The 72,089-nt window shown below is 41.3% G+C and overlaps 3 protein-coding genes across 5 annotated transcripts in view; 2 read left to right on the top strand and 1 right to left on the bottom strand.

The window, feature by feature from the left end:
- The first annotated feature begins 2,673 nt into the window (after positions 1 to 2,673).
- Positions 2,674 to 10,568, top strand: zgc:171929 (uncharacterized protein LOC100124596 homolog). Its single transcript, XM_044223083.1, has 4 exons — positions 2,674 to 3,721; positions 3,888 to 4,120; positions 7,564 to 7,753; positions 8,651 to 10,568. The coding sequence occupies exons 1-4, from the start codon at positions 3,625 to 3,627 to the stop codon at positions 8,971 to 8,973; spliced, it is 843 nt and encodes a 280-aa protein (XP_044079018.1). The 5' UTR covers positions 2,674 to 3,624; the 3' UTR covers positions 8,974 to 10,568.
- Positions 10,569 to 14,214: 3,646 nt separating this feature from the next.
- On the bottom strand, positions 14,215 to 65,352 carry LOC122888517 (myotonin-protein kinase). Of its 3 annotated transcripts, XM_044223079.1 has the most exons (15): positions 63,987 to 65,352; positions 33,764 to 33,855; positions 32,953 to 33,036; positions 32,621 to 32,716; positions 32,335 to 32,483; positions 32,084 to 32,177; positions 31,695 to 31,892; positions 30,955 to 31,203; positions 30,489 to 30,568; positions 30,301 to 30,397; positions 29,984 to 30,144; positions 28,846 to 28,940; positions 27,984 to 28,045; positions 27,622 to 27,696; positions 14,215 to 18,251 (listed from the first exon to the last, which is right to left on the bottom strand). In XM_044223079.1, exons 1-15 carry the CDS (start codon positions 64,150 to 64,152, stop codon positions 18,150 to 18,152), a joined length of 1,800 nt encoding a protein of 599 aa, XP_044079014.1. In that variant the 5' UTR covers positions 64,153 to 65,352; the 3' UTR covers positions 14,215 to 18,149. The 3 variants fall into 3 exon arrangements, with proteins under 3 accessions (XP_044079014.1, XP_044079015.1, XP_044079017.1); XM_044223080.1 differs by lacking the exon at positions 27,984 to 28,045 and having other exon boundaries at positions 18,080 to 18,251; XM_044223082.1 differs by lacking the exons at positions 27,622 to 27,696; positions 27,984 to 28,045 and having other exon boundaries at positions 18,080 to 18,251.
- Positions 65,353 to 71,450: 6,098 nt separating this feature from the next.
- Positions 71,451 to 72,089, top strand: part of LOC122888725 (protein LBH-like) — a 3,303-nt gene continuing 2,664 nt past the window's right edge. Inside the window, exon 1 of the mRNA XM_044223495.1 lies at positions 71,451 to 71,690. Coding sequence (XP_044079430.1) covers positions 71,665 to 71,690 — 26 coding nt within the window. The 5' untranslated portion in view covers positions 71,451 to 71,664. The remainder of the gene's footprint in view (positions 71,691 to 72,089) is intronic.

The raw sequence follows: 72,089 nt of genomic DNA, 5'->3' as shown, positions 1-72,089 counted from the left end.
AGTGAGTTTGAAAAGTATTGATAGGTGGTTTTGTATGATGACATAAGATAACCATATTTTATGCTTTTGTATTCTTATAATGATTCTACATCAACTTGTATGTCTTTTATACAGTATATCTTTTATCAGTTTGTGTAACTTTGGTACCATGTCTGTATTTCTCACTTATGTAAGCATGTAGGGGATTAGAAGGTTCCCCCTGGTTAGCTGGAGGAAAACCAGAAGAAGAACATCTGGTATCACTTAGACTATATTCTCCGGACAAAGAATTTAGTGTACCCTTGTCACGTGGCGTTACTTGCTCCATGCTGTAAGCTGGGTCTGCATTGTGTAGGTGCACACTATGGGTTGCACTTGGTTCTACTCTGGGTTTGACCACATGTGTGAATAAAAAAGCCTTAACTAAGAATCAACTTGTGGCCTGATTGATTTCAACTTCATCAGATTCAAGATAAAAGAATCGCCCTTTCAAGTATCTATGGATGTTTTGATACGTTTTCCCCAGTGAAACTGTCTCACAGCATCCCTCACTGCGGTTTAGGGATGCTGGAGTCAGTCAGAGTTAGGGGTGCTGATAGACATCATACTAAATGCTGCCAGACATTCATGGTTTTTGCTTTAAATCAAATGGCCAGGATAATTTATATCTAATAGTTATTAACAACAATTTACAACAGTTTTGGGGTGTTTTATACTACAGCAGACCTGAACACCAAGTTCGATAAAGCTCTGATCTGCTGCGAGTCTGCATCACAAGGAATCTAATAATGGACTTATACATACAATATGATAATTAACGGATAAACAAAGTAACTCCTCTTTCCCATCACAAATACTTGTGTACTACTGTACACAAATAGCGTGTATCACAGTAAGAAAGGGGAAAACATGATATAACTTTTTTTATCAGTTGATGGTGTTTATAATGCTTGGTTGCTGTGTCCATGACCATGGGAATCCATTTCTGTAACTATATATCCATTTCTGTAACTATATATATATATATATATATATATATATATATATATATATATATATATATATATATATATATATATATATATATATATATACAGTTTGTACTACATGATCCTCCTCATGTTCTTGGAGTGACCTCTATTACTCTGGATGTATTAAATGGGAAACAGCATGCTGCAATGGGTAAAAAAAATGAGCAAAGCCAACTGAATGGCTAAACTAAAGGAGAGCTGTCACACAATACTCACATAGTGAAAGATGATGTATGGATTGGGTCACTTTTAAAGCTGCAGTGTAGCTGTTACAAAGCTCCTACTTAAATGTAAAGTGTTAAAATTGTGTTGATTTAAATTGTCCTAATCTGCATTTTCAATAGCTAAAGAAGAGCAGAAATTAATCCACACATACAAACACACACAGAGACCTTTATTTGTCTAACTGAAATAGGCAACAAGGGTGTGGCCAAAACAAAAATAAAAAACTTTCATCACTGTCAGGCTATTGTAATTGTGCAAATATGTTAAAGTTTAATCAGCGTTTGTCAAGAATAACAGCGGTGACTGAAGAGTGACAGAACAAGAATTCATTTTTGGCTCTTCATTTGTCAGGAACCTCTCATCTGGGAAAAATATGACATTTATATATTTATTTGTCATTGTAATCATCAGCTGTATTTATTGAAAGGACATCTTCCTTCCAATAAATACAGTACTTGTCTCTATGGTCATCTGTCCAAAGTCAACACAGTGTCCAGTGGTAAAACTCAAGTCAGTGGACAAAGAGCTTGAAATTAGACAGGTGTCACTTGAATGCCCTTTTTTTGTCTAGTACAAAGTAAAGTGGAGCTACCTTTTTACCATTTCATTTCCATGCTGCAGCACACAGGCTTGTGCTTTGCATACAGTTAGAGCGCAGCTCCGGAAGGTAACAACACACAGTACAATCAACAGTCTCCTGCATGAAACACTAACACTACATATCAACACATATCATCAAACAGTTTTAAGAGATGTATTATTAAAAGTAGCATTTAATTACTCTGTAGACATTTACACTTACACAAATTAATATTATGAATATTACTTGTCTTATCAAAAATCAATTTCAGTGTATGCAGCACAGAATAAGCTATACAAGAGCTATTTGTCCTCAAAATCTATGGCATAACAGAGTATTATATAAACTTTATACTTAAAACAAATGCTAAATGTGTAATGCCATTATGTGTGAAAACCCAAATGCAGTGAACTACAAAGAGGACTTATCCAGTGAGCCTTGAGCAGCACTTGTTTAGTGTTTGTTTTGTGCAGCAACAGTGTTTAGTTTGTCTATTATTCACCAATTTGAATATTGTAGCAACACATTGTTTCCACTGTTACCATCCCATTGACAAACTCTTATAGACAGACTGGAAGAGTTGAGCTGTTCAATTTATACATATATGAATGAGTTTGATAACTTTCCTGTACTTTCTTCTTAAGTGGGCCAATATCTACAGTATTGTGAATATATATGCTAAATGTAGCAGTAAGGCAGAGATGAGGTGTATTTATATTACTATATATGTGTATATATATATATATATATATATATATATATATATATATATATATATATAGTTTGTACAGTTTGTACACATGATCCTCCTCATGTTCTTGGAGTGACCTCTATTGCTATTTGCATGATGGGGTTTAGTCTCAGGCTGCATTTGTATTTGCCATGCAGAGTTCAGTGAAATAAGATACATGCAGTTCATTTTCCTCTTAAGCATACACTGACTGTGCAGACAATTAGACAAGGTTGTGCAGTTTACTTTCAAAATTTCATTAGCAAAATTTGTCAACAGAAATAATAATTATATAATATAATAATACATTAATAAGTAACAGATTGGAAAATGTGCTAGTGATTTTAATCCATACATCCATCCATTTTCTACATCACCTTTTTCTGTTCAGGGTTGCAGGTTGCATGTATGTGCAATTATGTAAAAGAAAAAAAACAGTCAATGGACACCAAGTGCTTGACATCTTTTCAGAGTGTGTGAATGGCCTTTGTATGCATTTTTAGAATCTCTGTAATCCCACCAAACAATTGCAACAGAAAGAGGCTAAAAAAGAGAAAAGGCTGATTTACCTAGCAGTTAAGGCTGTGGCTCCTCTGTGCTTGCTCCTGTTACTCAGACCGTGCCCTCTGTCTGGGTTGGGCTTGGTCTGGGTCAAAAATTTGCATGCCAAGGGCCACTTGAATGCGAAGCTCCCTGGCTTCTCACTACCTGACATGCAAAACCAGTGGGGGACCAGTTAAAATGGCGCACGCACACAGTCAACACAGGTGTAGTCCAGTCGAAACACTGAGCCTCCTACCCTCCCTTCTCTAGAGCTCTAAATCTCCACCACTCTTCCCAGAGAATGTTATGGAAATAAGCGCTGTGATTTTGCTTGGATACTGTACCTGCAGGTTGTCGAGGGATGAGGTTTGGATGTAAGTGTTGGAAGTAAGATGATATCTAGGTTTGTCCATAACAGATCAAAAACTAAAAGCAGTGTGGCAATTGAGTGCAAGGATCAGAGGTTGAGGGTCAGTTAAAAGACAGATCAACAGAAGTAGAAGAAAAAGAGGAATAAGATTGAGAGAATTCAAAAGATGCCACGGTCTTTCCTTGTGAAAAAGAAACGTGGGGCATGTGGAGCATGGCAATGGAAAGAGCCAGAACAGCTTCAGTGGAAAGAAGACACAGTAGGTAAGAATTTCAAGTATCTTTAAATTTATTTTCAGATGTCAAAAGTAAGCAGTAACATACAAGTTGGTTTATCTCTGTTAAGCTGTATAATTTATATGTAGTAATCAATTTTACCTTGTTCATTTATTTATAAAGTAAACCGCTGTTTCCTTTTATCCCTTTTTAGTGTGTGAAAATGCTAAAGAGCAGATGTCCTCCAGTTCTGACACCCAACAGCCTGCCACTTTACCTCAGCCAGTAGTCACCTTAGGATGTGGGACAGCAGCAGGAATGAGAGTGCCAGTACCTTTGGCAGGATCAGGAGGACCAGGGGCTGACACCAGGCCGGACTGGTCCATACTGATGCTCCAAGGCTCCCTCTACCATTCCAGTGCACTGACACTTGTCAGCAGAGCGAAAGTAAGGTCAGGCCTCTCTTGTCAACAATAGTGTCACTCCTATAATATGACCAAGTTTACTGGGCTTCCATAGTAATGCTCACCCAACTTTTGGTACTTTTTTTGCTGTGTATTGATAACTGTCATAGCTAGCATCAGCTAGTGACTGCTGTGAATAGGGCAGCTGACAACTACTGTAGATAAAGACCAAGTGACAGCCTGGAAAGACAGCTGACAGGAGGAAATGGACTGGCAATCCATGGGGCAGCAGCTTAGTATGTTATACTGCACCGTTTACAGCTACGTAAGCAAAAAAAGCATACCCCAAGAGTCAGTGAGAGCAGGGGTGGAAGATGACTCTCAAAGGCAGAACCCCTGGCTATTTACCTTGGAACGCAATTGACAATGAGCAGAGAGAGCACTTCAGTGGAAGCTGCAATATCAGTACAGTTTGTACCTGCATACAGTTTCATGCTGATTGCCCTTGTGGCTGGAGGAAGGTGACTTCCAGAAAGAGTCTTAGAATATACCAAGGGAAAAAAAGGTGCTTGGGTGCAGGTGGAGAGGTGTTGATCAGTACTTCTTAAGAAGTCAATCAAATCAATCGGGTGAAGTCCAGCAACAGGCTAACCAAAGTTCAGATGATATCAGCATCCCTGCCACTGAGGAGGAAGCAGAAGGGAGCACCGAATGGCAGGGCCAGGAGATTGGTGAGAGTAGGCAGCCAAGGAAAGAGAGGAATGATGGGCAGAAACTCAAAGTCAAATGGCCTGGCATGAAGGGCAAATGGGCAACTCTTAATTCAGACCTGATAGATGCACTGAAAAGGCTGAAAGGAACAGTTAAGAAGTTTGAGAGGATGGGAGATTTAATCTATGAATATTGTGTGGAAAGGTGTGGGGTTTGTGAGAGTAGGCAAAAGTAGCTTTAGAGGTAGTAAAGTCAAGGTGAAGATAGATAGGCTCATCCGAGTGCATAGACAACTTAGGAGGCATTGGAGGAAGGCTATAGATAGATTGCGAGAAATAGGACATTGATGTACTGCAGAATGACCTCAAAGATAGATTGGCAGCTTTAAGGAAAGCAGAAAGCTATAGAAAAAATTAACAGGAAAAGGAATGAGCTAAAGCAGCTGTTTATAAAGATCTGTATAAGTTTGCCAAGGCACTATTTAGTAAGGAGAAAAGTGGCTGAAAGGGAGTTAGATGCTTACTTAAATGCTTACTTAGAAAAGCTGCCTACAGATAACGATAAGGACACACATAATTGGTATTACCACTAGATATGCCCCCCATTGGGGTAATAGACCACCCAATGGATGTGAAAGCCCACACTTTGAAATAGGTTAAAATAGTAGTTAGCCGAGCAATTAGCATCAGCCCCTGGACCTAATGGTGTGCCCTATAGGCTGTATAAAAATGCTCCGGATGTGTTGTGATTTTGTGGAAGCTTATTAGGGTAGCATGGAGGAAGCAGCTTGTTACCTTGGCTAAGGGCTGGAGGGATATTTATTTCTGAAGAGGAAACATAGGACAGTTTAGGCATATCTGAATAAGCTAATCGACATCTCCATGCAGAAAGCCGAAATAACAAGTTTTTCTGGATGCCTGGAGCACACAAGCATCAAATTCAGCCAATCAAGATGGAAAGAAAAGACTTCTGTGTGGTATTCTTAGATTTAGCAAATGCATTTGGTTATGTTCCACATAGCCTACTGTGGGAAGCATTAGAGTACTTCAGAGCACCAGACATAGACAGAGGGCTAGTGAGGGAATATTTTCAGGACATTCCGATATGTTTCACAACTGTAGAGCCTACTACAGTGTGGCAGCTGTTGGACATAGGCATCATGGCAGGGTACACAATTTCACCATACATTTTTACTGGAGGTTGGCAATGGAGGTTGTTATTAGGGCATCTAAGCGGGTCGTAGGTAGAGAGAGGTTTAAGGGAGAGCAGCGCTTACCATGGAGAAGAAAGTACATGGATGACATGACAACCATCATTACCACAGCACCATGTACCAAAAGGCTGCTGGATAAGTTGAACACTAAATTACAGTGGGCTAGGATGAGGCTTAAGCCAGAGAAATCATTGAGCATTTCAATTGTTAAGGGTGTGCTTTTCAGTAAGTAAGAGGTTTTATATAGTTGAGGAGGCAATTCCAACAGTGACAGAGACTTCAGGTAAAAGTTTAGGTAGGTGGTATGATGCACCTCTTAGTGATAAGGAGCACATCCATTTGTTGAGAAGTGGATGGCATTAATAGCATAGAGACGTCAGGCCTTCCAGGCAAACTTATCTGTGGTGTCTGCAATTTGGTCTGCTGCCACAACTGTTGTTGCTCCTTACATAGTATGAAGCTAGAGAGAATAATTAGCTCTTGTATTAGAAAGTGGCTGGGAGCCCAATGCTGCCTCAGCAGAGTAACCCTGTATGGAAAAGGGATTTTCGAGCTCAGAGTTTAAATTTGCAAAGGCAAGGCTGGAAATAATGCTGTCAGAGTCTCGGGATGTAGCAGTACGGAGTAACAACAGTCTGTAGGGCAGGTACAGCACGTGCGTGGGGGGTTTGGACTATGCACAGCCTTCATGGAGAAAAGCAACAGCAGTTGGCAGGAGGAAACTGCCAACTGCTGTAGAGGAGATTCAGAGGCAAGGAGAGGCTGCCACACTTTCCCAACTCATTCACTGGCTCTACAGTAGAGCCAGTGAATGAGTTGGGAAAGTGTTGGGCATAGAGGCCAGCAGAAATAGATTCATGGTAAGAACAACTTATGATGTGCTTCGCTCTACTGAAATTCTTAGTAAATGGTTAGGCAAGGACCCAACATGTCCTTTGTGTCCAGGTATAGCTTCACCTAGGCACAATCTATCCGGGTATAAAACAATCCTGTCTCAAGGGCAATACGCCTAGAGACATAACCAAGTGTTGAAGTGTTTGTCTAGCAGCAGACATTGAGAGCAAGCGCTTAGAGGTAAACTCACTGGATGCAAAAGGGAAACAAGATGGGATTTTTGTTTGTTTGTGAGGGTGATCAGGTCAGACAGCAAGCAATTTTGAACAGGCATAATGTAGAGGAGCTAAAGGCAGGGAAGGACTGAAAAATTAGAGCAGATTTAGAAAAACAGCTCATAGTTCCTCAGGAGTTAAAATGCTAATGTGGTAGCTTGGGATGATTGTTAAGTTGTTGCTTGGTGGGCTGAGTATTTGGTCTGTGCTTGGGTAGATTTATGATGGCACAGCCTGATACCCACTGCAGGGCTTAATGAGAGGTCAAACATCATTTAGCATGAATAGTAGGCTTCCATAGGAATGCTTGGCACTTGCTATGTATATTGATATGTTTAGACTACAAATTGTACTTTGTAAGCTAAGGAGAGTAGAGAAAATCGTGATGCTGGTCATTGCTATCATATTGTCATATTTATTAAGCAGTTTTTTGCCCTCATCTCTCCCTACCAGCCCCGTCCCCGTACTTCCCCCTGCTCAGGGGACTTTGTGTGCTCAGTGTGCCACAAGATATTCCCTCTGCAACGCATGTTGACTCGCCACTTGAAGTGCCACAGCCTGGTGAAGAGACATCCTTGTCGATTCTGTGGAAAAGGATTCAATGATACCTTTGACCTCAAGAGGCATATGCGAACACACACAGGTTGGGAATTAACTTTGCTCACACACACACACACACACACACACACACAGTTTTGGAAATGAATTATGTCCACTGCATCCTATAGACTCCCTTAGAAAATCCATTACTTAAAAGTATCAGAACTTCAATGTAAATATACTCTGTTACAAGTAGAAATTGTGTATTCAAAATGTTACTTAACTAAAAGTACAGGTGTATGAGCAGCAATAATAATAAAATAATAAATAACAATGATTCTTGTCAGCATTGTGTTAGCAGCATTTTAATGTTGTGGCAGGTGTGAGGTAATTTTAACGTTTTTTAACAATAATACATGTTATTTATAGAGCTCTCTTCAAGATACTCAAAGATGCTTTACATGACAAGATAAAATATTAACCTAAATTTGTAAATACTGTTGGGTAGTTAATTTATTATATAAATAATGCATTGTATTTGATATGTCCATTATATTTAATATGTGGAGTAAAACTCTAGTAAAGTAGAAGTGCCTTAAAATTTTACATAAGTATAATACTTAGGTACTTAGTAACATTCTACCACTGCTTATAGCTAAAATCAGTCCAAAGCCTAAAATCAGAGTTGGATTCAAGAACAAAGGTGCAAAAGACAATCCTTTAGAAACAAATCTGCAGTCAGACTATTAAATATTACAATGAAAGTCTGGAAAAGATTCACAATGATGTCTTCATAATCTCTTTTATACATGTCTCTTTTTTGTCTTTATACATGTCTCTCATGTGTATATTTATGCTTAGCCTGCTTTTAAACGAGTCTTTCTGACAGGGCAGCCTTGTCTGCAAGATTTGTCACACAACTGCAAAGCCACTAATGTATAAGTGCATCCAAACAAATATGCACAGGAACAAAACCTTATTTTGTCTCCCCCTGCTGCAGGTATCCGTCCCTACAAGTGTGAGCTGTGTGAAAAAGCCTTCACACAACGTTGCTCTCTGGAGTCCCATATGAGGAAGATTCACGGTGTTCACCAACAGTATGCCTACCGTCAGAGACGGTCCAAGATCTTTGTGTGTGAGGATTGTGGTTACACCTCAAGCCGCCCTGATGAGTACTTCCTCCATGTGAGACAGTGCCACCCCGGCAGTCCTGCCCTCCGCAGGTACTACCGCCGCCAGGCGCATGAGAACAGCAGCTTTGCATCAGCAGACCGTAAACTTAACCCCTATTTGCTGTACTCATCCCCTGGATACTACATGTAGGGCTCATTCTAATTGACCTGAACTACATTATATTGTAGCTGTTCCATAAGCCATTCATAAATGAAAATAGTTAGTTAGTCATTAGTTTTAATTAAGTATTCAACCGTGTAACACTTAGGTGATCTATGTATGTACCCTTTCTGTGTTCATTCAGCTGTTTCTGTTTTCAACGATTGTTTTTAAGTTTTTAATCGACATTACTTTTTATACAGTTTTTTTTTTGCATTAGTGGGGTTTTTTACGCTATGTTTACTGTTAAAAAAAATTAATAATAAGAAAAATATTATTACATAATATGTTTTTATTGTTTCATTATGTATAAATGCATTTTCGGTCAAATTCAGTCGATTGTTCAGGAATCAACCGATCAACCAAATCATTCACTGGGAGTCAAGCACTGAGAGTGCACTTTTCTATTTTACTAGATGGTTGTGTGGCACTGGCCTGGCCATCAGGATAAATTTTGGGTTGCTTGTGAGTAAACTGAGGTTAGCAGTGTCATCTGAGAATTTCACTACAATTTGATTGGGTTGGGAGCTGAAAATCATTTGTATGTAGAGTAAACAAAAAGAGTGAACTGACGCATCCTTGGGAGGCAACCGTATATTGCTTACTGCTATATCAGAGAGTGCTTAATTAATTTACCCTTGTTGTGGACTGTTTGATAAAAATAATACCACTTAATCAAAAAAGGATTCACTTTCAACTAAACTAATTTAAGCAAGATATGTGGATGAATAGTGTCAAAAGCAGAACTAAAATCAAGAAAAGGCACTCATATAGGCAGATGCAGCAGAACATTCTAAGTGAGACACGGTGCAGTATTGTGGAAATGGCATCATTTGTGCTGTGATTTCTTATGTAAGCAAATTGGTACTGATCTAGAGACGGCTCCCCCTCCCTACATAGTTCCTCTGTCATGATCTTCTCATAGGATTTCATGACATTGGAAGTTAAACCCATTCAGGGCAAGATTTTTTGGGGACTGGAATTGTAATGGATTTTTTCCTGAGCTCTGGTACTGTGTGTGTATCTAAAGAGAGCTGCAGTCAATGACAGGCCGGAGTTCCTCAGCAAATGTCCTTAAAAGAAGCAGACATGCCATCCAGTCGCATTGCTTTGTTAATATCATAGACTGTATAAAACATGGACATAGTGTCCGTGACATCACTCATAGGTTTCTGAAGAGCCATTGTGAAGCTCAAAATAGGCGGCTCTTGGCAGTCCCCGACTCCGGCTAATCCAATAATGGGCAAAGAGGTCGAGCTGAGGTGGGCTGAATGAAGCCTGGTTGTTGAACCATCTAGCGGCAAGCCACCTGTTAGGGCATCCACCTGTCACTCAAAGCGGCCACGTCCTCAATTATGTGTAACTTTAAGCCTTAATATAATTTCAATGGGTGAATAATAATTCACCCCCCTCACAGTTGACATGAAGGGGAAAATAGTTATGGAGACCAAAACTGATTTTTGTACCTGGCTGTAAACCTGTCTTTCTGCTGTAAAGTTGGACATTTTAACATGGGGCTCGAATGGGGATTGACTCGCTTTTGGAGCCAGCCTCAAGTGGCCATTCGAGGAACTGCAGTTTTTGGCACTTCCGCGTTAATAATAATAATAACTTTATGTGTAGAGCATCTTATCAAGTACAAAGTGCTTCACAGACAGAGAAATAAAATATCACAGTAAAATACATAAAAAACAATAAAATAAACAGACAGCTCAGGTAAGATCAGGATGTGCTTTCTGATAAAAATGTGTTTTGAGAAGATACTTAAAAGAAGACACTGACTCAGATAACCTAATTTCTTCGAGCAAGTTGTTCCAGAGCCTCGGGGCCTGGAGCCTTAAAAATAATCAATAAGATCTTAAAATCAATCCTAAAACAAACAGGGAGCCAATGTAAAGAGGCTAAAACAGGTGTGATGTGATCGTACTTCTTTGTCCTGGTTAAAGTTCTGGCCAGTCTGCAGTCGTTTCAAAGTTTTGATTAAGACAAATGATCAGGCTGTTACAATAATCAAGGCATGAGGAGATAAAAGCATGTACAACAGTTTCTGCATCACTAAAATTTTAAATAGATCCGATTTTTGCAATGTTTCTGAGGTGATAAAAACATGATGGACAAGCTTAGTGATATGTTGCTCAAAACATAAATTGCTATCAAAAAGGACACCAAAATTCCTTGCAACAGGCATGATATGTTGGGGTTGCCAGGTTGCCAGTAGATGGCAGTATTTGTTTTGTGATATGTTGGGGCCCAATAACAAGGTTTTCTGTTTTATTTGAGTTGAGCTGAAGAAAATGTATCTACGTCAAGTTTTTTTATGTCAGACAGGCAGTCCTGCGGAGAACTTGTCATACTAAGCTCAGTGGACTCGCATAGCAATGAAAAGAAATCCCATGTCTACGGATGACATCAACCAACGGGAGCAAATATAAGGAGAACAGTATTGGTCCCAGAATTGCACCTTGAGACACACCATAATTTATTTGGGAAAATGATGACATAACGTTATTAATGGCGACACAGAATTGCCTATTGGACAAATAAGATGAGAACCAGTCTAGTGCAGTGTCAGATATGCCCAGCCTGTGCCTCAGTCTATCTAAAAGAATGCCATGATCAATAGTGTCTAAGGCAGCACTTCAGTCCAGCAGCACAAGAATTTAACACATGCCTGTGTCGGCATTCATTAAAAGGTCATTATTGACTTTGAGAAGGGCTGTCTCAGTGCTGTGGTGTTGACGAAAGCCAGATTGGAACTTTTTAAAGGTACTGTTATTTTCCACACCATCAAGAAGCTGCTTAGAAACAATTTTTTCGAGAACCTTGAAAATAAAAGGCAGTTTGGAGATCGGACGATAGTTATCCAGGAGGGTAGGATCAATCCCAGGTTTTTTTAGGACTGGTTGGACACAAGCAGTTTTAAAGTAATCTGGGACGCAGCCAGTAGACAGCGAGCTGTTAAAAATAATTAGCAAAAGGTGCACAATACAATCCATAACTTCCAAGAAACCTAGTTGGGATTATGTCCAGAGGGCTGGAGGCTATTCTCATAAGAGACATGATGTGTACGAGTTCAGGCAGAGTAACAGCAGCAAAATTGCTCAAAGAATCCCTGAGTGGGCGATTCTAAAAAGGCAGGAGGGGGTGATATCAGATCTTATTAACTCCACCTTTCCAGCAAAGTGCAGGAAACTTTTCACAATCAGCATCACAATCAGCAGGGCCACAAGGAGAGGCTGGGTTTAGTAACTGATCCCCAGTCTTAAATAGGAATCTGGGCTTGTGCTGATGGGCAGAAATAAGTGCAGAAAAATGGCATGTTCTTGCATCTTTCACCATCCTATAACTGCCCCCGTGTTCCTGCTCGACAACTGCTATTACAGTTGTTGTTATTGGCTTTGTTACTATTATTGTCATTATTATCTATGGCTATCATTCCTATTATTATTACTTTCTTAATATTAATATTACCACTACCATTACATTATTACAGTTTTAGGTGGAATTAGCATTTTGCTTCCCTCTCCCCCACCCCCGCTCTCTCTCTCTCTCTCTCTCTCTCTCTCTCTCTCTCTCAAAACCTAACATGGCAGTGGCAGATGGCCAGCCACCATTGAGTCTGGTTCTGCTCGAGGTTTCTGCCTCTTAAAAGGAAGGTTTTTCTTGCCACTGTCGCCAAGTGCTTGCTCATGGTGGGATTTGTTAGGGCTCTGTAAATAATATTATAAAGAGTACGGTCTAGACCCGCTCTATAGGAAAAGTGCAATGAGATAACTTCTGTTATGAATTGGCACTATATACTGTAAATAAAATTGAATTACCTCTGTCATAGCCACAAAGTAGACCTAGAGACCTGATTTCTTCCATCTGCGTTCTGCTCTTCTGCATTTCCTTTTACGACTTCAAATATTTCAAATATTCATTTAACCATGGCTGTTTTCTAGTCTTTGAGTTTGATCTATGATATCTAAGATTGAAGAACACAGGTAGTTAAAAGAATCAACCAAATCATTGGTGTTGGAGGAATCATGAAACACATTTTAAAAGTAGCGCTAGAAGGATCCAGGCTTCAAATAGCAGCACTATGATGAGTCCACAAGGGGGAGTTAGTGAGGGTGTGTGGCTGTTTATGGTGGGCAGAGAAGAGAAAGAAGAAGAACGATGGAAAACAGGTGCTGTGAATAGTAAACTACTGAGGAGGAGGACAGCACAGTGTGCTGCAGGTTAGCCGCCAGCATGCGACTAGTTTGGGTGAAGACCGTCTCATGCAAACAAGGAAGAACGATCCCAGAATAAGTTAAAATTATGAATAAAATGTCATGGGTACTGCAAACAGACGGCCAATTCCACGACTCAGTGTAGGAATTGGACCCGAAATGAAAGCATACTTTCGTTGGCTTAATTTTTCAGCCCTGGAAGCTGCTGCTTGGTTAATATGTACAGTTTTAAGAACCTTGGTAACAGTGCATGGTGTATGCTATTTACATTCTGTTGTCACAAACATCGCAAATTACTTTATCTAAAGCTTCTCAACATTCCTTAAAGGTATCAGTTTCAAATCGCATGTAAAAATTATTCAGTTAATTTGCCTTTGTAGTTTCATTCTAGGCAAACATGGGCTTCCTCTTGGAATCTATTGGTCATTTCTCTAAATGAATTCCCCAGTTTCTTTGTGTCAGATTTGAACAAATTTCTTTCAACCCACCCTTTCCTTGAGCTGTTTTTGTGCTGCTTTCAATTGCTGATGTAGGGTTTATTATTGGGATATCTCTTAACAGTGTTCTGAGGTATGATAGGGGCTGATATATATAGGTATATATATGACAGGCTGTAACTGATTCTGTGGCCATGTCAATATTTGCATCCTGGAAAAAAATGTCCCAGTCTGTGCAGAAAAAGCATCCTCATGGTACTAGTAGCAAGCTCCAACATGTGTGCACAGTTCACCCAACTTGTTTTTCAAGGAGCGAGGATTGCAGAGTAGCATAGACGGCAGTGGTAGTTTGGTGGCTCTTCGAACATGATACCTGATGCCGCCCCTCTTGCCACACATACCTGGCACAGCGAGAGGCTGGTCTGAATTTCTGTAGTAGCTCTTTGGGCAAAAGGGCCAATGTCCTGCAGGTCTAGGAGCTCAGTCCTGCTGTATATTGGCTGACCAGTGTTGGTGAGCCTGTTTGTGAAGCATTTCAGGATCTGGCTAGACAGGATTAACCACATGAAAAGTAATAGTTCCATTCTTCTCCATTTTATTCCATACATATACAGTTAACAGTCCAGACTAACGCTCACACTCAAATGATGTAGTAGCCAGTGCGGCAAACAGTGACGGAGACACCACAAACAAACAGCATGTGCAGCAAGAGCCCTCCTTCATGTCGCCAGCAGAGCAGCGCCATGTTTTTTTTTTTCGAACAAAGAGCACAGAAGCACATTTGAGACCAGTCCAGTGCCCTAAAGTGTGCTTCTGTACTCTTTATTGATGATAGTGTTCTGCGGGCTGGTTGGCTTGAAACCTGCCATGTGTGCGGAGGTGTTTTGCAGCCAAGTGCAAAGCTGTTAGGGTGAGGGTTAGGACTTCAAGTTTGAGATTGCCTCTTGGAGTGAGTTGCTGCCCCAAGTGAGGAAGTTCAACTATCTCTCTGATGGGGATGAGTCTGCCTACAGGTGGGAGATTGACCACCTGGTGACATGGTGCAGTCAGAACAACCTGTAGCTCAACGCTCTCAAGACACTGGAGATGGTTGTGGATTACAGGAAGAACCCAGCCCCACCTGCCCCCATCATCCTGGGAAAAAAAACGTCTGTGTGACTCCCCTGTCGACAATGTGGAGTCCGCTTCCTGGGCACCATCATCACCAAGGACCTCAAGTGTCTGTCTGTAGTGTTGTATAGAAGTTGTTCTCAGCTACACCTTGTTGAAGGCTAATAAAGTATCTTATGACTAATTTGGATCATAAAACATTTATTGATTCCACTTAATGATTTAGATAATTTTGCCTCTCACCTGTAAATAGAGGGATTTGTGCCACACTGATTTACTCATGCAGGTCATTCATTACATTGAGACTGGCCTGCACATTTGCAACATGTCTTCTTGCTTATGTCAGGGAATCAGTCTTTGTTTCATCCAGTAAGACCAGGAAGTCTAAAATTAAAAAACATTTATTTAGCACTTGTTATGATCTACATTAGGTTCCACTATATCAACTATTCTTTCCCCCTTTATTTTACTCCTTATAGTCTTTCCTTCCTTCTATGCTTGTGTATATCAAATGTACAACTCAATGTTCATTCTTAAAGCACTTTGTGACCTGTTTATTGAAGTAAATACATTTGTTTGATTTCCCTTAAGCCTTTGAGCCCTCAGCAAAAACCAAAGTAATCAGACTGAAACCACATAGTGACTGAACCTATGCCAGTCCATGAGCACTTTCTGATCTCACCACCTGTGGGGAGTCTGTTGGGAAAATAAAGGAAGTGATGTTTTTAAAAGAGCTGATTATGTATGCAGCAGAGAGAGCAAATGTTACATTGAGTGCAACACATCAGTGCAATCAGGGCTTTCCACAAAATGTTTGATCTAAATCAGTTGCCAGAATCTTGTGGATTATCATTTAATGAAACCACTCTCCTATTGTTTTTCTGTGTCTCTCTTTTACTTTCCAGTTCCCTCTACAGGTATGTCAGTCAGAGATACTTCTCTCCGTCGGAATTATATTCCTGGTAATGTGTGGAAGGCTTTGTATGGAGATGAAATGTAATCATTTAATTAATATAAAAAAAGGTGAAAAATATATAAAGAAAATGTGTACATTTTTTGGTAGGTAGTCATACATTTCATGGGGGGTGGTGTTGCTCTGGTGAACTCTGTGATGGCTTTAGTACTTATGAAACTACAGCCCTGGTTATAATGGCAACGCTGTACACTTGACACGCATGAATATGACTGGATGTTACTAGTCAGCTGGTAGCCACACAGCTCTTTCTGTGCCCAAGAAAACAAAACCAGCCTGCCTGAATAACTACAGCCCAGTGGCACTCACCTCTGTAGTGATGAAGTGCTTTGAACGGCTGGTCAAGGATTACATCTGCTCCTCACTACCCAGCACACTGGACCCACTGCAGTTTGCCTACCATCCCAACCGATCAATGGAAGACGCCATAGCACACATCCACACCACCCTATCTCACCTAGACAAGAAAGGGAGCTATGCGAGATTGCTGTTCATTGATTACAGTTCAGAGTTAACACCATAGCTCCATTCAAGCTCATCACAAAGCTCAAGGACCTGGGATAAAATACGTGTGGATCCTTGACTTCCTGACGGCAGACCCCAGGTGGTGAAGATGGGTGGACACAGCTCTTCCACCCTCATCCTTTACACTGGATTACCCCAGTGCTGCGCTTTGAGCATCCTGCTGTACTCCTTTTACACACATGACTGTGTAGCCACTCCAACACCATCATCAACTTTGCTGATGACACAGCTGTGGTGGGCCTGATCACAGAAACAATGAAAAGGCCTACCTGAAGTAGAGTACCTGACCCGCTGGTGACAGGACTACAACCTACTCCTGAATGTCAGCAAGACTAAGGACCTGATAGTGGACTTTGGGAAGAACCAAGGAAGGAACTACACCCCCTTTAATATCAACAAGTCCTCAGTGGAGAGGGTAGACAGCTTCATGTACCTTGGTGTCCACATCACAGAGGGCCTGACCTGGGTGCTACATACTGACTCAGTGGTGAGAAAGGCAAGGCAGAGGCTGTTTCACCTTATATGCCCGAGGAAATTCCAGGTAACCCCTTAAATACTGAGGAATTTCTACTCCTGCACCATCGAGAGCGTCCTGACGGGGAACATCACTACCTGGTATGGAAACAGCACCGAACAAGACCGCTGCAAAGAGTGGTTTATTCGGCTGAACATACAATAGGCGGTGCTCTACCCTGCCTAAAGGATATTTACACCAGGCTTTGCAAGAATAAGGCTAGGAGAATCATTAAGGATCCCAACCACCCAGATAACAGTCTGTAACAAAGAGTTTCCCTTCGGGGATCAATAAAGTATTTCTGATTCTGATTCTGATTTTCTCCCTGCTGCAGTCGGGAAGAAGGTACCAGATACACCAGGCCAGCACTGAGAAGCTCAGGAAGAGCTTCTACCCTCAGGCCACTATGATCCTAAATGAGGTCACTGCCTAAGACTGCCCCCCAACCAATCATACACATATAGTTATTACTATTCCTATTCTATTTCAACTCTTTTTAATGCATACATTGAAGGAACTGGTGGGATTGCATTTCACTGTGATTGTACCTTATATGATTACATGTGACCAATAAACGTGACTGACTGATGAGCCAGTCATTGTGAAGCATGAATGAAACAGCTGATGTCAATCATGAATTTAGTGTTCTGCCGAATTATCTCTATGCTTCATATTTGACTTTCTGCACTACACATCTTCCACTCTAACTCTTCAACTATGTTTGCCTATTTATGCAGCACACCTTTCACACACAGTAAGAGTCTGTGGTGGTATGGCTTAGTTAATATATAGATATCGTGGTCATTATTAGTAACCTTTTGAATACTAAAACAGACAAAGCAAAAAAATGCCTACAGTTGTGCAACACAAGTACAAACCACCGCTATGTGCAGATATGTGATACACAAGAGAAATCATATTCACTGTAACCGCTAAATGCACCAATATGGTCTAAAATGCCTGAAGATGCTCATGGAGTTATTTTTCTGGCCCCTCTCTGTGTCACTCAAACATCATTGTCATTGTCACACATTAAATCTCTAACTATCTCAGTCTATATCTAACCCAAACTCAGTGGATCTCTATCATGATTTTCAGTCTGGTAAGCAGGCAAGGTAGGTCAAAAGATGTCCTCATCATTTCTTCCTCATTAGCTCTCAGCAGTCTGACCTTCCTTTATCATATCAGTTGTAAAACTTAATTTTGAACATCAGTAATGACACCCTTAGCAGGTCTGTTTGGAGGCATTTTAGTTTAGTTAGTCTGCTTTTCCTTCATCTTTTGAAGTTTAGGAGGCTGAGGAGTGGGGCAGGGAGTGATCACAAAGCAAGGGCTCAGTCCTTGGTCCTGTTATAGTAGGAGAAGTCACCATGTAGCACCTTAAGGCACATTCAGGAGAGCTCAGTATGACAGTGTCTCTCCCAGGCTTGGACCTCCCCCCCTTCTGCACACACCAGCAGGTATGACTCACTCGTCACCTGTGGCAGGCGAACCTGGAGGACAAAAAATCATAAGAAGGTTATTTCTTTGGATTACATTAAAATTTAATAAAATTATATCCCGGATTGATTTTGGCCTTTCAAATTTCAGAGGCTTTTCTACCATGATAACTAAAATTAAAAATGTTCATTCTTGGACATTTTTTTAATAAACAGGGTCAATTAAAAGATACTAAGTACTTGTATAAACAGTACAGTATCAGTATCTTTTATCTTCGTCAGGTATGTAACATTTAGGAGAAGCTATTAGCAGAAATGGAATATAATATTTAGTATTTAGTATGTTTTAATTAGTGTATAATCACCTTAAAATAAGAATCATTGCGTTTTCATTACCTTAAAATAAGCTGTTTTAATCTACAGAGGGAGTGGGTCCCCTTCTCCGGAAGTCACCATGTCACACGGCCATGTGTCTACAGTAGCCCAGAACGGACAAACCAAACACAGGGCCGCAAACGGGAAAAACGCAAGTGGAAGGGGACGGTATTAAAATGGTTGCAAACTGGAATTTCACTGCTAGATGCCACTAAATCCTACACACTGGACCTTTAAATCAAGAGTTCAATAAAATCTGTTTCACTTTGATTAAAATCCTTTTTCTCCACATCTCAACCCAGGTGTTTTCAAATACTGTGGCTGGTTAGACCTCTGCTCAGGTCATAGCTGGGTGGAGCTTTGCTGAGAATTGCCTGGGCTGCGTTCGGCCCCGACAAAACAAAGCAAAACGTTTATTTAAACGGAAATGGTGGTGCCTTGAACACCCTATTGTGTTGCACTGCCTTTTTAATACGGCAGGCTTTATATACACGTTGCTGTGATTGAGTAACACCTCTGATGCACCCACCAAACGAGAGAAAATGTACCTCAAAGCCCATTGCACACCGCTGCACACCATTTCAAGGAAACATGTCATTCAACCCGGAAACCATAGCAAAATGGTGCAAACAGTTTTCAGATTGAACTTGCCCATGGCTGTATAGGGGCTTTAATATGCACATTTCTTCCTTTCATTTTCTTGTGATGCTTTTACATGTAGGTTATTGTTTTTGAAGGCTCAAATAAATAATATTGACCAGTGGTAAAATGTAACTGGGATATTTACTTAGTTAAATAAGACAGACTGCCATTGTTTGAGGATATCCTGACGTGCTGCGGTAACCGTATTGTCTCATTTCCGTTTGCCGATGCTTGTGTGTCACTGATAGCGTATTTCTGCTGCTCTAGCTCATCCTAGTTATTTTTGTTAGATTCTTCATTAGTTAGCTAATAAACCCGCTATACATTTAAACTTACATTAGTTCTGTTCAAGCACTCATAGTGACTTTCTCACTAATCCCACAGTTAATTACACGCTAACGTTGTTCAGTTTTGCCAACTACCTGTACTTTAGCTTAGCAGGTAGCGATGGCTTCTCTCTCTCCCTCTTCTGCTCTCTCTTGCTCTGTGTGTCAAATGTTTAGGTATTCCTCTGCCTCCTTTAGTGATAATGGTACATGTAATAAATGTAGTTTGTAGTGTTGGAGGCAAGGCTTAGTGAATTGAAAACATGGCTCTGCACCATGGAAACTCAGTGGTTAGCTGTAGTTAACCTGCCTCCAGTAGCTGGTGCACAGTGACCAGAGGTAGCTCCCGTTAGCCATACCTCGGCAGCTCCCGAGCAACTGGGCATCCAGGGAGGCTGGGTGACTGTCCGAAGGAAGCATAGCCCTAGGCAGAAGCCCACGGTTCACCTATTTAAAACTGCTGGTTAAGAATAAGCGTAAATATAGTACGACTGTTATTCACGTCGGCGGTAATGACTTTTATGAAATCGGTGTCTATGTCGGTGTGTACATATAATATAGATAATGCCGGACATAGTTTTCTCTGGGCCCTTGCCAAACCTGATCAGTGATGACATGTTTAGCCGCATGTCTTCATTCTGCCACTAGCTGCTGAGGTGGTGTCCAGATATTGATGTGGGCTTTGTAGATAATTGATGGACTTTCTGGGGAACGTTGGCGGTAATGACTCCTGATTATGCCAATCGGAGGTCACTAAAATTTATTTTGAGTCACAGATACGCCAGGCTCCACCATCCACCTAATGACCCACACCTGCTCCCAATTACACTCTCACCTGCTCTCCATTAGATCCCAATCACAGCCAGCATATAAGCCCTGCACTCACCTCAGTATGTGTCTGACCTCGTTCATGATTAGGACTCTCCACACTACTCGGCATTACACCCATTCGCCCTTCTCCAGCGTTCTCCTGTCTCCAGCATTCCCCTGTCTCCAGCGATCCCCTGTCTCCAGCGATCTCCTGTCTTCAGTGATCTCCCTCTCCAGCAAGTCCTTCCCCCTACTAACTTCCCTCTCTCCATACCTACCATATCTGGCAATAATCCAATAAAGAACATTCTGGTTCCATCTCAGTGTGCCCTACCTGTCTGTTCTATAACAGAAGGTCGGACCTAATCGAAAGGATTAAGGCCATGAGCTCTGCTGACCACTTCCAGGACTGGGTGGAGGGTCTCCAACGTTATCTCTCCACCCATCCACCACCAACCATCACTTCCGGCACTTCCTCAGTACTGCGACTGCGATGGATTTTTGTTACTGTGTTCCCTGGTCATACATATGCATCCACACCTGTATCCCACTGAGCAATCCAAGGTAGCCTTCCTCATCTCCTTACTCCATGGACCAGCACTCCGCTGGGCAGCATCCATTTGGTCACAACAAGAAACCCAATCTTTTCACAGCTTCATATCACACCTCAGGAAAGAGTTTGGCACGCCAGTCCGTACCTCGTCAGCCAGTCCTCAGCCTGCACCTCTACCGGCCAGTCTTCAGTCTAGCAACCCATGACTTCCCTGCACCGGAACTCTGCTGCCCAGCTGCTCGCCTGCTCCGTCAACGCCTCCAGTTCGAGCTCCGCCGCAGCCTCCAGTCGCTGCTGGATCGCCGCAGCCTCCAGTCCCTGCTGGATCGCAGCAGTCATCACTTCCTGCAGGATGGCAGCAGCTCCCCGCTCCCAGACTCCATGTTAAATCGTAGCAGCTCCCCACTCCCAGACTCCATGCTGGATCGCAGCAGCTCCCACACTCCATGCTGGATCGCAGTCGACTCCTCTCCCGGCTGGATCGCAGCAGCTCCTTGCTCCTAGTCCTGCTGTCCAGACGGCGGCTCCCAGTCCTGCTGTCCAGTCGCCAGCTCCCACAGCTTCATATCACACCTCAGGAAAGAGTTTGGCATGCCAGTCAGTACCTCGTCAGCCAATCCTCAGCCTGTACCTCTACCGGCCAGTCTTCAGTCTAGCAACCCACGACTTCCCTGCACTGGAACTCCGCCGCCCAGCACCTCCCCTGCTCCGTCAACGCCTCCAGGTCCAGCTTCGCCGCAGCCTCCAGTCGATGCTGGATCGCAGCAGCCTCCAGTCCCTGCTGGATTGCAGCAGCCTCTAGGCCCTGTTGGATCGCAGCAGTCATCACTTGCAGGATGGCAGCAGCTCTCCGCTCCCAGACTCCCTGCTGGATTGCAGTCGACTCCTCTCCCGGCTGGATCGCAGCAGCTCCTTGCTTCCAGTTCTGCTGTCCAGACGGCGGCTCCCAGTCCTGCTGTCCGGCGGGGGGGTACTGTCACAGATACGCCAGGCTCCACCATCCACTAATCACCCACACCTGCTCCCAATTACACCCCTGCTCCCCATTAGATCCCAATCACAGCCAGCATATAAGCCCTGCACTTCCTTCAGTATGTGTTCGACCTCGTTCATGACTAGGACTCTCCACGCTACTCAGCATTACACCCATTCGCCCTTCTCCAGCGTTCTCCTGTCTCCAGCATTCTCCTGTCTTCAGTGATCTCCCTCTCCAGCGAGTCCTTCACCCTACTAACTTCCCTCTCTCCATACCTACCATATCTGGCAATAATCCAATAAAGAACATTCTGGTTCCATCTCAGTGTGCCCTACCTGTCTGTTCCGTAACAGTACATATGCACAGATAATGGCGCACGTAGTTTTCTCTGGGCCCTTGCCAAACTTGACCAGTGATGACATGTTTAGCCGCATGTTTTCATTCCGCCACTAGCTGTCGAGGTGGTGTCCAGATATTGATGTAGGCTTTGTAGATAATTGGTGGACTTTCTGGGGAAGACCTGGTATGATAAGGAGAGATGGCATTCATCCCACTTTGGATGGAGCGGCTCTCATATCTAGCAATCTGGCCGGGTTTATTAGTGGACCTAAACCATGACAATCCAGAGTATTAGAGCCCTCAACTGATATTTTTTATTATTTTATTTTATTATAATTGTTTATCTTCAAACACAGGAACCTTAGAAACAGCTGTAAAACCTGATATATATTTAGACTGCTTTTCTCCTCTTGACCTTCACCAACTAACATCAGTGATTTATTCATCTAAGCCATCAACCTGACTCAATCCCAACCAGGCTACTTAAAGAAGTCTTACCCTTAGTTAGCACTTCTTTACTAGATATGATCAATCTGTCTTTATTATCAGGCTATGTACCACAGTCCTTTAAAGTAGCTGTAATTAAATGTCTTCTTAACATCTCTTGATCCAGGGGTTTTAACCAACTATAGACCTATATCTTTACCTATACCTTTATTTCTAAGATCCTTAAGAAAGCAGTCGCCAGTCAGTTGTGTGACTTTCTACATAACAATAGTTTATTTGAGGATTTTCAGTCAAGATTTAGAGTGCATCATAGCAAAGAGACCACTGGTGAAAAATAAAATAACCTTCTAATTGCATCAGACAATGGACTTGTCTCTGTATTTGTCTTGTTAGATCTTAGTGCTGCATTCGACACCAATGACCATCACATCCTATTACAGTGACTGGAACATTTAATTGGCATTAAAGGAACCGCACTAAGCTAGTTTGAATCCTATCTATCAGATTGATCATGTTAACGATGATTCCTCCATGCACGCCAAAGTTAGTCACGGAGTTCCACAAGGTTCTGTGCTTGGAACAATTCTCTTTACCTTTTATATAGGCTTCCTTTAGGCAATATTATTAGAAAAACACTACATAAATGTCATTGTTATGCAGATGATACCCAATTATTGTTACGGACAGACAGGCAGGGGACACCGAGATGGAGACAGAATGTTCTTTATTGGATGACAGCCCGATAGTACAGGAGTACAGGTATGTAGATAGGGAAGTCTGTAGGAGGGAAGACTCTCTGGAGAGGGGGATCGCTGGAGACAGGAGAACGCTGGAGACAGGGGATCCCCGGAGATAAGTGTTATGCTGAGGTGACGTGCTGGTCAAACAAAGGAGTACCTTCAGCAGAAGACTCATGCCCGCAAAAAGCACCACAGGAAGTCATTCCTGCCTGTGGCCATCAACTCCTCACTCTAAGTGTAGTCTCTATGACCCTAAGTCATTAAACTGGACATTGATCATTATATCTATGCAATACTTGACATAATTGTGCAATATCCTGTGTTAATACTCATGTGCAATATACCCTTTTCAGTTTAAAATTTCCTATTTATTGATGCTGATATTTATTCATACCTCTATTACTGCTTTGCACGGTTGGCAAGGTGAATCTCAGACTACCATTTCTGTTTAAAGAGGGGTTTTCTTTTTTCACAAAAATGGCTTCTTTGACTCCTCTTTCAAACCAAAGAGAACCGCCTGGCCTTTCTTGATTGTTCTACACTCAGAGGAGAGGACGGAAAGCTCCAGATAGAAGTGTACAGGAAACCAACACATACGGATCAATACTTGCTCTTTGACTCACACCATCCATTACAGCACAAGCTGGGTGTAATCCGGACATTACAACATAGAGCCCAAGAAGAGCCCAGCCTGTAGTTATCCTACTTGGGCTCTCAACAAAGTTAAAAGAGCCAAAAAACAGGACAAAAGGGAAACGGAACCAAGAAGGAACGGTGTCTCCATCCCTTATGTATCTGAACTGTCTGAAAAACTACAAAGGATCTTTAGACAGCACAATGTTCCTGTTTTCTTTAAACCAGGCATCACTTTAAGACAGAAACTCGTTCATCCTAAGGACAAGAGGCCCACACAAAAACAGAGCAATGTAGTTTATTCAGTTCAGTGCACTGAGGAAAACTGCAAAGAACGGTGCATAGGTGAGACTAAACAGCCACTTGAAAAAAGACTATCAACACAGACGACACGCTAACTCTGGATTGCAGAGCGCCGTACATCTGCATCTAAAAGCTACAAACCACACATTTGAAGACATAGGCAGGGCCTAAGCGACACAGAGTAGCTTAAATTTCTGAGTTCTCAGACCATTTTCACAATTGAGAATGACTTCCGGATGGGAGCCAAAATGTCTTGGCCTGCCAACCAGATCAGTGGCCCGCGGCGGGACTGTGGGACAGGAAGCCAGCGATGGGACAGCAGGACAGGAAACCGGCGACGGGGCTGCAGGACAGGAAGCCGGCATCGGGACAGTAGGACAGGAAGTCAGCGTCGGAACAGCAGGACAGGGAGCCGGCGACGGGATGATTGGTAGAGGAGCACGCTGGACCCGGTGTGTCCGGGAGTTCGGAACCTGCCCCTCCCACCGAGAAGGAAGGTATGGCTGCTGTTGTGACCCAGCCGTCGGTCCTGCGGCGTGCTGCAATCCAACCGGAAGAGGAGATGGTTGCGATCCAGCATCGGCTAGGGATTGGTGGAAAGGAGGTGGCTGCGACCCAGCAGGGAGTCCAGGGAGCTGCTGAGATCCAGCCGGGAAAGGAAGCAACTGTGATCCAGCAGGGAGTCCAGGAGGCTGCTGCGGTCCGGCGGAGAGGAGCTGCTGCGGTCCGGCGGTGAGTCCGGGAGCGGGGAGCTGCTGCGATCCAGCAGGGAGTGATGGCTGCTGGAACTGGGGTCGGCCGTGGCGCTGGAACTTGAGACGGCAGTGGAGCAGGCAAGCAGCTGGGCCGCGGAGCAGGCAAGCCGCTGGGCAGGCAGGCTGAAGACTTGCTGGTAGAGGTGCAGGCTGAGGACTGGCAGGTCGAGGTGCAGGCTCTTGACTGGCTGACGAATTAATGACTGGAGGGCCAAACTCCTTCCTGAGGTGTGTTGCGAACTGGCCGAAAGATTGGGTGATGGCCTCATGTTGTGACCATATGGATCCTGCCCTGCACAGCGCCGGGCCGTCTAGCCAGGAAACCAAGAAGGCCACCTTGGATCGCTCTGTGTCATACTGGTGTGGATACAGGCTGAAGACCAGGGAACACCGCAACAAAAATTTCTCGCTGAGCCTGAGAAGGTCTTTAGTTGGGTAATCATGCTATAAGCCAGCGGTGGTGAAGGAGTGCCTGAGGAAGCGCTGGTTGGAATGACGGAATGAGGTGGTGGATGGGTGAGGAGATATTGTCGGATAACACCCTCCAGGTCTGGGAAGGCGTCATCGGGTCTCAGGGCTGTCATCCTTTCGGTTGGTACGACCTTCTGTTACGGACAGACAGGCAAGGGACACCGAGATGGAGACAGAATGTTCTTTACTGGATGACATCCCGATAGTACAGGAGCACAGGTATGTAGATAGGGAAGTATGTAGGAGGGAAGACTCTCTGGAGAGGGGGATCGCTGGAGACAGGAGAACGCTGGAGACAGGGAATCACCGAAGATAAGTGTTATGCTGAGTAGCATAGGAAGTCCTTGTTACAAACGAGGTCAGACGCAGACTGAGGTGAGTGCAGGGCTTTTATGCAGGCTGTGATTGGGAGCTAACGGGGAGCACTCGAGTGACAGGGAGCAGGTGTGGATGATTAGTAGATGGTGGAGCCTGGCGTATCCGTGACAATTATATCTTTCAATCAAGCCAGATAAGGAAACTTGGAGTTATCTTTGATCAGGATATGTCCTTTAACTCCCACATTAAACAAACTTCAAAGTCTCCTCACCTACAAAGCTCTTAATGGTCAGAAACCCTTGTATCTTAGCTCATAGTACCTTAATACCCAACTAGAACACTGCGATCTCAGAATTCAGGGTTACTTGTGGTTCCTAGAGTCTCCAAAAGTAGAATGGGAGCTGGAGCCTTCAGTTATCAAGCTCCTCTCCTGTGAAATCAGATCCCAGTTTGGGTTGACACCATCTCCACATTTAAGAGTAGGCTTAAGACTTTCCTCTTTGATAAGGCTTATAATTAGGGCTGGCTTAGGTGAGCCCTGAACCATCCCTTTGTTATGCTGCTACATACAGCAGAACGGAACTCTCAATGGCTATTACACAAAGACTGCCAGCTAAACTTTAAAAGCAACTAAGGAAGTTAGCGTTAAGCTAACTGTAAGGAGGACAAGAGACAACATACCGGGTTCCACCCATCTCCACAAATGGACCACTGCACAGCAAATGACTGCAACGGACTGCAATTCTTTCCCCGCCTGGGCTGTACACAACTGACGGACCGGCGGCTAATGGAGCAGCATGTCCAAAGCAACCTCTATTCCCACCCCACTGACGGGTAACGTAACAACTGGGCATAGCATAGAGTAATGTGTTTATAGTAGTGTATATAGCTAAGCAAAAGACTGTTTAACTTTTGTACATGTGACATTACTGATGTGTTTTCATTGAGGTTTTATTGCTGTGATCGTTTCCATGGTTAACGTGAGGTTATTTTTGTAACCATAATTCTCAGCCACCAAGAAGTTGGTGTTAGTTTATGTTGTGCTCTACACAGACAGAGTCTTTGCATGCTAACTCACTCCTTTTAACTTGGCACCGTTATCCTAAACAGATCATACACATACACCTCTAGTTTGGCCACCACACTCGGGAACTAGAAATTTAAGCTACTCTGTGTTACATAAGCCCTGCCCTCAGGAAGGAATCTGTCTGAGTATCTGTTAATAGCTAGTTTCACCTGAAACTGACCTAATAGTTTCCAAGATGGCCCAGTAATGTGATTACTGGGCCATCTTGGAAACTTTCTAAGTTTCTAAATTTACTTACTAAATTTCTAGTTTCTTGATTCTGAAAACAGTGTCCAGATGACTATGACTGAAACCTTTTCTACGTTATCACTAAGAGGAGTCAAGTAATATATGCATAAACACAGACAGTGCTGCGCTGCATACTGACTACTTTTACTTTTGAAATATTTTGCTCATTAGACATCCCCACTTTTACTTAAATAGGGATTTGAATGCAGCAAATGGGGTATTTGAGTATTTCTACACTGTGGTATTGCTACTTTTACTTAAGTAAGTAAAATAACTGAAGACCTCTTCTACCACTGATGATGAAATAATCTCCTACATACAACTACAAAATATATCAATGGTATAAATATCAGTATTGCATTCAAACCCCCATCAGTTGAATCCTAAATGACAGATTACTATTTGAGTATTTTGTCTGTACCCTGTGGAACAGGAGCAGGTGGCGGTGGAGAGGAATCACCAGTGGGTAATGGCAGGCTGGGGGCGCTCTCTCCCTCTGTAACACATGCAAGTCAGACCAGTGAACAGACAGCAGCTTTGTAGAAACATAAATAGAGGTTGGCTTATTGAATAAGAGCTTGGCCAGCTGTACACATTTCATGTCATCCAGAGAAACTTTGTTTGCCCATTAGCAAGCCTGATCTTAGTTACTTACGCAAACCACAACTGCAAAGCTTCTGCAAATGAATTAGAGGTTGAATCAAAGAGGTTACATGCTGTTTCAAAAGTTTTCCAAGTCGGGCAGAGAAAGATAAAATGAGAGTGGATTAAAGATTGGCTTACATCCCCTGGTACATCCATACAGTGGGCAGGCAGAGCAAGAGATACTGGGCAGATACTCAGCTCTGTGATTGAAGGAGAGAGAGGAACATCAGAGTCCACTATGTGCAGTACTGGTGCATGCATTCAGCCTTGGGGTTCACTGCTGGCCAGCCAGATTTGCAATAACACAAAGACACAGAACAGAACCAAAAGCAGTACATATTTATGGTGATGACAGTGTGAGTGTGAAAGGAGGGAGAGGAGAAGTGATGAAGAAAGCAGTGACTGAAGTTAAGTAAGCCATTGTTTTTATCATCACACATGGAGCGAGGTATGTCCTTTTTGTCCACATGCTTTTACAAGAGTTGTAGTCAGTCCAGCAGCAGGAGGACCCTCAAACTGCCTCTTTTAAAAGGTCATGACAATGTATCAATTTATGGAAACGAGCAAACTATTCAGAGTGGTCCATATTGTCCACAACTTATTCCACCTCACATTTATGTTGTTCAGGTGATCAGCACTGCCTAGTTTGACAGTTTGATCTAAGTTTTTTGTGAGCCTGGTGATTTACGCAGTATCAACCAATCAGAGCAGCCACCCCCATATTAGATAAACGGCTGTGATTGGCATGACCAAATCCAGAATAGGTGGAAATTTGTTTGAATGGGAGGGGGGCCAGACGTACCTGCCAGAGCAAATGCAACATGAGCTCTGCAGATTCGTCTGGTTCCCAGGCTAGTTCCTATGGTGTCATGGCATAACTGCATCCAATGTACAGTAAAGTGAAACAGAGAGAAACAGAAAGCTGTAGTATGGACATGGATGATTATGATGATGATGAACATGATGGTGTGATGAAGAAGCAGGGGTGTTGATCCCTTGCCTGTCTCCTTGGGGGCTCTCCAAGGCATCTCCCCCTTCAGTCTTTCCATTTCTTTCTCCAGCTCACAATATTTCCTCTCTGCTTCTTTTAACCGTCTGGTGGATAAAGAAGGAAAGGCTGTACATTTTCAAAGTTTCATCATATCTTTTTATTGTCATTTTATTTCTTCAACTGAGTTCAATGAAGCTAGGATGATGTAATGTCACTGCAATGGATGTTTTTCTTTTAAATAATAATAATTCTTCAAAATATAATTCAGTCATTTCTCATGCACACAGATCCAGTCAATGTGATAAATATCCCAGTTTTGTCTTTTTTCTACTGCAGTGCATTATCCTCCACAACCTCTCACATGTCAAGGCTTTTAACTGTAAATACCAGTATGTAACTTAATTTTTGTTACCCTCCATTGTCTAATTCTAAAATTGATTTTAACATTTAATTTTAACTCAAAGTCAAGGTTAGTCACCAGAGGTGATCGAGCCTTAGCAGTCAAGAGCCCAGAGGCTTTGCAAAGCTTACCTAATTTTAGATCACTTAAATAAGTCATTGTTTGTAAATTCTAAATATATATTGACATGAAAATTGTTTTATGATGTATGATTCCTGAGTTTCTTCCAGAAATTGGATTCTTTGTGTGTAGGATACCTGTACCTGATGCCTGAAAGCTAACACAGTTTACGCAGGGTTTGTACATCCCAAATAAAACGTCTATTCACCTCTCACTACCATGATAGAAAAGTAACCCTAAATTAAAAGTGCACCACTATCACCAGTGTATGTGCCAATAGAGCTCATTGGAATTGTTACTAAATATTAGCAAATACAATTGTTGTTATGTGATATGATATGATACAACATGATTTAATTGATATAAACTTTGCATGAACATCCCTTGCAGTGAGAAAGAAAATGTCTGTGGTGTAGAGAATTCTTTAGGCTTAATGAAGGAAATGACAAACAGAAACAATATTTCTATATAAAACCTAACTGAGCATATTAAGGCTAAAAAAAAAACACAATGAATAAAGCCTACTGTAATATAAGAGATACTGATTGAAAATAATTGGTACTCAGCATGTTACCACCTAATGAAGGACATGGATTGGTAAAAGATGGTATTAGTGTCAACTGATACCTCTGCAAATCTTCATCAAGTCCTGATATTTGGTCAGTCTCCTCCTCCTCCTCTGTGGTGGTGTGGGTGGATGCAGTAGCACCTTGCTCCAGAGTGAGCGGGAGCTCCAGCAGTGCAGGCAGGTCATCTGGTAGAGTGTCTGTGAGCTGCCACAGCTGGCTCTGAATTCAAACCATGGGTAGATCAGGCCCAGCATAACAAGGAAAACACACTGAGCAGTATTTGTAATCATTATCTGAAAATGCATAGCTGTCTTGTAAATGCTGCATAAGAGGTTATGAGGTAATTGTACATTCTTTAGGGTGATGTTATCTCACCAGTTTCTCCGGTGTGTAAAGACTCTCACAGTCCCTGATCCTTGTGTGGTCAATCTGCATCATGATGTCTTGACTGCGGTCGATGGCACCCGTCTGACTATAAAAGAGAGATCAATTAAACAATACCGAGGTAGACTCCATATAAAGGCCAGTTGCACATAAAACTTTAATTATGAATCTAGGTTCACCTGGTGGCTGTATAAGAGTATCCAACAAAAGCCAAGTGTACTCCTATTGGAGCTCTGTCCATTACATCAGACAGCGTCTCCTGCAGAACACAACAGATACCAACAACCAAGCTGGTGTTATTTTGTTAGAAGTTGTGTCCATTTTACATGGAGCCACACTATGAGCCAGTTTGATGGCATGAAGTTTGTAAGCCTGTTTTTTTTTTAATGATTGCTAGCTCTGTTAACTTGTAATCAAAGACAACAATAAATTCATAATTTTTATCAATACCGGTTCAACGTGAGGCTTTGTATCTTTAGACAGCTACATAAAATAATCAGGGGTTTCTTGCACCCCCCATTGAAAAGTGTGAACCTTTAACCAAGATGCTCACAGTATGTGCAAGTAGGCTATGGAAGTTTCTTTCAGACACAACCTAGGTCCCAGCATAAGTGCATAGCATGTAACATTCTCTAAAGACAATACCATTTCACTGAGACAGTCATCCAGAATGTCAAAGTTGGAGGTGTCAGTTGGATTAGACACTTCAGGTAGGAAGGGGGCAGGGAGTTTATGCAGGGAACCCCAGTCTAGTCCACAGAAGAACAGATGGCTCCTGAAGTCACTGGAGCCTTTCCTACCCAGACGGACTTCCCTCTCACAGATGAGCCCAGTGATGAAGGAACGAGCCTTGTCTGAAATCTCAGGGCCAGAAGGAGGGAACTCAAAATACTCCTTAAGATAAAAAAAAAAGATTCTTTATATGCCTTTATATGCCTTATGATACCAGTAATAGTATTATTGCTGCTAGCTGGACCACTTTGAGTGTTCATTCCTGCAAAACCACCACCACACAAACATAAAAGTAGAGCAAATTGAGATATTACAGCCCACTATCACTTGGCATTACATCTAAATTAGACAATTCTACACCTCATGGTTTATGTCCAATGCCAACGTTCAGTAACAACACAGGAGGTAGTCTTCTCTATATGTAGAGAAGCTGAAAGTAAGGGTGTGGAGGTTGGGGTGGTAGTTGGGCGTGTAGCTCGACCGACTAACCTTAACCATACTGGAGTTGCTATGTGGTGATATATATATATATAGTATGATCTGTATATATGACTCTGACAGTTTTTGACATGCCCTTCAAATTCTAAAATTCTCATTTTACAACATCATCACAACATCAGTTGGTTGCAGAATTTGTCAGTGTGTTCATGTACCTGAAAGTGGATGATCTTGGCATACGTTTCAGAGATTGTCTCTGCATAGAAGGGTGTGCTCCCCAGCAGCATCTCATAGGCACAGATACCCAGAGCCCACCAGTCACATTCAGGACCATAACCTCCACCTCCCTCTACTGCTCTTAAAATCTCTGGAGACAAATAGTCAGGGGTCCCGACTGCTAAGGATGAGTGAACCTGCAAGAAAATAATTAGGCTGATGGATTTTCAAAAACAAAAAAGCATATCTAAAGGTCATAACCCGCATTTCCAACATTTGTTCTGTTGTGTCATTGGCATGAAAAAAATGTTTAAACCAGTTTGGCAGTTTTTTTTCTCCTTGATGAGTATCTTCTAACTATAACTTCTAAGTAAGTGTCAGCTCTCACCATCCCATCCTCTAGGAGCCTCAGACAGGAACCAAAGTCCCCTAGTCTGATGTGTCCGTCAGCTGTCAGCAGGATGTTGTCAGGTTTGATGTCTCTGTGAAAGAAACAGGGTAGATGGGCCATTGTCTGTTCTAAAGGTAAGATTTCAATAATAAAGGTAAGATTTCAATAATCATGGAACTGGATGTGGCTGCAGTCTGAAACTAACATCAAATCAAAACAATATGAGCACCATGAGGAGAATGGTCTACCTGTGTACATAGCCTAGTCTGTGGACTGAGTCAACGGCCATAACCATTTCAGCCAGGTAAAACTGAGCCATGTCCTCAGGGATCCGGTCTCCAAACTTACTGAGCAGAGTCAGCAGGTCCCCCCCTACATAGTAATCCATCACCAGGTACTGAGGGAGGAGGGGGTGGATGTGTGAGGAAAATGGCAGTTGGATTTAAGTTAAATACAGAATATGCTATAGACTAGCAGGACACATTTGTATAAAACATTTACTTGACATAATTAATTGGCCGTGTTCGTATGTACCAGATAGTTGTCATCCTGAAAGGCATAGTGCAACTCTGTGATCCAGCGTCTGTCACCCCTGAGCAAAACCTCCCTCTCCTCCTGGTAACATGCTGTCTGTATAAGACATAAACAAAAAAGACAACTGGATAAAAACCAGAAAGACAGATGGCCAGATAAATGTCACACTGAGCTACAAACAACTGAAGGACATCCAGCTTAAATCAAAGAGCATGTGCCTCAATTTGACTTTTCTTCCTTTTTTGTTGCATCTTAGCCCAGCATATACAGTAAGAAAACTGCATGTTCTTTGTCCTGTGAATGTAAGTGCAGGTTTGTGTCTGTGTGGGTACCTCTCCTCGCCTCAGCATATCCCACTTATTCATAATCTTCAGAGCATACACTTGTTGTGTGCTTCGCATCCTCGCCACAGCAACCTGCAACAGTGACAAGACAAAATAACCACAATAACCGCATGAAGCATGCATTAACAAAATGGATGCATGCATAACTTAAGACATTAAATCAACGCATGCTTAAAAGTCAGTAATAGTCACTGAGTCATCTAAAACTGTTTGACAGTGAGGTGGAGTTAGGTAGGATTTATTGCAGGGCCACTGTATTGGATTGCATTCAGTTACTCAAGTGTACCTAATAAACAGGCAATTCAATGTAGAGAAAGAGAAGTAAAGAAATAAAACTGGAGTCATGAATCTAAATCACATCTGCATCTGTGTCCAGAAAAGCTTGAATATAAAACTCTTTACAAAATATATTCTGGTAAAATGGAGTCTGGTGATTTGTAGCATAATAATGATTATTTAAGATAAAAGGACAAAATGATTAATCCAAATGTAAATAAATGGATACTATAAGCACCCAAAACAATAAAAAAGAACTTTTCTTGTTGATGTTAAGATTGATGCTGATGATGATTAAGAAGAAAATGTTTAAATATGGTTTAAAGTGCAGCACCAATGCAGTCAGGTCCAGTAACAAATTATTAACAAAAACACCATGCCATTGCTCATGAAAAGAGAAAGTGTAAAAGCAGCTAAATTAATACTCCAAATTCTTCTGGAAACAATTCTAATCAATACTTAGTTGGATCATACTGATTTAAAATACTTTCAAAAGTACAATTCCTGCTCCAGAACTGCTCACCTCACTGAACGTGCCTCGGCCGATCACCTTAAGTATATGAAAGTCTTCTCTTTTGATGCGAGTCCTCTTCACCTGACTCACCAGGGTCTCGGCTGTGATTGGAGGAAAGAGGAGAGAGATTGTGACTGCCAAAATTTTTTTTGTGTTCCATTATTTAACCATAGCCTAAAGATTAGAGAGGACATGGAAATGGCTGGCATCAGTTTCTGGACCAAGAAAATGAGAGATGGTAATACAGTTATGTTTTATTGATTTTAAGATGGAAGGACTTGAATCTCATAAGCAATTAATACACAAGTGGAAAAACCACTACTGACCTCTTGTTGAAATTACCATAAAATTTATATTATTGAAATATTTTACTCTGAATTCTATTTGGATTTATATGGTTTGAGTTCCCCTCTTTCAAATTTCCACTAGATAATTTTGAGTGGTGCAAAGTCAAAAAACAGATTTTAAGGTTTTTCTTTTTTCCAGATTCACAAATTAAGGTAGAAAATTCAAGTGTCCATTATTCAATAGATAAATAAATAAATAAATAAAATATTGACATTGCTCAAATTCAGTTGTCAGTTTCAAGTTAAACAACTTTAGACACCAAAATTCAAATGAAAAATTCTAACTTGAACATCGGGCTACCAACAATAAGTAATTTAGCTGAATGGAATTGATCAGCTCTCTGTCAGTCATTTGATCCAAGAAAAGGAAGTTCAGATGAGCTACTGGAAACCCACACTCTGAATTTGTAAACCCATAAATAAATAAATAAATATATAAAATCAAGAGGGGAATTCAAACTAGATCCATTCAGATAGATGGTTTGCAAAGTAAAATAGGACTTTATCCTATAAAGTATGTGTCCTACATCAACGAAGGTTGGTGTGCAGATGTCACAATGTTAAAGACAACATGCACTCCTCACTTAGAGACCATTTTCATTGACTGTAAACTCTGTTATTCACCATGGGAGTTCTATGAGGTACATCCTATCTCAGGCATAGAAACCTTACAACACCTGGCTGACCAGATAACTCAAAAGAATCCATCTGCAGCCTGCAAGACTACAAGCTGGGGTGTAGGACTGGGAGGAAAAAGGGGACTGAGTATATACGGCCCACAAAAATATTAGAATGAATAGCCGTGGGCATGCGGAGGGGCCCACAGAGAATGCCTATGTACAGTGTCCAGAATTTTGTGCTACACCCCTGACTACAAGTTACTCCCACTTCTTTCTTAAGGGTGTATGACCCCCTAAGGCATTCTGGCTTTCATCTGTTTCTCATCTATTTTAATAAAAAAAAGAACTTTGAAGGAAAAATTAACTTTGAAGAATAAGATATGATGTTCAATGAGCATTTAAAATGCAGAATTTGCATAAAGAATGAAGGGTATAACAAATTGCTGACAGATCAAAACAACCTGTGTTAAAAAAAGATTTTTGCTATGATTTATGTTTATCACAACATTAAATTGATACATTTTATAATAATGTTTTACTTATTTATGTGCAGTGGTGGTAATTATTCATCAAATCATTATTTTTATAATAATGTCTTTCTCTATTTTTGTGCAGTGGTAGTAATTTTTCATCAAATCATTAAACAAAGGGAAACATGCTTAAAACAGTAATTTTTGTCCTCTTGTGTCCAGCTCACCAGCTGCTTAAAAGACATGTGATGAGTGCATGATTGATCAATTTAATTCTAGAGGGGCTTTTTTTAAATCAAAATGTTGCTGTATGTCATTTCACCACATAAGGGCTTTTCACAAAGCATTCTTAGAACCATCTTAGCCCCAGGCTAAGGGAGCTGTTAGCCCCTGAGTTGAGGTGTCTGCACACCTAAAATTCTTCTCAGCAGGTGCAAAAGGAGAAAGGCAAAACTGTGCAGAGCAGTGTGCATTGAGTTCCTCCACTGCAGAGTACAAAATAACTGAAAGTGTTATTTGGCTTAAATGTCCAACTGTCATGAATATCTGGATAAGTATGCCCTCTGTGGACAATTCAATTCAATTTTATTTACAGTGGTGTGAAAAAGTGTTTGCCCCCTTTCTGATTTCTTATGTTTGTCACACTTAAATGTTTCAGATCATCAAACAAATTTATATATTAGTCAAAGATAACACAAGTAAACACAAAATGCAGGTTATTATTAAGGGAAAACAAAATCCAAACCTACATCGCCCTGTGTGAAATAGTGATTGCCCCCTAAACCTAATAACTGGTTGTGCCACCCTTAGCAGCAACAACTGCAATCAAGTGTTTGCAATAACTTGCAATGAGTCTTTTACAGCGCTGTGGAGGAATTTTGGCCTTTCTCTTGCTCTCTCTCTCTCATCTTTGCAGAACTGTTGTAATTTAGCCACATTGGAGGGTTTTTGAGCATGAACTGCCTTTTTCAGGTCATGCCACAGCATCTCAATAGGATTCAGGTCAGGACTTTGACTAGGCCACTGCAAAGTCTTCATTTTGTTCTTCTTCTGCCATTCAGAGACCCCACAACAACACCCAAAGAACTGCAGGCCTCATTTGCCACAGTTAAGGTCGGTGTTTATGACTCCACCATAAGAAAGAGACTGGGCAAAAATGGCCTGCATGGCAGACTTCCAAGACGAAAACCACTGCTGAGCAAAAAGAACATTAAGGCTCGTCTCATTTTTGCCAGAAAACATCATCATCATCATTGATGATCTCCAAGACTTTTGGAAAAATACTCCGTGGACTGACGAGACAAAAGTTGAACTTTTTGGAGGGCGTGTGTCCCATTACATCTGGCGTAAAAGTAACACCACATTTCAGAAAAAGAACATCATACCAACAGTAAAATATGGTGGTGGTAGTGTGATGGTCTGGGTCTGTTTAGCTGCTTCAGGACCTGGAAGACTTGCTGTGATAAATGGAACCATGAATTCTGCTGTCTACCAAAAACTCCTGAAGGAGAATGTCCAGCCATCTGTTCGTGACCTCAAGCTGAAGAGAACTTGGGTTCTGCAGCAGGACAATGATCCAAAACACACCAGCAAGTCCACCTCTGAATGGCTGAAGAATAACAAAATAAAGACTTTGGACTTCAAGCCTGTCGAAAGGACATAAAAACCTGGATGACCTGCAATTTTCTGATGTTACACTCTGACAAAACCGAAGTTTTTGTACTTGGCACCATTGTCTGTCAGCTTGGCTACAGTGCTGAGTAGTAGGCTGCTCTGGCATTACGGAGGGCTTTCCTGTATGTTTTAAGATTATCGTGCCAGAATAAACAAGTTTCTTCCAGATTGGTGGAACTGATTTCCCTTTAAAAAAGTTCTGCACACTTAAGCTCCCCTTAAACTCCCAACCCCAAACTCCCAAAATTGAATAGAATTAATCGTATTTTTGCGCTGTAAACTAAATTATATGGCTGTACTGTGATGAAACATGTCAATGCTGGTATTAATATTGACATTTCTTACCAAATTTATGAGGCTCAACACACCATCTACTATTTTAAATCACTCTGAACCTTGCAAGGCCAATGCTGATAGAGTCGAGTTTTGGACTAATTAACAACATGACATTTCTATAAAAAAAAGAATGTTAACGCCCTGTAATCAGAGGTGGCCGGCCCACCTCCCCCTGCCTTTGAGTGGGCGTCTGTGAAACCGTGCTCATTTTCAAATATATGTAGATTGAAAAGTATCATTCACAAGAGTTTATGCTAGTTTTTGCTAACCCTCTACTTAGTATTTTTCAATTTTGGCGCAATGGTTCGGACTTGTACTTTTGACGGCTGTAGAAGCACCACCGGACTGCATTCTTTCTCTTGATGATGATCCCATGATAAACAGCAGGGCTACGGCTACGTACTGACACTCCCCCACAGACACAGCGGAAAGCATCTGATTTGAAACAGCTGGAGGAGAAAATTAACACAAATTAACAGTCTCTCTACTTCATTATTCAGCTTAATAAAACACAAACATGTCAGTATTTTAGAGGTAGTCCTCACTGTCATCTTTACTTTATGTGAGAACGTAGAAAAGGTTTCAGTCGTAGTCATCTGGACACTGTTTTCAGAATCAAGACGTTTCGGCTCCCATCCGGAAGTCATTCTCAATTTATGTGAGAACTTGCATCTTATGTCATACCATTACTGATGTCCTTAAATGTTTCTTTGTGAGCTTTTCACATGATAAATATCTGATTTCACAAATTTGAGGTTTATTTTATTGCTTGGGAACTTCACCTGTCAATCTTTTGTCAAAATGATGCGAACATAACATCATAAAACAAGCCACCCACTAGACTACTTTTTAAAAAAAGAAGCTTTTATTGAAAATAATTTTTTGCACAATAGATTTCATGTTCATAACATCTTCTGGGAATGTGGTTCTGAGTAGACTTAGATTTAATTCCAAGACAGAAATATGCATAAAGAGAACAAGAAAAATTTTTAAATAACATACACACCCACACTGTTTATTTAAACAGGCATAATATTAAAGAGTTTGCATAAATTGATAGTTTTGGTAAATTTTTTATTACAGGATTTTAAATGTGATAGTGTTTAAAGATATGTGCTTGGATCTGTTTGTTTAAATGTAATATGGGATGGTATCTTCTTTAAGAATTTTATTTTATGGATGTAAAATTTGGCTAACCCACTAAACTACTCTTGTACCCATCCACGTTTGCTAGCAAACATCACATCTCTAAAAGAAAGGCAGTGCTGTGCGAATGTAGTTGAGAAAAATTTCACCATTCCTTTTACAGATACAGGATGGGAAAAATTTAATTCAGTATTTCCACAGAAAGATCTTGAAACTAGAGAGAGTCTTGTAGCTGAAGAGTGCAAAGATTAAATGTGGAAACACGAACCTACTCGTAAACCAACACTGGCTATCACAGGGACTGCTACATCCATATTACTGACATCACAAACATAAAACGAGCCCAGAAGAGAAGACAGAAGGCAGTTTTAATTCAAAAAGAGACTCTGAAAGAAGGTTGGTATCAAACATGAAATGAATGAGTGTGAGTGTGGATCTTGAACGTCAACTTTGAATCTTGAACTTAAATCTGTAGAGGAAACAAAGAATGGAATTTAGGGGCAAGTCACAATGATATTTTACACGTTACATTTTTGAGAACCAAAGAATATTGTGAGCAACTCACTGTTTGTTACGGACAGAAGGGCAGGAGACAGAGATGGTTTTATTAAGACACAGCAATGAGACACACAGTTCGTTGAGCAGTGGTGGGTGATGGATTACAGATACCGTCCTTTTCTAGACTGTGGTCGGAGGTTAGAGCAGGAGCCACACACACTGGAGACAGGAGAACACTTTGCAGGAGGAAAGAACACGGGAGAGGATACACACACTGCAACGTGAAAGGGTTGGAGTTCAAAGCGTTGTCTTGTTCACCGAGGACCTTGTATAAACAAGACCGGACAACTGACTGAGGTGAGTAGGGTGCTCTTATACTGGTGGTGATGCGGTGCAGATCGGGATCAGGTGTGTGTGATTGGGGACAGGTGTGTGATTAGAACTCTGGTGAGGGAGTGCGCTGTGGCAAAGTGACTGTGGAGCCTGGCGTGCCCCCCCCCATGGCCTGCACCTGAGGGCCAAGGACCCCGATGTCGTGGTGGTCATCCTCTTCCACGGGGGGCAGGCCGAGTTGGATGGGCAGTGTGGAAGGTGTTGAGCAGAGAGGGATCAAAGATGTCGTGTCTGGGTACCCATGACCTCTCCTCGGGACTGTAGCCCTCCCAGTCCACCAGGTATTCCAGTATGCCACCACGGAGTCCAAGATTTCATTCACCTGGTAAGCTCTGCTGCTACGCCAGGCTCTGTGAGAACAGGAACAGAAGGGTGGTGAGGTTTGAGAAGCGACACATGGAAAGTAGGGTGAATCTTGTATTGGGGTGGCAATCAGAGTTGATACATGACTGGGCTGATTTGCTTGGTGATGGTGAAGGGACCAATGAATCTGGGACTGAGCTTTCTGCAGGGCAGGCGCATCCTGATGTCCTGGGTCGACAGCCAGACCTTCTGACCAGGTTGGTATACAGGAGCAGTGGATCGTGTCCGGTTGGCTGTCAGCCTGTGCCTGCAGAGCGCTCTTTGCAGCTGATGATGAGCTGCGTCCCAGACCCTCTCGCTCTCTCGGAACCAGTAGTCGACCGCAAGGACCTGTTGGTTCCCCCGACCATGGGAAGAAAGGGGGTTGGTAGCCGAGCACGCACTGGAAAGGGAGTGAGTCCAGTGACAGGTTGGCAGAGGGAATTCTGGGCGTAATCGGCCCAACCCAGGAACTGGTTCCAAGAGTCCTATTGGCCATGGCAACCTCTTAGATCTTCCTCTCCGTCTGCCCGTTCGTCTGTGGGTGGTAGCCGGAAGAGAGGCTGACGGTCACACCCAGGAGGAAGAAGAATGCTTTCCATACCAGTGAGATGAACTGGGGTCCTTGGTCGGAGAGACAATGTCTTTGGGGATGCTGTAATAACGGAAGATATGATTGAACATTAGTTCAGCGGTTTCCATGGCTGTGGGTAGTCTTCTGAGGGGAATTAGTCGACTTGGACTTGGACTGACTTGGAGAACCTATCCATGACCACCAGGATACGTGTTATTGTCGGAGGTGGGTAGGTTGGTGATGAAGTCTACTCCTAGGTGTGACCATGGTCGATTGGGAACGGGCAGCAGACATAGCTTGCCAGATGGAAGATGGCGTGGGCTAGCGCATTCCTGACATTCTCACATCCCTTGCCGTGTTAGCCCACCAGAAGCGTTCTCATAGCAGCGAGAGAGTTTCATTGGCCCCCGGGTGACCAGTGCCCAGAGATGTGTGGGAAGAGTGGATTAGTGGGGTGCGTTGCGTTCTGAGGACCTCACAAAGGCGGTCTTCCACTCGTCCCCCTCACGTATCCGGATGAGGTTGTACGCACTGCAGAGGTCCAGCTTGGTGTAGACAGTGGCATCGCGGAGCTGTTCCAATGCTGCTGGGACAAGGGGAAGAGGATAGCGGAACTTAATGGTAATACGGTTGAGTCCATGGTAATCCACACAAGGCCGCAAGCCTCTGTCCTTCTTGGCCACAAAGAAGAAGCTGGATGCAGCAGGAGAGGTAGAAGGTCGGATATATCCCTGGGCCAAGGCCTCCTCAATGTACTTCTCCATGGCTCTTTGCTCGGGGATAGAGAGAGGGTAGATCTTCCCCCAGGGCACTGGTTCACCTGGAATCAGATCTATGGCACAGTCCCAAAGCCAGTGTGGAGGTGCTCCCTGTATAAGATACTCCCTGTCTGTACCACCTCCATAGAGGTGGTACATACAGGGAGCATCTTAGATCGAGGAGTAGATGGTGGAGGTAGACCAGGGAAACCGTCTGGGAAACAGGAATTGCACTTTGGAGTGGCCTAGTCAAAGTCCTGACCTGAAACATATTGAGATGTTGTGGCATGTCCTTAAAAAGGCAGTTCATGCTCGAAAACCCTCCTATGTGGCTGAATTACAACAATTCTGTAAAGATCAGTGGGCCAAAATTCCTCCACAGCGCTGTAAAAGACTCATTGCAAGTTATCGCAAACACTTGATTGCAGATGTTGCGGCTAAGGGTGGCCCAACCAGTTATTAGGTTTAGGGGGCAATCACATTTTCACACAGGGCCATGTAGATTTGGATTTTGTTTTCCCTTAATAATAACAACCTTCATTTAAAAACTGCATTTTGTGTTTACTTGTGTTATCTTTGACAAATATTTAAATTAGTTTGATGATCTGAAACATTTAAGTGTGACAAACATGCAAAAAAATAAGAAATCAGGAAGGGGGCAAACACTTTTGCACACCACTGTATATATCAGATGACACAATGCAAGAAGGCCTACATTAAAATGGATACAAGTATTTCTATGAAACAGTGATGGAAGAGAAGCTTTTAAGCTTTTAGTCATTTGAAGATGACTAGGCCTAGATGGCTTGATCCATCTGTTCAGGCAGTGGTGTGTAAATAAGACTAAATGATGTAGCTTTGTTTATGTAAATGTTATTGCTTTGTACCTTTGCTATAAGTTCTGTAATAATAATGTAATAATGATAATAGTATATCAATTACTAATGCTCAACAAAATTTCTTAACCGCATTCATTACAGCTATAGTTTCTGTTATCATTTTAGATTTCTTTTAGCTGTTAGCTCTCTCTGGCTATTTACTCAAAGGTTAAATCAATACAATCCACTAAATGTGAGGAAAAATTAACCAGTGACCATGAACGTAACGCGTGTGCTTGGTTTATGAGACTACAAATAAGTGATGCTGCTTTACCACACGCGTAAATTCGCGTAAAGTCAGGTGTTGACTACCGCATGTAAGGATAATAACGTTATGTGAATTTGAGAAAACTAGCTAATGAGAAATAGATGTCGGTCACTTAACTTCACTTTACCCCTAAGGTGCGTAATGCTAGCTAGCAAGCATTGTTTTAAGTGTAAAGGTAGCTAGCAAGCTAACGCTACCAAAAGGTCACCATACGTTTGAAAAAAAATTTGTACAAAACAAACAAGTTGCATAGCTAGCATTTTCCAATAACATTTATACTTACCCTCACACGTCGAGTGGTGCTGCTACCAACGTTTTCCATTGTGTTCATCAGCTGATTCCTTAGCCAAACAGCTGTGCTTAGTGTAGCTAAATCTGATAGGTTAATGATATCCCTAGAAATCCCGGTCCTCCCTTAATGGGGATCATTATTTTCTAAAACTAAAACAGATATGTGGCCTTGGTCCACTGACTAACTGTATACAAATGCCATACATTCTGTCATACAAAAGGTCACATTCTGTGACTTGCTGGTTGCAACACTTCATTGAAGCTACATCACATTGATAGTGCTGTCATTTATATGAGTTACAAACAATTTCCAGGTTACAGTAGATATCTGTTCAAGGAAAAATCTACCCACTGATGCTCCTACAATATTAGATTTCAATTTGTGATGTTTGGTGAACATGTGAACAAGGGCGTCACTTTGTGTTGAAAAGTGGGTGACTTGCAGCAAATGGACACAGGCTGGATTTGAACCTGAGCCGCTGCAGTGAGGACTCAGTCTTGTACATGGGGCACATGTACAAGGTGAGCTACTGGGGCACCCCCACTTGTTGTTTGTGTTCACTGTGGCCTCACTACGTCAATCTGGTCACGCAAGCAGCCTGCTCAACTACACCAACTATGAGGGATGCGTTGCAGTGGGCCCATGAGTTGGGGTGCTTGTTTGGGCAGTCAGGCAAATTCAAGACCGTGTTCAGGTCTGTTGCAAAGCCTACATGTGGTTCCTGCATCACTCTCCAACCTTTGTGCCCAACATGATGGACAGTGCGCCCCCCACCCATTCACACCGTCATCAGTCAATATGAGGCAGCCTTGACTGCATTGGAAGAGACGACTTCATCCAGCACATCCGACACAGCTTCTAGAGCTAATGGCCTTCATAGATGGTTTCAAAAGGGCAACACGGTCCTTGGCCTGCTTCTGGCAAAAAAGGTGATGATGGGGTGAGGGCCTGAACACTTCACTGCAGGGGAGAGGGAAAACAGTTGGAGGCATGTTAAGTGCAGTTGAGTGGGTGAAAAAACACTTTAAGGGCCAACAAACAGAAGAAGCATTCAACAAGGTCTACACCAGTGCAACTGAGCTGGTTGCGTCTTTAGACATTGAACCAATAAAGCTGAGCCCTATGTTCCATCCACAGAGCAGGAGTACTACCGTGTACAGAACTTCAAAGTCCTTGACACTGTAACAACACAACTCACAAAGCGGTTTGAACAGGAAGGGCTACAGCACCCAGTCAAGCTGGAGAAAGTCCTACTCTCTGGACAAGTTGATGACATGGCTGACCTGTATCCAGAGCTGCAATTCTAGTTCCTAAAGGTGCAGCAGGCCATGTTCAATGCCAATTACACCTACGAAACCTGCTTGTAGTGTCAGAAATCATGAGGAACATGGTACTGTACCCAAAGTCCGTGGTCTCTTTAATCAAGTTGAGGCACTTTGCGTTTGCTGCTCATTGTCCCTGCCTCATCTTCTGAAGTGGAGACAAGCTTCAGTGCCTTAATACGCCTGAAGACCTGGCTTCGCTCTTCAGTGTCACAAACTCAACATAACAGCGTGGCTGCTTGTCATGCTCACAGAGAGAGAATGGAAAACTTGGACAAGAAGAAACTGTGTAAAGAATTTGTTAAAGTTACTGGGGGGATTTTTTGCTTGAGCTTATGTTATTTTTTTTGGACAATGCACATTTGTTTCTTCTATATTTACATTGCATTGTGCAAATAAACCTTTTCAAAGCATTCTCATTTGTTAGTTAACATTTCTTACAAGTAGTGGTGACATGTCCCCAGCGTCTCCAGTGTAAATCACCTATGCATGTTAATGTTTGTAGTGCAGTACAGTGCAATGACTGTTGGATAGGAAGTTGTTGTCCTGTCAAGAACTGGACACTGGAGCATGCAGAGGTGATGGAGGGTATTAAGGCAGTACCAAAAATATGTAGCACAGGCCAAAATACAAATTGGTACAAAAGGAAGTAGATGGATGACACTCAACTTCAGCTATCAGAAATAATCAATATTTGTACTAAATAACAGAATTTTTACTTGCATTAAATTCACCTTGGGGCACCACCTTAGAAAAGGGAAAATTATAACCATTTAATTAATTCAGTCTCAGTTCTGGAGGTTGCTACTAAGTTCTTGACTCGTGTACAGTGACTGTAATACTTCATACACACAAACCACATAATAATCAAGTTCTTAACAAATGAAAGGTTTATTGAACTACTAACTACACACACACAACTAATAACTACTAGACACACAAATTAATGGATAAATGCAACCATGAATAAATGCAATGAATACAGTGATGAACAAATTATAAATGCATGAATGAAGTCTTGAAAACAGTGACAGACAATTAATGCATGAAATGAGGACCATTTTATATCGGATGATGCAGTGAATGATTATCTTGGCAAGCTGTATTACCTTGTGCAAACATAGGAAACCACCAAGTGGATAAACCTTTAATATTGACCAGTGAAATCCCCTTAATGCACCATTCAGCAGTTGAGAGGTTGTTGGGAAGCAGGAGTGAAATACAATTCCATTTTATTAATAGATTGATGGGAGATCCTACTTATGACCTTACACTGCTTAATTCCTATCAATAATCTACAGCATCAACCCCAATATCACAGGAAAAGTAAAGTTTCACCTGGTGGTTCAGATGGCCAGGGGAGAAGTTGCTCAGGAGGGGAGGAGGAACATGCAGGTCGATCCTCTTGTGTGGGCTGCTCTCGGGCATTCTTCGATGTGCTCAGTCCTACGTTGCAGATTTGCCAGCTGATATGTTTTTCTCTCTCGTGTGGAGCTCCCAGGTGGTCTCGGGCATTTTCGAGCATTTTTGATCCCACATGGCAACTTGGCTTGAGTCGGCCTGTCTAGCTTCGTTCAGCAAAGGCAGAGTGATAACATCTTTTCACACACCCACATGGCTGGGTGTGATGGAGCCATGGTGGGGGTTTTTTAACTCCAAGTTCGTTACAGTTCTAACTTTTGGTCATGTTAGAAGTACAGGCATTGAGCAGTAAGAATGGAACAGATTTCTTGTGGACGGTTTCTTTCTTTCAGAGTTGGTTGAATACCAGCCTCCAACATGTTTGGTGCGGCTGATCTCCGGGCGGCCCGGTTGATTTCCGGGCCTGCTCGCATAGGCAAATTCGGGTCAAAAACCGAAAAGAAGAGCGGACTGAAGAGAGGAAAAGCTGAAGAGAGCACAAGAGACTTGGCTTCCTCTTGTTTTGTAGTCTTCTGCAAAAAGGGGCAAAGGTGTCCACTGTCAATGGCGCGAAACTTACTCCACGTACCCTAGATCTATTCTGATCTTATTATTTTCTTTGTTCCAATTTCTTTTCTAAAGAATTAATAAAGTTAGAACATGTCTTATGTGTCCATGCTTAAAAGGTTGGCCTACTCTGTTGCTGAAAGACACCAAACACCTTTTATGAATAAACTGAATATTATCCACTTAGTAATAACTAAGTAATATTCTTTGTTAACCCAGGTTTAAATGTCATAAATGACAATCATCTATAACATCTGATACACAAACATATGTACATATATATGTCTATATATATGCATATATGTACGTATATGCACAGCAAATTAATGAGTAAAATAAAGCTCAATACATGCACTGTGCAACACAATTTCTTGTATCACCTTGTATCAAAGGAATGTGTCTTTGTCTTCTCCTCCTGAGAGGGATGAAAAGAGGAGCAAGCATGCAGACACACATGCACTCTGAAGGAATGTTATATTTGGCATTCCAACTTAAATTTTGTCTTATTGCAAGCTATGACCAATTAATTGTATGAATGTATATTCACATTTCCTGTTTAATTAGCTATTAAACAAAACCGCACATCCTCTCTTTATATTTAATGGACTGGCAGATCTGTGTAAACCATACCTGTTGGTTCAATTTCTACTGTTCCTGTATCAAAATCAACATGTTAAAATGAAACTTCATATTCCTCCTATATTGTTAATTAAACATCACATAAACAAGGTACAAGGTAATTTATTTCTCATTTTACAACACAAGGTTGTGGAACAAAAAGAAAGGTTGTTTAAGTTTTTTAGGGCTGTCCGTCGTAAATTGGTCAGCTGTCACTTAACGTTCCATTAGAGTCCTCCTGTCCTGTTCAGAACAGAACCTGTTTCAGAACCCATGTGAAGGGAAGGTTAATTATTTTATCAATAAAAGATACAAAATGTTCATCAGCATGTAGCACGTTGCTACAGTGCAGAGATGATGAAATGTGTGGAGGCCCTGGAGGCTGCAGAGACGCTGGAGGATACAGAGGCACAGGGACCTGTTGACGGGTCAGCTAACCCACATTTCTGCACATGGTAATGGTAAATGGACTGTACTTATACAGCATCTTTCTAGTCTTTTCTGACAACTCAAAGCGCTTCAACTTCAAATCACATTCACCCCATTCACACACTGATGGCAGGTGCCAACATCAGTTCAAAGAAAGTAACTCATTCACACACACATCGAAGGCACAGCAATTTGGGAGCAATTTGGGGTTCAGTGTCTTGCCCAAGGACACTTTGACTGGGGGAAGCCAGGACCGAACCGACCTATCGGACGACCCACTCTACCACTAAGCCACAGTTGCCCCACATGGCTGAAAAATATTTTGCCTGGTTGTAATCCTTGCACAATAGCAGCATCCACTGTGGCATCTGTACATTTTATACCCTACAAACACAGAGAAATCTGGTTTACAAACTACTCCAGGTTGTTCTCATTCACTTTTCGTAGGTATACCTATGAAAAGTAATGCACTATAATTTGTATATAACCCATGTAATCGTGAGCGACAAGGCAGTTACATTTATTATTAGGTGACAACCTCTAGTGGCCTCAGTAATTATGACAGGAGCAAAGGAGGAAGTCAGATGAGGTAGTATAAAGAGCATCAAAGTCTATGCTGGGAGATGGATGGGTCAAACACACGACTTTCACCTGGCAGACTGGGGTTTGTGATTTGTGTGAAAAGTCAATGTTGACTTATTTTAAGTTAAGTAACCTATATAAGTTAAGTCACGTGATTTACTATCACTTTATCACTTGCCTTATGTGATTTATGTCACATGACTTACTAATGTAACTTACTTATTTTAACCTAAACCGTGATCTTTTCCTAAACCTAACCAAGCTAACCATGTAATTTCACAATGTTACCTTGATTGTCATCAAGATAACACTTGTTGCTGGTTGCTACTCGCTCTCTCTCTCTTTAAACCTCTCTCTCTCTCTAAACTTCTTTCTCTTTCTCTCTCTCAAAACTTCACGCTCTCTTTCTGTCTCTCTCAAAAAACCTCTCTCTCAAAACCTAACACGGCAGCGGCGGATGACGGGCCACCATTGAGTCTGGTTCTGCTCGAGGTTTCTGCCTGTTAAAAGGAAGTTTTTTCTTGCCACTGTGGCCAAGTGGTTGCTCATGGTGGGATTTGTTGGGTCTCTGTAAATAATATTATAAAGAGTACGGTCTAGACCTGCCATATAGGAAAAGTGCAATGAGATAACTCCTGTTATGAATTGGTGCTTTATATAAATAAAATTGAATTGAAGTGAATTGAAGAAAAATTAGCCCACAGTGAGTAAAAAAGTGACCAGAGCAATAAACACCCAGAAACTGCTTGGGTGCATTTTCCTCTAATTTCCCAGTCATTTAGGACAACATTATATCTGGGGAATGTTCAGTCTGAAAAGGATGTGCACCGTTTTGCTACGCTTTCTGGATTGAATGACATGTTTCTTCAAAACGGTGTGCAACAGGCTTTAAGGTACGTTATCACTCGTTTGGTGGGTGTGTCAGAGGTGTTACCCAATCAACAATGATGTGTTTAGACCCCGCCTTATTAAAAAAGCAGTGCACTTGCACACACACATTTAAATACACGTTTGGTTACGTTTTCTATAGGAAAAGTGCAATGAGATAACTTCTGTTATGAACTGGCGCTATATAAATTGAATTGGACATTCGTAGGATTATGCACGAAAAAAGGACAGAGGATAACTTTTTGTAACATATACTAACCATTGTATGAGAATACGTTGACTACTCATACATACTTTATTCTTAAGGGAATGTTCAAAATTAAAACTGTATACATTGAACATTGAAATAAAATACTTAGTGCGACGTGCTCATGTGCCAACGTGCATGCTGCCTGTTGCCATAGCTCTGTCTCGTCTTACTTTTTAGCTTTCCTTTTTCTTCAAAACTTGAGTAACTTGTGTGTAATTATAATTTAAACTACGCTCTTTACGGAAATGAGAGTAGAAAGTGTTTTGGTACTTTTTTCACTGTGAAACTTCTTCACCTGCGACTTGGTCAGGGCACCGCTGCAGAACAGCTGTTTGGCCGCATTGTTTACACCAGGGAACAGCTGATCGCACTGAAGCTGAGCTGCATGGCGCCCAGGACCACCGATGTCCCCACTGAGATCTGGAGGAGGACACACCGAGGATGCAGAGGTTGAACGAAGTGGCAAGGGAAGAGAGAGGGGTCCAGGCAAAAGAGATTTAAGAACAAGAGATTTAAGCCGTGTCTGCCTTCTCTCGTCATGGGCAATGTGAGATCACTGGTGAATAAAATGGATGCGCTAACGGCATTAGCCCGGAATCAGACGGAGTTCCGTGAGTGTAGTTTGATGTGCTTCTCAGTGACATGGCGACACCAGGATATCCTGGATCATAACTTTTCCATTGACGGGTTTCAGACTGTTCGGGCCAATAGGGATCACACCGGGAACGGTAAGCAGAAAGGCGGTGGGCTTGCTGTTCTGGTCAACAACCGATGGTCAGCAGCATGAAGAGCATCACTGGCTTCAGACCGACTGGCAGCAGAGGAGTTGAAGGCAGCTTGGACAGGGCCAACAAGCTTAATCTGTTCTTTAACAGATTCGACACGGCCCTCTCATGACCGATGACTCCCCCCCTTCCCCGCTGTAACCTCTGTTGTGTGCCTGACTACTGACCAGGTGAGAGGACAGCTGATGAAACTCCACTCAAACAAGGCTGCAGGCCCCGATGGCGTTTGCCCCGGGTTTCTAAAAGCCTGTGCCCCCCAGCTATGTGGAGTCCTTCAGCATGTCTTCAACCTGAGCCTGAGTCTTCAAAGGGTCCCTGTTCTATGGAAGACATCTTGCCTCGTTTCTGTCCCAAAGACACTGCGTCCCAGTGGCTCCAAAGACTTCAGACCGGTGGCACCGACCTCCCACATAATGAAGACCCTGGAGAGACAGGTGCTGGAACAGCTGCGGCCCATGGTCAGACCCCTCCTGGACCCCCTTCAGTTTGCCTACCAGCCATCATCTTCCTGCAGAACCACATCTACACCCACCTGGACAAGCCGGCAAGCACGGTGAGGATCATGTTTTTTGACTTCTCTAGTGTTTCATCACCAGCCAGCCAGCCCTGCTGGGTGAGAAGCTGGCAGTGATGCAGGTGGATGTCCTGTATTGTTGATTACCTGACTGGCAGCCCACAGCACGTGCGTCTGCAGCACTGTGTGTCGGACAGCGGTGTCAGCAACACTGGTTGGACTCAGGTTTAAGATGGGCAGTATTAACTAACGTTAAGGTTATACCATTTGTGTAATTCTGGAGCCCTATCTGTGACATGCAACTTATATGCTTGTTTTGACATATGCCACGCATAAAAAGTGAAAACGTTAGCATTGTTAGAAGCATTAATTTAGGCCATTTCCACACTAATCTGGAGAAACGTGAAAATGCATCATTATTTCCCTGTTTTATTCTTCCATCAACATTAAAAGAGCACTTTTCAAAAGCGCTCTCCAAAGTAGATAATGTTAAAAGTAATAAAGCCGAGGGTTGGCATTGTAGTGTCACGTAGCCAGCAAAAACAGAGAAGCTGAGGATTTCTTGACTCTTGATTTTAATCATACACAGACTAAGCATTGGAACAGTAGGCTATTTTTCAGTCCAATATTATTGAATATTTAACTTAACTATACATATTTTATTGTTGTCTTATTCATTTAACTTTTGTTGCTATATAAATAAAGTGTGATTGATTGATTGATCTGTAGTCATGAAATCCTTCGAGAGATCAGAATCAGAATCAAAAAAAAGGATGATGTTGGCCCACCTGAAGGACATCACAGGCCCCTTGCTGGACCCAATGCAGTTTGCCTAACAAGCAAACGGGTCAGTGGATGATGCAGTCAACTTGGGACTCACTACATCCTGCAACACCTCAAAAAATGTATTGGTGCCAACCTGCCCTCCATTCAGGACTTATACATCTCCAGAGTCAGGAAACATCACTGCAGACCCATCACACCTTGGACACAATCTGTTCCAACTTATTTCCTCTGGTAGGCACTACAGAGCAGTGTACACCAAAACAACCAGGCACAAGAAAGTTTTCTTTGCACAGGCCATCAAACTGATAACAGTTAATAGTTATCAGATACAGAGTATCAGAAACAATCCCCGTGCAATAACCCTGTAACAATGAACATCCTGTTATTATATATTAGATATTTTATAGTTTAAATACAGTTTTTTAAACATGTACATATCGTTGTCAAATATAAACATAGGCACACTATATATACTATATATTGACATGTATAGATGCATACACTGTCATATCCACCTACTTCATGTATATAAAGTAACCTGTTACATTAATCATTCAATATTTATTCAATATTTACTCTTTGCACTCTGCACTATTGTTTTCTTGTTTACAATTTACAGAAACAGTCTGACTTGTATATAGACATTATACGTTGGTGTTTATTGTTGCTTTTTATACAAATATTTTAATATATATTTATATCTTTTTTTTGGAAAATAGCGATATGTGGCACTGAATTTGATTAATTTATTATTTGTGAGACCACAAATGAGACAAGAATTAGGTTGGAAAAACAGTAGACACCACCAGTGTTTCTAGGGGCCATGTAGGTTCCAGATATGCTTGACCTGCATATCTGCTCGGGGCTTCATTGATTACTGTACAAAAACACAACTTTTATAACTTTATTCACAAATTTTGGTGAAACTGAATCATATTTTATGGAGTTTCTAGATGGACAAATAGCTTTAAAGTAACCGCTAACTGCAGCTAACTGCACGTTACCTGCCATTAGCTATATAGCTAGTCAGCTAGCAGCCCTGTTAGCTTAGCTGACTCTGCCCAGACTGGGAGCTTGAGCACCGGGGGGAGTGTTGATGTTTACACCGCTAGCACAGGAGCTTTGGACCGCCGGGAGGAGGAGGCTTTCAGGCACGGGCCGCAAGCTCCCAGTCCGTGCAGAGTCAGCTAGGTAATGGGACGTCTAGCTGCATGGCTAACTGAGCTAACTAGCAGATAACGTTAGCAGTAGTTAGCTGTTACTTTAGCAAAAAAGCCATCAGGAAATTAACTTTCCTTCACAACCGAAAAAGCACTTTCTGCGAGACATATTGAATAACCTCCAAAAACTTGAAGATTAGCCCTGAACAGAGTAATCTTGCATATCCAGACCTATCTCCACACTCAACATACGTTTTAGAGCTGTACCAATGCTGGAGAAAGCGCTATGAGCAGAGCAGTTGAATACTGAGACAGACTAAGTGGGTGGATGTACTTTGTGGGCGTGCTGGAGCAGATAAGTAGATGACCATATAAGGACATCCGTGCCTAGCTGACGTTAATTAAACAGGAAAGTAGAAAAAAAAAATAAATGGAAACCTAGTATTCAGATCATTCTGAAGCCTGAGCTTTTTGCTCACAGGGATTACTTTTACATTTGTTTACCTCATTATTTGAAACTTTGGCCACATTTAGTATGAACATTCGACATTGTATCATTACATATTTTACAGAAAATAAGCAAAAGCATAATATTTAAATATGTTTACCTTTGTTGTCCTTGTTTTTATGTAAATGGACTGTACTTGTATAGCGCCCTTCTAGTCTTCTGACCACTCAAAGCGCTTTACACACTACATATCGCATTCAGCCCATTCACACACTGATGGCAGAACTGCTCATCAGTATAAAGAAACGAATTAATCATTCAGACACACTCACACACACGACATGTGGACCGAGGGAAGCCAGGATCGAACCGCCGACCTTCGGATTGGTGGATGACTCGCTCTACCACTAAGCCATAGCCGCCCATTATATCTACTTCTGTGTAAGTAGAATTGTAATGCGAAGGCGGAAGCCATGTTGGAATCCATGTGCTGAAGTTTATTAAGAACAGTCCAAAAGGAACGTACAGCCAGGCAAAAGGTCAAAACCACAAAAACAGTCCAAAGGCAAACAGGTAAAGGGGTAATCCAAAGGCAGGTGTCAAAAGGCAGGCAAGACGGTCAAACACAAAAGCAATCCAAATCGGCAGCCAAGTCAAAAATCCAATAATCAGTAATCAGAGAAAGCAGGCAATTGGCCATACACAAGATGAATAGATAGTGGATACAAAACTCTCGATAAGGCAGTAGAACTGGCAATTCTTCGCAAAGCCTGTTTGGTCATGCCATGCTTAAAATGGCTGCCAAACAGAAAGTGACTGTAGGGTGAGCAGAGGGAGTGGCACACAGTCAGAATTCAGGCGAGGGCTCCCTCTGCTGGTGTGGCATTGCAAGAATATTGCAGATAGATTGCAGTCTATCCTCTCAGATTCTTGTACCATGTTGCTCTGCATTGGAAATAAGTAAAATCTCAAAACATCTTCATTGCTGTTACTAATTTGGGAAAAGACCTCCCAATCAAAAGAAGTATGGTGTGATAGACTATGGATTGAACACATTAATATACAATATCTGATCTGAGGTGTATCATGTATATCTACTACCTTGAGAGCAACAAAAAAACGGAGTCAAATTCTTTGTATGCTTTGTATACTTGGCCAATAAAGCTGATTCTGATTAAAGGAATAGTTTGATATTTTGGGGAATGTGCTTATTTGCTTTCTTGCCATAAAAGAGAGATGAGAAGATTGATATCACTGTCATGTCTGTCACTAAATATGAAACTAAAGCCAGCAGGTGATTAGCTTAGCATAAATACTGGAAGCAGGGGGAAAGAGCTCACCTGGAGAACTGGAAATTGTTCCAGCACACAACTCCCCTAAATCCACAACTTGTGATTTATACACATTTATACATTTTGTTTTTTATATAGATTAAACAAACAAGATACAATGTGTGAAACGCTGTCTGTGTCGAGCCCACAGCATTCTTAAGGACTCCTCTCACCCCACCCAGAGACTGTTTTCTCCCCTGCCTTTCGGCAGGCGCCACAGGTGCCTCCGAACAAGGACCAGCAGACCGAGAAACAGCTTTTTTCCCAGAGCTGTCTTCCTACTTAACTCCACTCCACTGTCCCCTCATATAACTTAACTTAAATGCTGCTATATTGTTTTTGCTACATGTACCACATGTTCATTTGCACTACCGGACTATTTATTTATACATATACTGCATCATTTGCACTCCTATACTGCATCATTTGCACTCCAGTACTATGTACTGAATACTGCAATAACTCATCTACTGCACTGTTAACTATTTCCATAAATTGCAATACTTTATATTCATTGCACTACTGTTCTGCCCAGTCCACTTCATTATTGTACATATCCATCAGTATACTTCTGTTTATAGTAATGCCATCTGTATATAATGTCCATAGTACATAATACGAACAGTTCATAATACTGCTCTATCCTGCATTTATGCACACACTTTATATCCTGCACTTGCTTATTGCACTTCTGGTTAGATGTAAACTGCATTTCGTTGCCTTGTACTTGTACATGTGTAATGACAATAAAGTTGAATCTAATCTAATCTAATCTTAAGTAGTCAGCCCTGGATGTGTCCAAAACTTGGACACTGTTTGGTAGCTGTTTCCCCCTGCTTCCAGTCTTCATGATAAGCTTAGCTTGTCGCCTACTGGCTCAGCTCCATATTTAGCTATATTAATTTTCCCAAAATGTTGAACTATTCCGTTAAGGATTGAGTAGTGGTCACAACTAGGTATTCAATTACTCATGAAATTCAATTGATTCCAGCCTTTCTTTGCTTCCATTATTGCCCCTTTAAACCTATGCACACACTTTATAGATGGTTGTAGCATTTTGTTTCTTTGTATGCTCCTTTTTCAGATGTGGTCATTTCATTTTGGCTCTCAAATAACAACAGCCTCTTATAAACTGTGTACATGCATACAGCTTGCTGCTCTGTTTGTCCTTCCAGCTGAACAGAAGATTATATTTGCCATAAAGGGAGTTCCTCTTCAACAGAGTAACTGTCTGAATTGGAGTCGCTCTGTACAGCTAAAAATAGCAGCTATCATTTATGAATCGGAGCAAGTTTTCCAGTCCTTTATTTTTTTTATTTCCATTCCCCACCTTCTCACACACTGAGAGGAATGCAAGTGAGGCAGAGGCACAGTCTAAACTGTTTTTAGATAAGGAGAGAGTGCAAGGCACACACACATACTGTCGCTTCAGAGCTAAAAGTTTCCTAAAGCAACAGGACAATCCTGTGAAAGGGATCCTTTATCCACTGCAATATACAGTTGCCCTGGGTCAGTAGACTGGGCCAGCCATGTGACCTGTGCTGCGTCACAGTCTTTTACATAGAAAAAGACTGATGAATAGACAGCATTTATTTTGATGTCAAACAGATCACTGACCTTTGTTCAATTACAGAATCACCGCATAAATTATTTAGCTGTAAAATTGTATTTTTCTGCTAACAGGATGAAATAATAACTCCAGTGCTCTTCCATACAGTTTCACAAAAGAATTTCCAAGTAAGTCTTGGATCTCAAAACAAGGAAAAATAAATCAGATCAGTCCTCAAGGGTCATAAAAATCAGTCTATCCTCTCAGATTCTTGGACCACGTTGCTCTGCATTGGAAATAAGTAAAATGATCTAAAAACATCTGCATTGCCATTACTAATTTGGGAAAAGACCTCCCAATCAAAAGAAGAATGGTGTGTTAGAAATACATGTGCAGCCATGATAAAAGCTAATCAAATTGTTTTATGCCATTCAAAAATTTTAAGCCTCTAATCCAGGTCTGGGTTGTGGTGGCAGCAGACTATGCGATGTAGCCCAGACATGCTTCTCCTACTACCACCGTAAGTGCTCTGCCAACCCCTGTACCAGCTTCTTGTCCTCACGAATGGCTGAACAGGGTTTTAGCGAATGTATCAATATCAATAATAATTTAATCAAATGTGTTGGTGAACAGCTAGCTGAAAAGATGAACTGTCCCCACACAGGGTCTGGTGGTAATATTTCTGCTTTTCATTTACATAATTCATCTCCAGCATGTAGATGCTGTAAAGCAAGATAGTAAGACTCAGTTCTGAATGGGACATGGGAGGAAATTTGTTTCCACAGTGTGCATTCTGTGTTCCTCCAGAACGAAGACACATTTACATACAACAACATTCAACGTAAATACATTTGTACAGAAGACATAGTGTGATTAGCGAGCTATGGAATTTAGCATTGCTATGGCAGAGGGGACAAAACTCCTGCTAAGACCTGCCTTTTTCTGAATGTCCATCTGCGACCAGATGGGAGTGGAGTGAAAATTGGGTTGAAGGGGTGTCTAGGGTCATGTGCTATGGTGAAAATAATAATAATAAATGAACCTTAGCGTCAGTTCAAACTGAAAGAGACTGACCATCTTCCTGCTTATCTATTTATTATTTACTCTCTTTCTCTGTAGCTGTCTGTTCCCGCTTCCAAATCAATCAGCTGACTGAGGGCGTTCACTCTTTCAGTTAAACTAACCAGATATTGCCACAACCTCTGTGAGCCAATCACGTGGTTGCTATCAAAGTTTAAAACTGTTCCTTTCTCTGCTGCTGTTTGCTGTCATTTCAGTGTCAGATTGATGCAACCCTCCTCCACCTCATTCATCTCCGATTTTCATCACAACCAATCCTCCCACTTGGATCTTCACAGAAGTCCCACTGCACATCTCATCCATTCAGATGACAAGCCATAGCTCTTCACCCCTTCACCACCACCACCAGTGTCTAGACTCCATTGGGGGGATTTTCCTGTACAGCTGATGGCATCACTACCCCCTCAAAATATGATGGTCACAATAGGGTCTAAGACTCTGAGACATTTTTCTTTCTATTTGGTGAGAAAAGAGGTATTTTAATTTGTTATGTTTGTCGAATTCAGTGTTCAGCACAATCTTCCGTGAAATGTTCCTCTGACAGTCTGGCTCAGCTCAAAGTCTCCCACTTAATCCACCAGTTCTTCTTGTCATAGCAAAACTGGATTGATCAAGGCCTACACTGAGCTTCATACAAGGCAGAACACATTTAATCAGTGTTGTATTGCATATGTATATGATGTAACTTTTTCCACATCAAAGGGATGGTTCACACAAGCCTCAGTTGTACAAGTGTGTCTGGCTTAAGCTGCATCATGTAGAAGTCTTGAACAAAGAATATGCACAAACACATGTGATTATTGTTGTTTCTGTGTGAAAGGGGGAGAAGTAAGAAGCCATGTAATGTTTAAAGCATTATTTCACCCTGTCTGTGATGCTTCTATGATCCTTACCAGTTGTGTGAAACAGATTTACTCTGAAGCTCAGGCCTCAAGTCCAGCTAAACCCAGTAATCTGCTTCATCACTGATAGGCTGGCCAACTCTGACACTTGATCCTCATTCCCGGACACATGCTGTGGTTAAATTTGGAATGTTCCATCACTGGGGACACATGATATCCCCCCCATCCCCCAGCTACTGGACAATACAATAGGTTTACACAGTCACAGTTGCAGGCATAGAAGGATTCTGTCAATAATAGAGAAAGAGGGAGGAGTGAGGACGGATGGCGTGAAAGTTGAGGGGTGATGACATGTCAACAGATGTACACACAGAGCGGTGGCAGGCAGCCAGTAATACTACAATGGGCAGCATTTATGAGCCATTCAGTGTGCATATGTGTGTCATTGTCTATAATTGCTAAAAATGTTAGGCCTGGCAGGAAGACACCAGCTGAACTAACCATCACAATGAAAGCAGTGAATGAGTTCTCTTCTTACATCTTTTTTGCATTTAACCACAATTTATTCTGTGTCATAACACAGAGGTTACTGGGGTAGGTCTGTCAAGTCAAGTTCATTATATTTATATAGCCCAATATCACAAATCACAAATTTTTCTCAAGGGGCTTTACAATCTGTAAAGCATACGAATCCAGTATGGGTTTATATGAATATAAATCAATTAATTAGGTTAATGCAATGTAATAGTAACATTATTGCTATCAGGCTTTGTTTAAAGATTTGAATATTTCAGTTATGTAAGTTGTATTCATATTTAATTTGTACCATATATAAATAATAATAATAACCCCATACATGGATTGTGTCATAATTTGTTCTGTAAAATAACAATGTATGGTAGGATATGCCTTTTGTTTCAAATGGGTACACATACTCACTAGTGAATATACTGTATGTCAAACATGAGCATGGTGGATTGCTGAGAGATGCCACTGAAGTGCCGTCTCTGAGGTTTCAAAGATAAATTATTAATAATAAAGCTGCAACTAACTATTATTTTCTAATTGATCAATCTCTTGGTTATTTTTTGGAAAATCGACAAATCATGTAGACTATAAAATGTCACAATCACAATTTCACTGTGTCCAAGATAATGTTGAAATTACTTGTTTTGTCCGACCAACAGTCCAAAACCCAAAGATATTTTAGAGAAACGAAATCTTCATTTGAGAACCTGAAACCAGAATGTAAATATTTGGAATTGTTGCTTGATAAATTACAACATTCTGTTGTTTGGTTAATCGCAAAATTGACTGATCATTACTGGACTACAAATTATCACCCAGTGTGCGTTATCCATTAGGGGAGTGCATATGACATACTGTGTCCAATGTGCACTCTACATTGTATATAATTCCATGGAGACTTGTTGCTGGGACTATTTAAGCAAGGACTGGAAAAATGTTGTCTTAAAATAGAGGATCATCGAAAAAATTGTGTTGCACCAGCAGGGTGGCTGGTGGATGAATAGATTATGCTTCTGGAAAGATTCAAAATGAGCAAATGTGCATTCTGAATTAACTTCTGTGCAGCTAATTTGTACTGATGTCTCCGTGCAGACATAAAAAAAAACTAAGGGGATCAGTAAACTATTACATTTAATCTCTTCTATGTTCTATCAACCTACTAGTTATTAATGGTAATTTTGGTTATAGTTATTAATTTATTAATCAGTTCCAAATTGATAGTTTAGTGTATTTTATGAGACTGAATCAATTAATTAGCTATCCCTTTCCCTTGTTTAAGGGTAGTGCCCCCAGAGGACTTTATTAAAGTTATTATTTATGATTATCTTTGATAATTTTGATAGCCAAATTTAATTGATTGCACCTACACAATTTGGTGCCCCTTTAACCATTGTAAATCCCAACATAGACTAATATATTTCACTTAAACCAACCTGTCATTAGTCCATCCTTAAACACAGAAGAACGTAAGGTGGGACCACAGAGTCAAATGATACTTATTCAGTGTCTTTGATTGTCTCTGCAGCAACTCTTCTTCCACCGATGATCACATCAGGACCTTGCCGTTTTCTTCCCCTCCTTACATGCTTTGTCAACAAGTGGCCAAAGATGTTTCGACACTCTGTCTCCCAGTATGTCAAATCCTGCAAGTCGAAGCTTCTTTTCCATCACTGTAGCCTTCATTGAGACCTTCCAGATTTTCTGCCTGAAGGTGAGCATAGTGAACTGTATTATCACTGGATGTGAGCTCCTGTTTTCCCTGGGGCATCCGGTGAGGTGTACAGTGTCGATGAGGAAACCAAACTTTTCTCATCTGGAGCAATTTCACTTGTTTCCTTGCTTCCTCTGCGGTTTTGTTAACAGCCTCAGGGAAGTTAAACAGCTTTAGGCTCCAATGCCAACTGTAGCGTTCCGCTTCTTCGATCTTCCTCTCTTGTTCAGAAATTGACTCACACCATGCACCTTCTCATTAGTTGTCTTTGGTGATCTATCCCTTCGACATTTTCTTTAATAGCCACGATGTCCAGTTTTATTTATTTTTTTGTTCGAGAAAGTGAATCTGCTCGACAACTCGTTTTTGTTTTGGCATATTTGATGATCAGTAGACAAGTTAGCTATTAACAGGCTGGTTAGATAAACTTGGTTGCAGTTTCACAAAATTTGTGTTTCCTCTGAATAGTAACTCTGTATTACTAGTCTTCATCGTGGTTTTCTTATAAACGCTGCTCTTTTAGGTTGATATTTTGTAGTTTTTATCCTCAGTTAAAGCAACTGGTGCTCAAAACTTTTTGGAGCTCAAGACCAAACAAACGCACTGGCCGCCATCTTGTCCAGCCTTTGCTGCTGAGCAACACTGAGAACCTTTGAATCAGTCAGCTGACACCAACAATCACATGACAACAATTCAGCCAATTAGACTGAAGTGCAAGCTCTGTTTACACAAAGATAGAGAGGACATGGAGGGCAAGGATTCATGCAATGATATGTGAGTGGCAGGAACGGTGTACATGGAATCCAATAAAAAGTGGCTGGCATTGTTTTGTATGTTGTAAAGATTTATGGCATTATAATTGTTATACTGCACAAAAGACATTTTTGAGTTCACCCTATTTCTAGGCATGATTGTGCTGTTTCCATAGAGGAGCAGTGTTCGATTCTTTATTATAGTGACTAACTATCTACTATACATTTAAACGTACACTAGTTTTGCTCAAGCACTCATAACGCTCTCCTTCTTTTAATTATTTTCTCTCTGATCCCACAGTTTACACGCTTTTCAGTTTTGCTAGCTACCATTCTTTAGCTTAGCAACTAGCAATGGCTTCTCTCTTTCCCTCTCACTCTCCTGCTCTCTCCTGCTTGGTGTGTCAAATGTTTAGCTATTCATCTGCCTCCTTTAGTGATAATGGTACATGTAATAAATGTAACTTATTGGAGGCGAGGCTTAGTGAATTCGAAATGCGGTTCTGCACCATGGGAACTCAATCATTAGCTGGTGTAATAGAGTTCCACAAGGTTCTGTGCTTGGACAGATTCTATTCACCTTATATATGCTTCCTTTAGGCAATATTATTATGAAACACTCCATAAACTTTCAATGTTATGCGGATGATACCCATTATATACATCGATCAAGCCAGATGAAATTAACCACTTAGCTAAACTTCAAGCATGCCTTAAGGACATAAAAACCTGGATGACCTGCAATTTTCTCATGTTAAACTCTGACAAAACTGAAGTTATTGTACTTGGCACCAAACACCTCCTAGACACGTTATTTAAAGATATAGTTGCTCTAGATGGCATTGCCCTGGTCTCCAGCAGCACCGTAAGGAACCTCGGAGTTATCTTTGATCAGGATTTATCCTTTAACTACCACATGAAACAAACTTCAAGGACTGCCATATTTCACCTACGTAACATTGCAAAAATCAGGCACATCCTGTCTCAAAATGATGCCAAAAAACTAGTCCATGTATTTGTTACTTCTAGGTTGAACTATCGCAGTTTCTTATTATCAGGCTGCCCCAATAAGTACCTTAAGAGTCTCCAGTTGATCCAGAATGCTGCAGCATGTGTACTGACAAGAACTAGGAAAAGAGATCATATTTCTCCAGTATTAGCTTCTCTGCACTGGCTCCCTGTAAAATCCAGAATAGAATTTAAAGTCCTTCTCCTCACCTACAAAGCTCTTAATGGCCAGGCACCATCGTATCTTAAAGAGCTCATAATACCTTATTACCCGACTAGAACACTGTGCTCCCAGGATGCAGGGTTACTTGTGGTTCCTAGAGTCTCCAAAAGTAGAATGGGAGCCAGAGCCTTCGGTTTTCAAGCTCCTCTCCTGTGGAATCAGATCCCAGTTTGGGAGGCAGACACCATCTCCACATTTAAGAGTAGGCTTAAGACTTTCCTCTTTGATAAAGCTTATAGTTAGGGCTGGCTTGGGTGAGTCCTGAACCATTCCTTAGTTATGCTGCTATAGGCCTAGACTGCCGGGAGACTTCCCATGATGCACCTCTTTCCTCTCTCCCTCTCTGTCTGTATGCATTTTTATCCCATTACTGCATGTTACTAGCTCGACATCTTCTCCCTCCCATAGTTTTGTGCTTTCTCATTTCTCTTCTCTCTCCTTCTGTCGCTTTCAGCAGGTATTTCTGGTATTCAGGTATTTATATTTCAAGTATTTCCTCTGGAGCTGCAGAGACTGTATCTATGGTTGTGGGCCACCTGCTGCCCCTATGTTCCTGCTTGACAACTGCTACTACAATTGTTGTTATTGGCTCTGTTACTATTATTGTCATTATTAGTCCTATGACTGTCTTTCCTATTATTATTAATGTATTAATATTACCACTACCATTACATTATTACTATTTTAAAATTCTAGGTGGTATTTGCATTGTGCTTCCCTCTCCTCTCCCTCTCCCCCACCCACCTTCTCTCTCTCTCTCTCAAAACCTCTTTCTCTGTCTCTCTCTCTGCTTCTCTCTCAAAATCCTCTCTCTTTCTCTCAAAACCTCTCTCTCTCAAAACCTTACATGGCAGCGGCAGATGGCCGGCCACCATTAAGTCTCGTTCTGCTTGAGGTTTCTGCCCCTTAAAAAGGAAGTTTTTCCTTGCCACTGTCGCCAAGTGCTTGCTCATGGTGGGATTTGTTGGGTCTCTGTAAATAATATTATAAAGAGTACGGTCTAGACCTGCCATATAGGAAAAGTGCAATGAGATAACTCCTATTATGAATTGGTGCTTTATATAAATAAAATTGAATTGAAGTGAATTGAAGAAAAAAGTGACCAGAGCAATAAACACCCAGAAACTGCTTGGGTGCATTTTCCTCTAATTTCCCAGTCATTTAGGACAACATTATATCTGGGGAATGTTCAGTCTGAAAAGGATGTGCACCGTTTTGCTACGCTTTCTGGATTGAATGACATGTTTCCTCAAAATGGTGTGCAACGGGCTTTGAGGTACGTTATCTCTCGTTTGGTGGGTGTTTCAGAGGTGTTACCCAATCAGCAATGTTGTGTTTAGACCCCGCCGTATTAAAAAAGCAGTGCACTTGCATACACAACAGTTTCCGTTTAAATACATGTTTGGTTTCGTTTTGTTTGGGCTGAACCATAGACTGTATATAAAGATGGACAACATGACAGCTCCCCAAAAGTGAAGCCAAAACATCTCAATCACCACCTGGTTGCTGGCTGCAGTATAGGTCATAAACCCCACGGGATCTAGATACTGCGGCTCCAACTCCGATCACTACTGTGCAGAGTGGAGTGGAGACGCGTCGTCCATCTTTATATACAGTCTATGGGCCGAACCAAGCCCTGGTTCCAGAACCAAAAACACAAGCCAGAACAAACAAACTGTATCTGTTATGCACAATATGCTTCATTGAAGATATTGAGATTAGTATTGATCAGTTTCCTGTAATCACTTTTAAACTTCTGTATTATCTAAAAAAAATATTTTCCACTTTGACTTGAATGTTCATTTATGACCCCAAACTTCAATCAAGACTCCCAAACTTTATTAAAGTTAAAGTGTGAACTTCATTGTTAAAGATAAATGCAAATGTTTATGTACAGTATAAATGTGTTTGAAAAATCACACTTCAACCCATTAATCAAGGTTGTCATCAAGTAAATGCACTGAGAATCATAAAACCTAAAGCTTCACTGACCATTTATGGGCAAAACACAGCACACTGCCAACAGTTTGGGAAAGAATCAATCAACAGTAAACAGTCACTATAGTTAATCATGGCAATGGTTTAAACAAATCTTGGGTCTGCTTGGTAAGATGTCTGTTTCAACTGAACGGGCTAAAACACATCAAGTCACTATTATATTAAAATTTGCCTTCATGTTGGCTGGCATGAGCCTCAGGTGACGGTTTTAAGCAATAAGCAACTTGAGGTTGTATTTGCAGTGATTTTAGAGCAGTGGCCTGGCCCTCTGGTCAATCCAAGAACCATTCTGGTTTACCCAAATGCCCCCATGTGCCCCTGTGGTAAGCCCAAGTGCAGGTCTAGTGTAACCTTAGGACAGAAATGAACCCTAACCCCCAGTCATTTCAACAAATCCCCCAAATGATGCATCAGATCATGAAAAAACACTAATTTGTGCAGTGCCACTAAACCCTTAGCACTGGTTGTATATTGTGAGCTGCAGAAACATTCAATATGAATGTAATTCGTAAGATAGCGGGCGGTTCAAAATCTACAGCCTGCAGTAGCTATTACATTTTTAAACCAGAAGTGACATGATTGTTACTTTTATTTTTTAAATGCTGCCTTTCTGCTTAGGAATTCAGGTATTCTTGAACAGCTAAACAAATTGATTGCTAAGTCACACATATTGGCATTAGTGGACTTGTGTTAATTCTGAATGAATCAGTGATAGAGTTAATGAATAATAACTTAACTTGTGTTTTTCTGCACCGGAATATATGTGTGGCTTCATGTGTCAGTCAAGCAGTACAAGAAGTCGAAGAACTTAGTATATAACAGAAAACATACACACACACCTAGCAATATGAGGAAAACACTCACCCCATTGAAGGAAACCAGAGACATACTTCTCCCTTGCAAAGGGTGAGGAATAGAACTCCTGGTAGACGCCCACCAGTAGGTCCAACAGGGTCTGGAGCCCAACGGGTCCCGTGGTCTGGGGGCCCTCAGCCAGGTCAGGTGCACCAAAGCCAGGGCCCATTGACATGACGCCTGGTGAGTGAGGGGTTTGTTTGGTTTAGAGTTGAGGTGAAATCCCTGTGTCCATGGTGGGTTGGATTTACAGTGAGACAAGCTTGATCTTCTTCTACCTCTGGGTTTACAGGTGCTCTGGTTGGTCTATTGAGAATCACATTTACAGTAACAGCCCACCCCCCCGATCACCACCTAACACCACCCCCTTGCCCGTCCCGACTTGCCTTTTCTTTCTACCTACTCTGCTTGATCACAGTAGAAGAGTGTATGTTTTGTATGAAAAAATCCTCTTTTTAACCGTTCATGTTCCCTCTTCTTCCCCCCTTCTAGTTTACTGTCACTTTTGTTTTTTCTCTCTCCTGTTTGTCTTTATATGCCAGTCCCCTTCTCTCTATCTATCTCTGTCTCTCTCCTTATTCTACTCTCCCCATAGGTATGCAGCATCTGTCAAGCCTGCAATTTTTCCAGCTCTGACTCCAGACCTTTTTTGGTGTTTGAGTCTCCCTCTCCCTCTCTCCCCACTCCCTCTATTCAAAGTACTCCAAACGTTCTACTATAACAGTGAAATCTAATAGAGAAGCATATACGTGTTCTGATAGAATTCCTCTTTTCCTTTTACGTCTGTCACTTGATATTTTTTTTGTTTGCTTTTCTTCCCTTTATCTTCCCGCTGTGAAAGTGCAAACCACTGACCTGAATCAATGCTAGCTGTTGCTGTTACACTCAGTCACGTTTTGAAGACTGTAAATCTCTTATTCTGTCAACTGACCAAGGATCTTTTTTAGTTCCCTTGATTTTTTTGTATCCCCGCTGTCTCACTCTTCTCTCCCCTCTGTCACCCCTCGTAGTCCTCCTCCTCCTGTCCTGTTTTCCTCTGTCTCCCTCACTCACTCTTTTCCAAGGATGCAGCAGAGATCGATTCCTCTTGCCCAGCTCACTGGTCTTGAAAATCCTTCACTCTCTGTCTGTTTATCCGTTTACTCTCTCTGTCCCTCTTTCCTCCTCTACTGCAGCGTCTGTAGCTCTGCTTCTGTACTCTTTCATTCTCTTCTCTTTCTCCTCCCCAACTTTTCTGTTTTGACTTTTCAAGTGAACTGCCTCCTTCCTCTTCTCTCTTTATAAATACACCACAGCTGCTCTGGCAGTCCATTCACTGCAATATTAACCTGACCGTGGCACTATAAGACGCTGTGAGCATCAGTCCCATTGGAGAACCGAGGACCCGCCGCCCGGAAGTATTTTCCTCACTGTTAATTCCCATGTTAAGGTTTTCTTTCAATGATATCCTCAACATTTCTCAAAACTAAAACATGAAAGTGTCCTTGATAATTCAACAATACGATAGGTCAGTGTTACGGCTATCAGTTTAGATTGTTTCTCCTTCTATTCTGAGAAATAAAGTTTTTTGTTGTCAGTTTTGGCTAGGCTAGGCTACATTACCCATGATCCTTAGCCACTGTCTAAGGAATTGTAGTTTTTAGGAAATATTAGTGTTTTTCAAAGGATTAGAAGATGTAAATACTGAATTTAGAGTACACTGGGGAGTTTAAGGGTGTGGTAAACACATTTGTGTAATCAGATTTTGAATATCTAATTGTTAAATGGGTAAAAAATTAATTTTAACCATATTTACTATCCTGTGCTATTACTTATATCTATATTTATACTGTGCAACAATCCTTCATATGTATACTGTATATACAGTATATATAAACAGTACCGTTCAAAAATTTGGAATCACCTGTTATATTGATGTTTTTCTTCTTTCCTTCAATAATGGCTATTTTAACAGTAAAAGTATAATTAAACACCAAATATATTATTTACATTTGAAAGAGTTTTAGAATAATGAAATGTTTAAAACTTGTTTAGTCGATGTCCCCTGAGTGTTGCATGACAGGGGGAGAATACTGTTATAACCATTTTCATTTTTCCCCCCAAATACTAATACATTTTATTATGTATATATAATATATATATATATATATATATATATATATATATATATATATATATATATATATATATATATATTGTATAAGTGACCAGTGGATTATTTTTGAACCACAACTGTGCTTGCAATTGGGCTCTAAATATTTTGAGAACCTGTTTTTCTTTGGGCCCTCTGCAGTCTCCTCAGTGGTTAGATTGAATAGGTTTAAACTGTGATTTGTCAGTCCATGGTATGATCAGCTGCATTTCCGTGATCCAATTCCAATACTGTTAACCCTGGACTAACCTTCTATTTCTATTTAGAATTTTTAAGAACAGCTTTGCTAAAGCAACACACCTGTTAATTCCAGCTTGTTATAGGCATTATCGTGCACTTGACACTGAAACAGGAACCTGTTCCTACTTAAATCTGCACAGATTTTAATGCCAAGCTTCCAGTTTCTTTTACCAATGACTGCTGATATCTTATATTCTTATTTAACTGTTGCTCCAAGGTATCTTTGTGCCCTTTCAATTGTCAGTCTGGTTGAATTGTTGTACAGCGTTTTGTTCTCCATGTACAAAACATAATTTTTTTGCAAACCCTTCATACAAAATAACATCTATTTGTAAAGAGGACAGGCGACTCCAAACTAAAAAAACTTTGTCCTTCACCCTCCGCGGGTGGTCTCATCGTTCGATCTCGTGTCCTCTACCAGAGGCCTGGGAGCTTGAGGGTATATATATATACATATATAATCTGCGTGAGTGCGTGCGTGCGTGCGTGCGTGCGTGCGTGCGTGCGTGCGTATATATATATATATATATATATATATATATATATATATATATATATATATATATAGGTTCTGTGCAGTATCTTAGCTCTTCCTAGGACTGCACTCGCATGGACAGAGACTTCAGATGTTGTACCTGGAATCTGCTGGAGCCACTCTCCCAGTTTGGGGTTCACAGACCCCAGTGCTCCGATTACCACTGGCCCCACTTTTGCTTTCATTCTCCACATCTTTTTTAGCTCCTCTTTCAGCCCTTGGTATTTTTCGAGCTTCTCGTGTTCCTTCTTCTTGATGTCGCTGTCACTTGGGATTGCTACATCCATCACCACTGCCTTCTTCTGCTGTTTGTCGAACAACACAATGTCTGGTTGGTTAGCCCCGAGTTGTTAAGTATGCTCACTTGATAGCTGAAGTCAAGAGCTCTCTATAACAGTTGGTCCCATGTCTGTAGCTTCGTTTGTTGCTGGATTATACGCCTTCAAACATGCACCAAGGTCAAGGTTCAAATGGTCAGTATCTCAAAGCAGGAGCCATGAAAAATCTTCATACTGACATACACACATCTTACTCTCCAGGTCACATCCTTTTCAACAATGTATCTGGTTTAGCTTCAATATATAAAATGAAGCTTTGTTTGTTTTGTTTCTTTTTTAGTGGACAATAACACAGCTCATACATTATTACTATTTTAAATAGTTCTAGGTGGTATTTGCATTGTGCCTCCCTTTCCCCCAAAACCTCTCTCTATCTTAAAACCTAACACCGCAGCGGCGGATGGCCGCCCACCATTGAGTCTGGTTCTGTCCAAGGTTTCTGCCTGTTAAAAGGAAGTTTTTCCTTGCCACTGTCACCAAATGCTTTCTCATGGTGGGATTTGTTGGGTCTCTGTAACTAATATTATAAAAGAGTATGGTCTAGACCTGTTCTATAGGAAAAGTGCAATCAGATACTTCTGTTATGAATTGGCACTATATAAATAAAACTGAACTGAATTTAATTGAATAATGCTGACAATCTAGAGCATTATCTAGCCTTGGAGGAAGGCCTGAAGTGCTTGGATTATGGCTGAAAAGGCCAACTCGTTCTCATTCACAGGTCACCAAATGATGAGGCATGCATAGGGTACTATTTACACAACCCTGAATAATTTTTGTGTCTTTATGATTCTTGGTTTTGGGATTTTATGTCAGCATGACATTGTCAGCAGGCAAACACAAGACACAGAGGTAATTGCAGATACGATGGTTGATTTATTTGCAAAAGCAGGCGATGGACACAGATGAAGCAAACAGCAGGTAAGTAAACGAGATATTGGAGTGTCTTGGTAAAAGTCTTATCTGATGAAGGAAATCCGTTTCTTTTCCGGAGTATGGCGTGGAGCTGTAGAGCCAGGAGACGAGGGCACACATGAGCTGAGGGGAATCTAGAGGACAGGAAGATATTCTGCGGGGAAGTGAGTCAGGATAAACCACTAGGTAGGGTTGAGACCAGACAGTGAGTGAACGGGAGGAGTGCTGCTTTATAGTGCAGGTGGGTGATTGCTGACCGGTGAGTGTAATCAGTAGTCTGGTGATTGGGATCTAATGATTGTGGTGGGTGGAGACGGCGGTGTCTGTGTAGGCTCCCTGACAGACATAGCCCATTCAATCAGAATTTGTTTTATTATCCAATGCAAGCATACAAAGAATGTGTCTTGGCATTTGCTCCCAAAAAAACGCAATACAAAAGAATTGTAATAGACAAAATTATGGTGGTAATAATAATAATAATAATAATAATAATAATAATAATAGTATTAATAATAATAATAATAATTATTATTATTATCATTATTACTAGTAGTAGTAGTAGTAGTAGTATTTGTATTATTATTGATTATGAAATATTGACTTTACAAAGGAAATATGGACTGTGCTATGGACAAAGAAATTAAGTGTTTGAAATATATGAAGAGGCAAGAGCAAAAATTGTATGTGACATGTATGCTAACAGTGGAGGTTGAATGCATTGCACAATATAAAGTCCAGTTTGATGATATATATGAACATGACAAGTACATGGATTAAATGAGGGATGTGAAAGGTAAAATCCAGCTTGAGATCCCCTTCTTAAGAAAGGTGATTTCATAATTAAATGTCCTCAGCCACATATTCTTGTAAATATGAAATTGAATGAGTAACTTCACATTTTACAATCACAGGCTATAAAACGTCTTTTTTTTAACAGAGGCAGAAATTTGATTATGACAATAAAATGCACATTTCTCGCTAGAAATGTTATCAAAAAATACTGCATTTTCCACTGAGAATAAAAGAAATGTCTACCATTTTGGTTTTCACAAAAAAAGTTGGCAGTCACGTGACGTGGACACAGGCCAATAGAAAAGAATAGGACAAAAAAAGCTTTATTTTTCATGATATTAAGCTATCGTATTATTGAATTATCAAGGACACTTTTGTGTTTTAGTTTTGAGAAATGTTGAGGATATCATTGAAAGAAAACTTTAACATGCAAATTAACAGTGAGGAAAATACTTCCGGGCAGCGGGTTGGTTCAGAGCATTTTCTCTGAGTGTCTAATATTGCCACAGATGGTTTTACATTGGAGTTAATTGAAAGTTGGTGCATCTCATATAGACGCTAAAGGGTACCTTGTGCGTCTATATGAGACAGCAAGGGACGTGACAAAACATCGGTATTTGATGACCTGGGAATGAGAACAGATTGATTATATAGACAGAATCATCAAATTACACAACTTAAAATTATGTTTTAATGTGGTTTTGAAAAATTATACTAATACTATTATGCTCATACAGCCCAGGAGAAGTATTTTCATGTGTGATTGCATGTACATCTTACATTCTGACTTGTAGACAAACCCTCAAGATTAATACATTTCAAACAGGTATTTACACACTTGATGATGATGATGTATTCTGCAACCTGTGTATGTTATGTATGACCACCTTGGATAAATATGTGCTCAATTACTTGTATGAATATTGTCGCACTTACAGAGGTTGTGTGGTCCATACAGTATTTACGGAAATTATTTGCTGTGAGGGTGCTGCTAGCTGAACTAAATCATTTAACTCTGGGTACTTCCACCCTGCAACTACTGATGCATGCCAAGGGAATAATATGGGTAAATAATGGAATAATGCTCGTCTTTTTTCTGCTACATGTTTTGCCATCCTAGTATTTTATTTGGTTTGAGATAATTCAAGTCTGAAATCCATTTGGCCATGGCCCTAAGACAGTGAAATCACATTTTATTGTATATGTGTGGCCCATAATTTTAATGTGTCGTTCTGACAACATTCATTAATATTGCCAGTTCTATGATCATCAGAAGTACCATAGAACTACAAGTTCCATAGAGTTACAGTACATAACTACTGTTTAATTTTACGTAAGGGGATCCATGGTGACTGCACCCCCTGCCTTGATGCAGACATGACAGCATAACATTCACATTCACTATCAAACACCATATAGTGGGCCACTCAAGGATGATGGCTTTAAAATGTGATTCCAATAACACTATGGGCCAATTATCTGAGATTTAGTGAAAGATTTTCTAAAAATTTTTAAAGTTTTATTAAAATTTCTGAGATACACGCACAAAGATGGTGGGAGAGCACATTGTTGGGACCACTGGCACTCCACCATTTTAATTCATTCATTTGTGGGACTTTAACTGAACTTTTATTAGGGGACCGCATGCTCTTTCTTCTGTAAACAAAGGTTAACCAGTAACCCCATCCGCATAAACAACAACACACAGTGAGAATACGATCGGTGTAACTGCTCTAATGCTCTAAGGGACAGTGACAAGGTTGGAAGTGCTTCAGTGGGGATGATGCTTGGTAAACACAGGGACTTTAACTTTCTGACCTGACCTCAAACCCACGCAGGCTCTATGGAAAGTTATAGTACACAAAACAGCACTACCCCAATGTGCTAGCACCTCCTGCTGGTTAGACAAGAACATGACTCCTGTGGTTGTGACAGCAACCCCAGCTATAATTAGACACACTGATCAATTTAAGTGGCAGTATAGGTGTATAAAAATAACTTCCATCTTGACTGAGTTTGCAGTTAGTTCTTAAGTGTCTCTTGCATGAAACATGAACTCCTGGAAACGTAAACTGAGCTCTGATCCCCGAATATCACAGAAAGACATGTTTACTTTAAAATCTCGTTGATTGAAAATGTACTACCCACAGTCCTCTTTGATTCCCTATTAGGTAGCCTTATCTGGGAGTTTCATAATCTACCATGGCATCAGCAACTGCTGAATGATGAATAGTTGGAGTTATTGGGGGGAAAGGCTATGCCATTTATCATGATGAAATGATGATAATCTCCAAGATCTGATGAACGTGTGCACCCAGGACAGCTCACCTGCTAATCTGTATGTATGAGGCCCCGTGTTGCTGCACACTCACATGTTACATCAAGGCTTTGTTTGTAATTGAAGGTGACACTAAGCCTGTCAGCTTGGAAAGCGGGTTTGCACATCTGAATGTGCAGTGTTGTGTGTGTCACTGAAAGGGACACTGTGGGAAATGAAGAGAGGGGAGGAGAAAAACAGAGGAGGGGAGGTGGGTGATGGAAGAAAGGAAGCTGAACCTGTGACTGGCAGGAAGAAGGAAAGGAAAGTGACTGACAGCACAGTGTGGCCGACTTTCAAAAGGAATAGTCCAGCTTCTATGCAAGTTTTGTAAAAGAAGACATTTGGAATAACTTCTTCTTTTGATCCTCAGGGTCTTTAGGTCTTTTAAAGTAAAGATGAGCTGTATTCCTGCCTCGCACAGGTAAGCTACATGACTAAAATACTTCAAATACTCTCTAAAGAGACATTTTACACATTGTAATTACCTGTTCAAAATTCCATTGCTGTGAGAAATTAAGTGTGTCGTATCAAATTGTCAGATTACAATGGTAAGAATGAGGCCACACTGAGATGTTTTTATACCTGAAACTAAAGTTATGGGATTTCAAACCAACAGCCTGGGATAAATATCATGTCAATTGTAACCGCTCACTATACAGTAGGTCCAATTAGTATCGTAATATAACTGTGTAATGTAGTGGTGTTAAAATACCAGTTGCCTATATGAATGAAATAAACAAAGTATTGGTGATTAGAGACAATTAAAATAAACAATGTGTCCCTTCTCTATAGATGTTTTATTGAGATGCTCCATGCTAAC

Source organism: Siniperca chuatsi, linkage group LG14, assembly GCF_020085105.1.
Source record: "Siniperca chuatsi isolate FFG_IHB_CAS linkage group LG14, ASM2008510v1, whole genome shotgun sequence".
NCBI classification, from domain to species: domain Eukaryota; kingdom Metazoa; phylum Chordata; class Actinopteri; order Centrarchiformes; family Sinipercidae; genus Siniperca; species Siniperca chuatsi.
This window is presented reverse-complemented; position numbering and strand designations above follow the sequence as displayed.

Excerpts from the sequence above, each read along its gene's own strand:
- LOC122888517 (XM_044223079.1), bottom strand. The coding sequence starts at position 64,152 with ATGTCAATGGGCCCTGGCTTTGGTGCACCTGACCTGGCTGAGGGCCCC. Across the intron at positions 31,204-31,694 it reads CCAAGATCATCCACTTTCAG|GAGTATTTTGAGTTCCCTCC; the intron begins GTACATGAACAC and ends TTTTATCTTAAG. Across the intron at positions 27,697-27,983 it reads GTATGGATGTACCAGGGGAT|AGGGAGAGAGCGCCCCCAGC; the intron begins GTAAGCCAATCT and ends CATGTGTTACAG.
- zgc:171929 (XM_044223083.1), top strand. The coding sequence starts at position 3,625 with ATGCCACGGTCTTTCCTTGTGAAAAAGAAACGTGGGGCATGTGGAGCA. Across the intron at positions 4,121-7,563 it reads CACTTGTCAGCAGAGCGAAA|CCCCGTCCCCGTACTTCCCC; the intron begins GTAAGGTCAGGC and ends TCTCCCTACCAG. Across the intron at positions 7,754-8,650 it reads GCATATGCGAACACACACAG|GTATCCGTCCCTACAAGTGT; the intron begins GTTGGGAATTAA and ends CCCCTGCTGCAG.